This window comes from Netta rufina (genome assembly GCF_964035555.1).
Source record: "Netta rufina genome assembly, chromosome: 25".
Lineage (NCBI taxonomy): Eukaryota > Metazoa > Chordata > Aves > Anseriformes > Anatidae > Netta > Netta rufina.
In genome coordinates, this window is record NC_140149.1 from 5,087,745 (window position 1) to 5,159,833 (window position 72,089).

Below are 72,089 nucleotides of genomic sequence, written 5' to 3' on the forward strand. Positions count from 1 at the left end.
AGGAGAATGGGCTCGACTAATCTCAGCAGGAACAAGACCTCCTGCTGATGAGTTCTGGGTTTAGTGTTTTAACATCTGATTTTACTGTCCATGGGTCAAAAATATTCCTGGTGCAATCTTGTCAATAACACCAGAGTCAAATAAAGAATTTTTTCCCAATGTGTGTTTTTTGCATCAACCAAAGTCCAGCTCTTAGGACAGAGGCAAGATTCTGGCAAGGTAGTGGATAAAGAGGAAAAAACCCAAACTCAGAAATAAACACACGAAAAAAGAGAAAAATATAAAGAAAGAGCATGTTTACGTGCTCATTCTTTTAAACATCTCTATTTTTGCATCTGTTGTAGCAGTGAAAATGTTTGTTTTTAGAGATGATACATTAATGTGCCCACAGTGCTGAAGATTTCCAGAATTAATTGCCTGGAGATGGTTGGGAGGCAGGGGGGAAGTGACTAGAAAGCCTGTTACTTTGTCTTCTGTTTTAGCAACGAGCAGGGAATAGTTGAAGTCCATACCAAAAGGTATTCTGAGATGTAACAAATAGGACAGGCTGCTACCAAAATCCAAAGCTATGTTCCCTGTAAGACGTACATGAATGTAACTCTGTGGTCACTCCATTAACTACACTGGAGCTAACGAAGTGCAAGGCCCCTACCATCTGATCTAGGTTAGCACTTCACTGTTAGAATCATGTCTTCTTTTCCAGTTGCTGCTTAGCCAGGGTATTCCCTGATCTTTCACACCCCTCATGATTTTACCTTGTTGTTTTCTCTCTCTAAAAAAGGTCTGGCTACCAATCTACCCTGCAAGGCAAAGTTTAATGGTAGGAGGGAATATGTGCAGTCAGTGACGGTTTTGTGATGATATATAATAAAATCAGGGCTTCTCACATACCAGCTATCTAGTCCTGGGTCAAAGCAAACAGAACCTGAAGAAGTTGGGGTTTTTATTTAGCAAAGCTTTGTCTGTGCACCTTTTCCATGTGAATTGTCTCATGCGGGTTAATGATCCCGTGTGAGTTAACACAGGAACTCTATTTTGCAGGCCCATAACCTCAGATACCACCCATTTAACAGGAGCTGACTGGCATTGCAAATGTGTATGAACACTTCCTTCAATTCACAGGGCCTCAGAAGCTTAAACCCCTGAGCTCAGGTGCTGACGGGGGTGTAGATGGAGCCTGCACATCCCTCTGGGAGTGATGGGTCCCCATCCTGTGCCTGAACTCAGTGCAAGGAGCAGCTTTCTTTGTCCCAGAGCTCAAGCGAATGGTGCAGATAATTAAGGAGTTTGTGCTGAAATTAGCCTAACGTGACCCAATAGATGTAAGAAAGCTTCCCTACCTTAGACGTAAAATCCTTACAGGTGTAGAAGCTATTCAGGCTGTCAGATGGAGCACATTGAGCATTAGAAGCTATTTTATGGGGAGAGCTAAAGCTGGGTAGGAGTCAACAAGTTGTCGTGCACTGTGCTGAGGGCAGCTTTATCCCTCCACTGCTGCATTACCTATAATACGTGCTTCTTCATAGGCACAGAGGGAAAAGGCTGTAAAGGAAACATTTTAAAACTAAGGGTGCATTAGACAAGTGATTGCAGGCACCGTGATTTATAGCTGTAGTAATGGACTGGATCACAGAAAGCTGAAATCCAATTATCAGCTCTGCCATCTCAGGCAAAATGCTTCAGCCAAACTTCCTAATCAGTGCTTTTAGGCTGGGTTGATTTTGAGAGGTGCTGAGCACCTGTCTGCCCCACACGCTCTGCACAGAGCGACAGATCCCAGCCACGTGGAAAGCAAACCTCCGCATTGAAAGGCAGGCTCCCCTCCCTGCCCCAGGGAAAATAAATAAATAAATAAATAAAAATAAAATAAACAAACAAAACAAAATGTAAATCAGAAGATATTTGATTCTGCTGTGCTTGATATACTTTCTAGATAGCTGGGTTGAAAATTAAAAGCCTTACTCCATGTCATCAGGAAAATGAAAGTGCAGAAAGGAGGGCACGGGGGTAAAAATCCTGAAAATAAATGACTTAATTCTCTGTGATTTCCCCCTGTGTGAATAAGGAGCAGGAATATTTCTGCACCGCTCCACAAAAGAACTTGTGAAAGTTAATCCAGGTCCATGCAGAAAGTGCCTTGAGAGCCACAATGTGCTGTGGAAGTGATGCATTACTAAGCAATGAGGTACAATCATATGTGAAAAAAAAAAAAAAAAAAAAAAAAATCTATGTACTGCTCCAGGTTTTATAGCATTAAGGCCTGTGTTGTCTTCTGACCAACAGGTACCTTCCAACCTGGATCAAATGCATCCCAGAATATTTTGTCTTTTTACTTCTGAGCAGAGGAGATATTTCCAACAAGTGTTGTCTCTTTTGGGGTATTGAAACCAAAATAGGAATTAAAAAAAAAAAAAAAGAGGAAGGTTTCACACAGCTTGTGCCAAAGGAACGTAACTTCTCCTTGGACATCTGTCCCTGAACAACAGAGCAGACCTTGGGTTTATATCTCAACTGAAAAGATAGATGTGCAAACGCAGCTCCCCCGCTGTCCCACTGCACATGTGGACGTGGAGAGATCCCCCATGAGAAAAATTTATTTGAAATTTGGGGCAAGTTCTTCCTAAAACAGGGAGAGGGGGAAAAACATGGAGCTTTATTTTTATTATTTTTGTTTGCCTTTGCAATATCGGTTTTTATGCCATGATGGTAAGAAATAAAAAGCAGCATTTGGCTGCCCAAACAATATGGGGACTTTACATTTTTATTGAATACTTTTGGCAATTGTACCAAAATGTCATGTTTTTACTGGGTTTTGATCACTATTTTTAACTTTTCTATTCATATATTCCAAAAGGAAGCGAACAGTGACGTAAAGACAGCGAGCATAATATTGGGAATTCAAAGCCGTGCCTTCCCTCCTTCTCCAATTATGTTTAAGCATCTTTCAAAATCCACATTAAAGCCCAAAACTACACACAGGATGCTAGGTCACATGAAAAAGATCAAAGAGGGATGAAGGAGAAAAGGAATTATGCCAAAGCTGTGCTGTTATTCCTGAATTACCTACGAAGCGTGGGAGAGAGAGGAATACAGATTTTTTCACGATTTTTTTTTTGTGTATTTTGGCCTTCAACAGTGAAATGCAACGCATCTTTTAAACCACCTTGCTCTGCTAGATAGCTGTGAAGTGGAAATAGAAGGAAAGATTTGAAGGTAAATTTTGATCCGTCTGTGTGTGAGGTGCCCCCCACCAGCCCTCGTCCTGACGCAGTGGTTCCCAGCCCCAGCAGACCCCAGCCCCAAGCACTTCGTCCCCTCCTCGGGGGAAACCAGGTGCTCCAAAAGCAAGGGGGGACCCTGGGGGAAAGGGCAGGCAGGGGTGATCAAATGAGACAAACACACTGCAGGAAACTGATTTACACATTCACCGTTTACTGGATTCCTTGCGAATAACCAAGTATATTCTTTGCAAGTTCAGACATGATACAAACACTTGTGTGCACAGGAAAACCAAAGAAACCAAAGTCCACCAAACACTTTTTTTTTTTTTTTGATTCATTCCACTTATTTTTTTGTCCTTTCCAGCGAAGCTGGCATCCAGGTGAGTCTCAGACTTCATACGGAAACAAGTTCATACACTGAGGCAGGACTCTTCAGCTCCTGAATGTCTGATCCTTCACAGCATTTCTTGCATAATTCATCTTAAAACTGAAGTTACCAGCAGGGCAGTCAAGTGAGAAGTATATAATGGCCTGTGATCATCCGACAGCCTTCCAGGGATCAGAAGCCACCGGTTCAGCTTCTTGTAGTAGACAGAGGGAGCTGTTTGGAGACTTTCTCTCAGGAGCTGACTTAGCTTATTCTCTCTCCTCTTTGCCATACAGAACACCAACTGGTGCCCTTTTTGTCCCATCTTCCAGAATTATACAGCAGCAAACATCACCAGGTTTCGGTCAGCGTGTTGGCTGTTTGACACGAGTAGCTGTGGCCTGAGAGTCAGCAGCAAGAAGTACATTTTGCCAGAGCTAATCTACAACTTGGTCCTCAGAAGCCCAAGCCATCCTTTGACATTTGCTGCTGGAGGCCTCCTTACTTAAAGGACTTAAAGCATGAGAAGCACATATCGCACAGCAAGCCTATGTTCATCCTTCTATTGCCTTCCCTCCCTCCCCACCTCCTCTCACCCCCCCCTTTAATTAATATACAATTTAGATCCAGCGCCCCATTACCAGCCCACTCTGTTCAGACACCGTTGTAGGTGCAGCCCTGTGAGCATGACACTGGAGCACCCGAACAAGAGCCAGCAAATAAATGGTGCTGTAACCATGAGGCATTTCAGTCTGGGAGATTAGAGAGTCTTTGGCTACAGTGTGGGAAGAGCTGTTAAATAAAAACAATTGCAGTACAGAGTCTCAGCCTTCCACAGCCCCTCTGACTACCTTGTAATTCAGAGACTCGTCTTTCATCTTGAAAACCTATCTTTTTTATTTTTTAATTGGTTGTAATGTCCTCATATATCAAACACAGTTGCAAGAGCATTGGGTGAATGGCAGGAAAAAAGAAAAAAAAAAAAAAGTAGAGAAAAAATGCCTGACTGGCTCAGAGAAGTAACATATTCTTTCATAATTACATCTGGGGGTACATAAGAGGGTCCCCTGGCATTTCAGTAACCTTATTCACAACCTGGAAAGTACCACAGAGGAGGAATGTACACTATTAAGCACAGCAGCCCCATAAACCAGGAGGCATGAATTATTGCTTTGCTAATGATGTGCTATGTTTCCTTGGGCAAATCACTTCACCTTTTGGTGCCTTTTCTCCTCATATTCCCTCCCATCTACCCTACATAAATCAGTCTCCATCTTTTTTTTTTCTTTTTTTTTTTTGAGCAGGGAAAGTCTCTTAGCACAGAATCAGACCGTCATGGAAGGGGTCGGGTGGGCAGGGACCTTAAAGTCCACCTTGTTCCAGCCCATGCAATGGGCACGACCCCTGTCCCCACCCCAGGCTGGCCTCAGCCCCATCCAGCTGGGCCTTGGGTGCTGCCAGAGATGGGGCACCCACATTTCCTTGGGGCAGCCAGGGCCTTGCCACCCTCTTAATGATGAATTTCTTCCTTATACCTAAGCTAAACCTGCCCTCTTTCAATTCACCTCACTGGATCGGGCACTGGGTGACTTCAGGGTGCACACCAGCTCAGTGCATAACACTAATTAATCACAAACCCTGATGTCTCACCCCACAGCATTACAGGTTTGGGTGCCCATGGAGCCAACATGCCCCATAACCGTAACACGGAAGCCCAGTCCAGTTTGGGCTCAGGGTAAAAGCAAGAGCCAGTGCTGCATCCAAAGGTCTGGTGCAAATCCCCTCCCGTTACTGGAAGTGTGAGCCCCGAGCTGACATTTACTTAAAACGGGAGATGTTTAACCCACTGACAGAGTCAGCTTTTCAGACGTTCCTTTGTTCAGCAGGGGAAGAAGTAACCCTGAGCATCCTGCGCACAGACAGCAAATTACAGTCTGCACATGCATCACATGAACTCGTGTGTACGTTTAGATCGAGGAAGTATAATGAGATCTTCTGAGCAACATTTGATGCACTTAATTACTGGGAACACGCCTCCCGGAGTTTTCCAGGAGCAGCAGCAGTGCCCTGCAGGTACTGGTCCAGGCAGCCTGGTCCCCTGTACAGGAGCCGTACATCGCCAGCCCAGGAACACATTCAGACACTGATTCCTGCCAAAAAACTCATCCATCTAGAGGGAAAAGCATCTGCATGGCATGATAGCTACAGCCACCCTACATGAAGACCTAAAACTCCCCTGATGGGAGCAGAGTCCTTCCCAGTTTGGACCACTGGCCTTAAATTAGAGCAGAGCACATTAAAGCAGGGGTCCCAGGCCTCTCCTAGGCTCTGCCAGGCATTTCTCAATGTCAAGAAATTCAGAAAGCGGGCGATCTACATCCCTAATTAGCTCTATAAAAAGATCTCGGACACCAGCATTAATTTACCAAATCCAAATCAAAGTGAGTCAGCCCCATCGCAGTCAGCCCCAAAATGGCTCCTAGCTGATAATTTCATCTTTTTAATGGATCATTTATAATAGATCTGGCTTTTCTGAAGCTGTGATTTTTTTTCTCCATTATTGGCTAATATCGAGAATTTCAGCTGCATATATTCGCTTCCCCTAAATACCTAATCACTTTATGCAGAAAAGATTACCTTGGCAAAGAGTCCAATTAAATGTGCAACTATTTGTAACCTTTTGTGCTATCGGATCAGGTGGCGAAGCAGTGGCAACGTTGGAAAACACAGCGTCTTTGGGAAATGTAGCATATTATTAGATTTGATGAGATCCATTTTCTTGATGGCTTCTGAAAGATCTTTGTGCTAATTAGCTAAGAATACTGCTGAATTATTTAATTATCTCTACTTTTGTGCAATAAAATATGTTGTCATATCACACACACTATCTTGCTGGTGCTGTTCCTACTTAATGATGCCTTTAGAGTTAGCGATTTCCTTTGTTCTCCCTCTGCAAGTGGGTTTTGGTGGTGCTGGAGCAGGGGAGGTGCGGAAAGGGAAGGCAAAGCAAAAATATCAGGTTTAGAATAAAATCTTATGTGTGGGAAAAGCTTTACATGTGTTTCTCTAGCTCCAGTTCCCTATGCAACATGCAAAACGTGCTTCGATGCTACAGCAGCCCCGTGTTCTTACTGCTAATGCAACCAGGAGTGCTTTCCAGAGGAAGAGGAAAGAAACTATCGCTTCAAAAAAAAAAAAAAAAATTTAAATCAACAAGGAACGTTTTTAACAAGGAAGAGGTAAATTATGATAATTACTCTGACTGGTAGGGTCCTTAAGCATTACTAATTAGCATTTATTGCTTGGATTATTGAAACAATGTGTGTATTCCCAAGAGTGAAGAAGAACTGGGATGCTCTTTCCTTCTGAGCCCTGGGAAAAAGGCAGGGCAGCAAGAATGCGGCACAGTTGGCAGAGGGGCTCCTCTTCCAAGCACTGAGAGCAGCAGCCTGCAGAGCTGCACAGTGACAGGGGGAAACCTGAACCTTCTGCAAGCCCACGTTTTGAACTTCTTAACTTTATACCTGCGTCCCACTTCACTTGCAGAAAAGTGAACAAAAATCAGGGCAGCACAAAAGAGAAGTGGCCGTTAAAATAGTCAAAACCATTATATTAAAAAAAAATCTGCACATTAGAACGGCAAATCAACATTTACCTTATACTCTGAGTAGCACAGAGCCTTCTATTATTACCAGGGTTGTGCACAAACATACTATGAATAAACATTTCATCACGTTAAAGTACTGAAGTATGGCCAAGGACTTCATTGCAGAGAAATGAAAGAGTTAATAAAATCAACAAAAAAAAGAGATGTCTGCTGCCATTTTCAGCTAGCACTCCGACTGGGCTGATAGGACTTTGTGAAGAGGCTGCAATCAGAGTTCAACCTATGCTGCATTTTTGGTGTCAAAGATTTATAATGAGAATCAAGTTTTGAATTAGATATCAATTAGAAAATAATCAATCACTTAATCAGCACTAGCCACTGCACAGTATCGCAATATCTCAACTAGAATTTGGTATCTGGCCCAATAAATCCATAAATCCATATATACTTTGGAAATGATTCAAAAAGAAAAGACAGAAAAAGTATTCTTCATTTCTGAGCTACAACCCTATGCAACTTTAGGTACCGTTAACCCTTGAAATAAAAGAGCAACAATGGAAAACTGCAGAATGCCTTGGAGTTTGTTTTTTGTTGTTTTTTTTTTTTTTTTCCTTTACTGCCACCAAACCCCATGCCTTTCAACTTGGGAAAGCAAGTCACAACTAAGCTGCAACGAGGTCAAAGTCACAGAGCTAAATGTTACAGTTGCTGCTCAGACAAAACTCCCAGACACCAGAGTTTTGCTAAATTTGGGGGAGGGGGGTAGGTTTAAATGCATTTTTCCCCAAATATATGCCTTTACTTTGTTTATCTTTCCCCTTTTTTAATTATTTGCATTACATGTTGCACAGAATACTTGGGAAAGCATTAAACTAAATTTCATGATAATAAATAAGATATATAATACTATATATTTTTAATTTAAACTAGTATTTTTTTAGTGCTGAATAAGATTATCAATCCTTACTCAGCCTGATTTACTTATGCTATTTGTTAAAGCCCAACATTTATTTTTCTCTGCCATTTCTCTCTTAACGCATAAAATTGCTTTTTATCCACAGCTTTCTTTTATTCCAGTGAAAAACATAACTCTGGAGAACGATGAAATTATCATCAAATAAATGGTATAACACTAACACAAGAAAGCCTTGTAGTTATGTAAAAAAAAATAAATAAATACACATATATATATATAAAGGAAAAAAAAAAAATAAAACCAAACCCCGGCATCCCTCCTTTTGTCTGCAGGAGGTTAAAATGCAGCAGGAGAAGTTCTGGCTGCGTGGGTTTGCAGGGGAAGGTTTCTACCTGGGTATTTGCACCGCGATTCAGCCTCGGGACCGCTGCCATTTCCCCAGCTCGCCCGCCCAGCCCTGGCCAGGAGCCCCCTGAACCTGCGTGCCCTGTGCCCGGACTCGCGGAGGTCGAGCCGCTCGCCTGGGGGAGGAGGAGGAGGAGGAGGAGGCAGAAAATGCGATGTATTTCGGGAGGGGGAATTTTTCTCTTGCAAAAAACCTCGCCTTTTCCACTGGAAAAGGAAGGTGGGTGGCGGAGGGGGGGGAGCAGCGTGCTCTTCCTCCCCGTTCCAATTCCTGCCGATGATTATTAATATATATATATATATTTTTTTTTTTTTAATCGCTATTTTTAATTCCCCTTGGCTTTCCTCTCTCGCCTCGCCTCCCATCACCCAGGCCCCTGCTCTCTCCAGCCGCGCCAGCCCTTTCAAACCTCCAGCCCCTCTAATTGATGCGTCTGGGCGAGTCTAGACGGGGAGCGATTGAACCGGCTCCCAATTATGTTCTTCACTGCGCCGGAGCGGGTCCTGCCCCTGCAGCAGCAGCAACAGCAGCAGCAGCAGGGCGAGCCCCCCCCCTCGATGTCGTGGTCCCCCCCCCCTCCCTTTTCCCCGTGCCATTGTTTTGCCGCAGCCCCGCGCAAGTCCCGCTCCGCCCCGCGCAGACAATAGCGCGGAGGCCGGCGGGGGGGGGGGGGGAGGCTCCGCGGGGTGCGGGAGGATGCGGGAGAGGCCGCGGAGGCCGGAGGACAAAAGCCGGGCCGGGGAGGATGGGGAGCAGTAAGGTTGTTCCCCCCCCCCCGCCTCCCCATAAGGGATAGGGTGCCCTTAGGGGGGGTACAAAGGTGGGCTGGTTGAGGGAGGGGTGGGGGGGGCAGGTGAGAAATAAAATAAAGCCGGCTCTCGGGGAAGGAGGATGGGGGGGGGGGGGGGGAATATAACGCCCGAAATTGAGGGAAAAAAAAAAAAAAAGGCTTTGTGGGCATTGTTCTCCCGAAAAAATAAATAAATAAATAAATATAAAAAAAATAGGCGGGGGGATTAGGGCGTCGGGGAAAAAAAAAAAAAAAGAAAGAAAGAAAGAAAAAAAAAGTTAGGAACAAAAATCACAAAAATCAAGCGACAGGCAGAAAACCTTTTCCAGGTCGGTAGCTGCGCACCCCCGGGACCGTCCATAGCCTAAGCTAGTTCATGCCGAGCTGCCACAGCGGCGAGCGAGTTTTGGTGCATTGTGTTTGAAGTTCAAGCATTTGCATTCAGATATCAAACAGTAATTCGGTGCCATAACAAGGTACAGTAACTTCATTATAAATCGCCTCGCACAACAGAGATAAGCAATACAGTTCCAACCATAATTAATTTTACAGCGGTTTAAAAATCTAATAAGAAAAAACAGCAGCAGGAACATTTTTAACATTTGCCATTTACAGATCGTTTTGACCGAAAAACCAGGAAAGTTTTCAGTTCCAGAAAAGCACTACAACAAAACTTCAGCATTTGCTCAATATTTTCTTTTCAGTAATTTCCAACCACCGGTACATGCAACCATTTTATTCTTTATTTTCGATCTAACAATCAGGAAGATCCGACCCGTCCCCTGGCTTTTTCATATATATATATATAATTTTTTTTTGGCCTTTTTTTTTTTTTTTTTTTTTTTTTTTAAACCCACGGAGCACATTTCTAAGATTAATCGTTCAGTTTTAAACTTGGAAGCATGAGGCATGCTGGGATTTCAGCTGAGGTCAAGCACCAATGTACCGAGCTGTTACTGTTACGCTCTCAGGGTACTCTGTGCTGCTCTCAAGAAGGAGGAAAAAAAAAAGAGAGAGAGAGAGAGAGATGCTATATGCACTGGCCTGCAGCAAGGCAAGTCTCTCTCTCAATATGAAAACACAGGCATGGATATTAATACACCTACATATGTAAATATATATACATATCTAGGGTTTTATTTACCTACATACATATTCATACACACGTATCGTCCATATGTGTATCTATACACACACCTCAATAGCTGTATTTACATGCATCCATATCGTGTATATCTTATCTACACGCGCGGATATAATAATCGCTATATGTGTACACACATACACCCCCATATCTGCATCAGCTGTAAAATTATCTCCGGAATATACACACACAAAAAAAAATCTCTGTCATCCAAACGCTGGTTTTAATTCGAGATGAGATTTTTAAGGTAAATGGCCACAACCACCGCCCTACTATTAGCTGATCAGCCCTAAGGAGGAGAGATACACTTATTTTTTTTTCCCTTAAAAGGTCTACCAAACACTATTGTATGTGTGTGTATACGTCTCTATATATACGCACGCGCGCACACATATACATAGATATAAGATATTTTTTTAATAAAATAAAATAAAGATGTCAAAGCACAACTCACAGCTCCCAAGAGCCTAACCCGTGGATTTAAAAGCTAAACATCACAAGTTAGGGTCTCAGGGATTGAGAGGGGCGCAACAAACTATTTCTTGCAAAAAAAAGGGATCAAAAATAAAAGATAAAAAGGAGAAAGAGGAAAAGAATAGCAGGCAAGTTCAATTCATGGCTCAAGATTACAAAACAGGACACACAGGTGGAAGGAAAGAGCTTCTCTAAGGACCCTCTGTTGAGAGAATACATTCCATTTTTAATCGTTTATACAAAAATGACAAGGCGCGGCAGGTTCCTTACAGCTTCCAACAACGTCGCTTGCGACAAATACATTAAAAGTCTCCGCATTTAAATAACGAAGAGGAAGAAAGGAAGGGAAGTTCGGGGCAGTGACGGAATTATTTTCATTGTTTCAACGAAAAGGAATGCAGAAATAAGAGCAGGAATATGCAGGCTCTCCCTCCAGCCGCCTGGCACAAAGCATGCAGCAGCATAAAGGCGCTGCCTCCCCGCCCCCTCCGCCAGCCCCGCGGCCGGCAGGGATGGAGAAGAGGAAGAAAAAAAAAAAAAAAAAAAAAACCCGAGTCGCAAGAAAATCAGGTAGAAACTCACCACTTGGAAGCGGGGGAGGCTCCAGTCTTCAGCGCCGAGAGCTGGGGGGGAAAAGCCCCGGCGGCGGGGGGCGGGCGGGCCCCCGGGCGGGCAGGGGCAGGGGCAAGGGGCAGGGGGTAAGGGCAGGGGTAAGGGAGGGCAGAGCCGGGACCAGGCTGGGTGCCCGCCGGGTTTTGACACCCGAGCGAGCGCGGGCGAGCGAGCGAGTGCGAGCGTGCGGTGTGCGCAAGCCGGGGGAGGGAGGCGAGGGGTGGGTGTGTGCAGCTGGGCAAGCCGCTTGCATTTTTAAAACATCTTTTTTTTTTTTTTTTTTTTTTTTAAGGGAAAAAAAAAAAAAAAAAGGGAATATATCAAGGAAAAGAAAAGGGGGGAAAAAGGAAAAGGAACCGAATTCCTCCGCAGCACCTCGCCTGCCGCCCTCCTCCCTCCGCGCTCCCACCGCCGCCGCCGTTGTTATTATAATTATAATTATCAGCGGCGTTATTAAAGCGGGGGGGCTGGGGGGGCTGCGAGCTGCGGCCCGCTCCCAGCCCCTGCATCAGCTGGGGCCAGCCGGGAGCCAGAGCAAGCCCCAGGCTGTCAGCCCCGGCCGCCCTCTCCCTTGCCAGCCGCGGGCCGGGCTTTTTTCGAAGGCAAACCTGGAGAAAAACCCTTTTTTTTTTCCCTTTTTTTTTTTTTTTTTTTCCCGGGGAGAGGAGGGTCCCCGAGCCCCGCGCACACCCGCACCCCCCCCCACCCCCCCACCCCGCACACACACACAAAAGGGTCTCCATCCTGCACCGACTCCTCTCCGAGCACCTTGTGCAACCCCAGCCAATGGAAATTTACGCCGGCCATAACCGAGAGCAGGATTTCGTCCCCAGCTCGCCACCTCCTTCCCCGCTCTTCTCCCCCTTTCCCTCCCTCCCTCCCCTCCCTCTCTTCCCCCCCCCCCTTTCCTCCCCCCCCCCCCCAAATAAATAATATGGAGCTGCACCCTCCACCCATCTCTGGAGCTGCTTCAGGGCCCAGCGGCAGAACCGGGGGGAAGCCCGAAGGTGCCGGAGGGGGGGGGGAAAAAAATCCCAAATTTCCGCCGCTCCGCGCCCAGCGCTGCCCAAAGCGGCCCCCCCCGGCCCGGCCCCGCACGGCCCCGCACAGCGGTCACGGGCCCCATCACCGACCCGGCGGCACTCCCTCCGTCCTTTTCTCACCTCAGGAGTCTGAGCCCATTCACCAAAGTCCTTCCTCGTCCAGGATCTCAAATCTTTGCCTTTTTTTTTTTTTTTTTCCTCCTTTTTTTTTTTTTTTTCCTCCTTCTGGATCAGCCAGTCCCGACATCATTAAACTACAGTCCTCCTCTTCCTCCTCCTTCCTTCTCCCCCTCTCTGTCTCCCCCTCGCTCCTTTTTTTTTTTTTTTTTTTTTAATTTCAAAAAGGGGGGAGTAAAGGGGGGGGGGGGGGGGGGACGGCTGGTGGGGAGGGGGGGAGTAGACATAGCTGCATGAAGTGGCTGCCTTTTAGAAAGCACATTTAATCTTTACTGGCTCCCCTAGGCTTCGATGAAGTAGAAGGGAAAGGAGAGGAGAGGGGGAAAGAAAAAATCCAGGCAAGGGAGGCTGTTGAGGGACAGCAAGCATCAGGCTCAAATCAACGACCAGATGAAAATGTACTAGACCACACTGCCCCCTCTCTTCCTCTCGCTCTGTCTCCGTCTCTCTCACACACTCTCACTCCTGGAAAGCTTCAGTGTCTGGTTACAGACTCTTTTGGATCCTTCCCCCCCCCCCCTCCCCACCCTCGCCCTTTGCCAACTATCCTAGAGATTCCTTGCATGCCTACTTAAATCTTTAACAGAATAAGGACCCGGCTCCCCCCGCCGCCGCCGCCAGCCTCGCACACACACCAGCCCGGCTCCCCCCTCCCCAGTAATCCCTTAAGCTCCCGGGAGAAACCCCACAGCCCCCGGGAGAAACCCCAAAGCCCCCAAGGAGAAACCCCACAACCCCCGGGACCCCTCCGGCAGCCGGCTGCTGCCCCACGCCGCCATCCTGCGGGGGTGCTTGAGGAGGGGGAGGATGGGGGGGGGGGAGCAAAAAAAAAAAAAAAAAGAAGGGGGGAGGGATGGAAGGGATAAGGGGGGGGAATAGGGGGACCGCAGCCCTTCGCCTGGCATCCCTCTGGCTGGATCTGGATTTTAAAACAATAAAATCCGCCGCTGCTGCTGCTCTGTCGGCTTCCCCCCCGCCGCCCCCCCCCGGCACGCTGCAGCCCGCAGCCGCCCGTGGAAATCGCAGGGAGGCAGCAGGCTGCCTGCCTCATGCCCGCGATGACTTTCGAGCTGCCAAGCTCCTCTCCTCGACCCCCCCCCCTCCACCCCCCGAGCCCTCCCCACAACCCAGCCCTCCGCTCAATGGCAGCCCCGCTGCTGCCTCGCAGCCCAGACTATATTTGCAAGATGTGCTAATTTACCAGCTATATGCCCTTGGATTTTGAAATGAACTCATCAGTCACTGCTCCTAGGACCGATGCTCTCCCTCTCTCTCCCTCACACACACACACCCTCCGCTGCAGACATGTTACTCATTCTCCAAGCATTTCCTCTCCCAATGTCCGTCAGACGCATATACACTTCATTGATCAAACCAAATCCCTTGATAACGATAAATAATAATACAGACAGTTAACATCAGCGGGGAGCTGGGGGGGGGGGGGGGAGAGAGGCTGACGACTAAATCTGCATTGTGCTTTTAGAGGCTGGTGCCTGCAGAGCTGCACAATGCAGGTACGCCCCACAAGACACCCACCTTGCCATGTGGGGCCTCACCTGCCACCCCACATCCACCAGATCTATGGGGCTGGGGTTTGGAAACACGCCACCAGTGCCCTATACCTGCCCCTGTACAGACTGCTTGTGGGAGCAGGAGGTGCTACTCGCCATAAAGCACCTAGCACTAAATAAATAGGGCAGTCCCTTTGTTACGCCGGGCACTGCACAGGTGCTTTTAGGACTGCAGCGGTGAATGCAGCTGGATATCCACGGCTCCTGAGGGTGCACAGGGAGGTTTTCCGAAGCACCTCCCTTAGTTCCCACTGAAATCCTTTGTACTGCAGACAGCCAGCACCTATGCGAGGCACCAGGTTAGGGAGGCGGGCTGTTAAACGTGCCTCTGTGCCTTGCCAGGTATTTTCAAGGGCTTTGGTTTCGGGGTTTTTGTGGCTTTGCTTCCTAGTTCTCTGGGGCTAGAATGGGGGAGGCAGGGGAAGCTGCCTCTTGGGATTTTGGCTAGTTCAGCGTCTTGTGTGGGTCTGGCAAAGAGAAAGTGACTGCAGTGTAAGTGTTCGGGAAGTTGGGGAGGGTGGGGCTATCTAGAAATCTTTGACTCACTGGGGTAACTCCCTGAACACAGGAATTAAATTATTACTCAAAGCAGGCTACATTTTATGAGCAGCAGCCTTAGAATGAAATTCTGCATGCATACAGAGTTTGAAACGAGTAAAATAAACATATGGAAATACGTATACAATACATAATTCAATTATTGGGTGCAATGCAGAAGTCCCTGGGTGATAGAGGAGGTGGAATTATGCAGTAAAGGCAGTCCAGGAATCCATGCATACAAATTTTCTCATTTATACCGACACAATCCTGATTGACATCAGCCTAGATAGGGGAAGAATCAAACCCTGTGTACTGAAGGATCTAATCTTTGGGAAAAGTAGACTGGATTAGAGAGACTGTATCTGCCACCATCCTTTCACTACCCGTACAGATACCATCCTCAGCATCACAGCAGTAGGTAAGATTTTGCCATCACAGAGAATTATTTACACCCATTGTCTTTTTCATGTTCCCCTATCTTCCTTCCAACAACAATAACAAAAAATGTTTGATTTTTTTTTGTAAAGTTTTGCTGCAAACACATAATTTCTTTACACAATTTAACCAAGTCTTTGGAGGATACTTATTTCAAGCAGTTAACACCTGACCCCAATTTTTGTGGGTAATTAGTGAGCTAGATAACCACACAAAGTGGGTAATTATTTAGTACCCAAGGGTACTGTACAAGAGGGTAGAGGCTGGCAATGTTAACAAAAGCACATCTCTAATTATTGTATCCATACTGGTGATGTTTTAAGAAGAGTTACTCCATCTAATGATCCATGATAAATCAGTAAACTATTTTGCTTCCCTTAGCATATATGGCTGGTCTAATCAAGGGCAGTATGTGAGGGCAAAGCAAAGCCAAGCCCCAGCTTCGGACTATACACAGACCTCGAGAGAAGCCAGAGGCATCCACTTGGAGAAGTTGGCACGACTGGAAGCGTCTGCTCTAGAACAGCAGCATGACTAAGAGCTAACAGTTGGTTGAGCTGATTTGAGAAGCTTGTAGAATATGCCTCGGGGTCTACGTCTCGCTTGGCAATGTGGCCATGCTGGGGGATCTCTGTATGCAACAAGAACCCTAGTCGTGTCTTAGCAGAGTTCAGCCTTGCTCATTACAAATCACTTTGAAAGCTGTACAAGTGAGGTGCTTTGTGTCTGTGGAAGGTCAAGGCCGTAATGCAAGAAGGTAGCATTGAAAATAAAAACAATACAAAAAAAAAACAACCAAATCGCATTGGATAAATTTCAAACATTTGCCATCTCTAGTGTCTAAATTTCAAAAAACACATTTCTCACATGGAAAATACTAAATCTTCATTTAGTATTGGGATTAGTATTAGTACTGGAGGTGTTCGTTTTTTTCTTTTCACAAATTTAAGAAGGGACGGGAGCTATCTATTTCGAAATACAGACTAAATAAAGAAGATTCAGCTACCAAAAAAAAAAAAAAAAAAAAAAAAGTGGCTTTGATCATTAGGACCACGTGAAGACAAGAGTTATGTTGGAAACAGATTCGTAATCTTAAACACAGCAGTCACTATCCACTGACCACTATTTGCATCATTACACACACTTAAGGACATCTTCAAACCAAGACATTACGCTTAGCTGCGAAGCACTTTCCTTTTTTAATTGCTTTTATGAATCATCACTAGCATCCGGACACTTTATTTACTGGAGTCCAGCAACCTTGTTTTTCAAAGACTTAGAGTCCAACACCTAAGGGCCTCCAGGCTGGCACAAAGAAATGGAGGCGTCATCCTCTTTTGATCATAGCCACGTATTTAACTCAGCTTGGGACTGTGCAAGCCAGGCACTATAGAAGCAAACCCAAACAGCAACATCACCTGACACTGTGACTGCCAGGAATTTGGAATTTAAACAGAGAAAGTCTGAGGGATTTCCCTAACTCCCCGTATCTCTCTTTTGTTCTTTTATTTTTTATCAGTTCAAAAAGTTCAACGGAAAGAGGCCTGAAAATTGTTCTTATATTTTAAAAGGGACCAAATGCCTGTGGTCCATTTAGTCCTGAGCACTCCTGTTCATATCACCAATGTGAACAGGTTAAAAAGAAAAAAAATATATATTGCCAAAACTGGGGATCAGTTTGGAGCAGCTGTGAGGTGGACACCTGTCCACTCTGAACTGCCCCAGAAGATTGAAGCTTCTTTCATGTGCTACAGGCCATTTAATAACCCAGCAACTTACAGTGTTTGGCTGCTACCATGCTGAGGTGGGTATAAATAAATTGGTATCCCCTTTGCTAATCCTCTTAGGGACCCAGTTTGCAGGAATAGTTCTCATAGAAATGGAGCGAGAGGAATTTTGCAGAGAGAAGCTGGAAAAGAGAAAGGAAGAATGAATTTAATCGTGGACACAGGTTCAAAGGAAACCTCGGTAGCTGCACAGTTATAGGAGAAAGCAGAGTAAAACCAAACTATTACTATTTTTTTCTGAAATGAATTGGAATTAGTGGTTCAAAGAAGACATAGGAGAAGGGATGCTCAGCCAGAGGGGATGCTTTAGGGACTTAAGCATTCATAAGAAAACCTTAAGGTCTTTTTGAGACAACTCGGTAACTTCACTACAGACCAACTTGAGCCCTTCATTCTCCTGTAGTAGAAAAAATAAAACGTGTGATTGTACCATACAAATGTTATTTAGGAAATAGCAATTCTATCTCAGCTATATGGGCAGCATATATGAGAATAGCTTAAGAATTAATACAATATCTTCAGCAGAGGAAAAAACATTTACTAATATAGATAAAGAGTTCTAACACAGATTGAGGAAGGGAACAAATTCAGTGTGGGGCACATTCAAGGAAAGCAAAGTTGGGCAAAGTGCCATGGTTTGGGCACGACCAGAAGAGCGCTCGAACTCCCAAGTGAGGAGTTTGACAACCAAAGGCTTCTAATTTGAACGTCACTGTCTTGTATACCACTGTCCATTCCACATCAAGGCAGTTATAAAATTGTTTTACCTCTTCCTGTCTTGCTTCCTACCATATATAAAACCATCACAACAAAGCTTACCGTGTCCACAGAGAGTTTTGAGGTCCTCAGAAGACAGCTGCTATGTCCAGATTACTCTCGTTATCCTCATCGGCTGCCCTGTCAGTCGACAAAGAGGGTGGATTGTGGTTGATGGCCATGGAGATTCCTTTTCATCACCAACAATTCCTTTTAATCTAACTCACCCACCAGCTCTCATCTCCAAACCCAACAAGGCATATAACAGTAAATCACCTCCCCCAGGCACTGCCCCGACAGTGCCTCAGCTTGGAGAGGGGATCGTTGTATTTTTTCAGCCTCAACCCAATTCTGCTAAGAGGTTTCTCAAAGATCTTTGAGCTGCAACTCTATCAATTCCTAGATAATGGAGGACAATTAAAGTAGTAAGGTGCCAAAGCCATAAAACAATTCTATCCCAAGGTGAGGAAAGGAAGGAAAAGGACAAACGAGGCAGTTTCACCTCCTGGTGCTGCAGTCCTGGAACTCTGCACCACTCAGTGCCCTCAGTTTAAAACCAACTTTGGGAAAACGGGAGGAGTTCAACAAAAGGTCAGTGGATGTGACAGAGATTTAAAAGAAAGGTTACAGAGATGAATTCATCCACTATCAAAGAAAGAGCATGAGAAGCAGGAATGCAGTACCTAGAGTTATGTGTGTTTTGCCCACGGGGAGTTCATAAGCTGCTCTTGTCCGTGAGTTCTCCTATACATATCGGATTTAACCAAACCCCAAAACTCAAGGTGAAACTCAAACTTCTCTGGATGAAGTCACGCAAAAATGTACTACATCTACTCCTGCATGATTTGCCATTTCCATATTGCATAAAGCACCTGAAACCCCTCATATTTCACATGGTTTCAGGTCCATAAGAAGTTTCAAATAAGGCTTGATTCATTCAAAACATGACCAAAGCTCCAAGAACCTCACTAAAATTTCATATAAATATGGCCATTTTGAGCTGGTGGTGATAATTCTTAAGAGCTGAGGTTTCATCCTGAAAGCCTGACACGTTTTTTAATACTTCAGTTACTAATTGATGGAGCTTTATTAGTCTGTTAACCTACAAGACCCATACAAAAACTTCCTCTCTGATGAGCATTTTGTTTCTTTCTTGACATTTGTTTGAAATTTCATGGAACCATTACATGAGAAAGGTGGTGTCCCTCAATCGACTTTTTTGTTTCTTTACTTGAGGGTCACACTGTAAAGAGAGGTCAGAGGGCAGAGCCTGCTTCTTGCAGCCCACAGATTTATTTCTATCTCCTTTCCATTGTGGAGCCTCTGTCCTACGGTCTATGTCCAATTTTCCCCTATATAAATTTCCCCTATATAAATTCATATAATATATGAATTATAAACTTGAGAAGGAAGCTGCGATTCTGAGCCTTAATGTTTGTGAAGAGCTCTGACACATTACAAGGAGCTGACAAACCTCGATGCATGGTCATCCTTAAATATCCCCCAAGACCCGTCAGACTCAGCTTTCCTCACCAGTACGCACTTTCTTTTTAAAGAGAGGGCGGAATTATTTCAAAGATAAAACAAACAGAAATTGTTTTTCAGCTTTTCTAGTACTCCGGCTACAGCCTACGGTTGCCACAATTTTTAAAAATAAATAAATAAATAAACAAGGGGGGGCATGTTTCTCCCAACAAAAGAACACTTGTCTCAGCTATTGCTTAAGAAGCAAACCAAAAGGTAGAACACCAAAATATTTTCTGTTGCTCGTTGGTGGGCACAAGCCGCCGATCCCTGTGCAGGGACAGGCAGAGGCTGGCACGGAACCATCCGGATGGATCCCAAATCGGCGGTGACAGTGGCAAGAACCCAAAAGACCTGTTTCTATTCCCGGGCCTGCCGGTCGACGTGCTAAGTGGCTTGGGCAAGTTTCTCCGTCTCTTTGTGCTCCCTCTTCTGCCTGCCTTATCTGTTTAGGCTCCTGGGACAAGGAGTCTCCTCTCACGGGGTATTTACAGGATGCCAAGGCATTTAGGTATTGCTGTCAAATAAATAACAGGCTTGGGAACTTTAACGCAGGGGAAGGCTGAGCGCAAGTCTAGTCTCCCTTACCTCTTGTGAAACCAGAGGCGGAGGTCTTAATATACAGTAACTCCTTTTTGGTTGCTTCACCAGTGTTGAGAGAGTTATTAAAAATCAGAAAGCCGTATATCAAGAGGCACGTGACAGCGAGCAGGAATGTCAGAGCATGGAGAAGACACGGCAACCTCAGAGGACTTACGTTTGGCCCAGCAGACACCGCTCAGCCTCTGCACGCCAGAAATAGCTGCGGGACGCAGGCGCAGCAGCCAGTCTGCCCGCTCCTGGTGCCAGTCTGTGCTTCTGCATCACTTCACATTGCAGCGCAGGCTCTATTACACCCGAAGTTTAAATTTAGTCGTTTTTGTAACACAAAGAGACAGTGCAACATTTTTACGACAGAGAAAACGAGGAAAACAAATGGAACAATCTGCATATGATGTTATTTAAGTTACGGTAATAAATGACGTTCTTTAAATAGGATTTTTAAAGTGCAATGATAACCTTTTCTAGTTGATTGCGCTCTTCTAAGAGTACTATTAGATTATAAATATTGTCAATCTTAACTCTACAGCTAATGAACGTATCCGTCAGCATGGTGGTAGCCCACATGAAACGTGTTTTAATATGGATATTCGGTATGCTCACTTACAACTCCAGTATGAGACAGAACACGGCAAGCTGAACAATTCAGATATGATCAGTACCTCTGTCTTCACAAAACTCCTTCTGCGGAACAAGGACCTCTATTTTATAGACAGTGACTAAAAACAAAGAAAAATAAGTGACTCATCAAAGATCCCATAGGGAGTCTGTAGCAGAACATCAGGGTCTGCACCAATGGCTTAATCAAAGAAATAAATCGTTCCACTATAATGGTCGAGGCTGTGCACAGTCTTCTCCCCATTAATAATAAAACAAGACAAGCCCCATGAGCTGAGCACAAACAAGAATCCCTCACACTGCAGAGGATTTTAAAATTACAAAGCTAATTCACCTGGCATCTAGGAGAAATCAGATCTCCTCTTTCCCAGGAGCAGCACACACCAGCCCTGACAGCAAACACCTATTCCTGGGTGCCCGTGGCTGCAGAGAACCACGATTCTGACCCTGGTGCACAAAGAAACCCTTCCCAAACCATCCCGTACCTGGGATGGATCATTATCAACACCTAGTTTTTATGGCCTGACCTGCACAGATGGCCTCATGCTTCGTGCTAGAAGGGGCTGTCCACATGTACCAGGTCCTAAGCCATCGTTTGATCACTTTTCTGCTTAATGGCCATTTTTAATTACTTCCATGGTAACAACAAAAAGTCAGTCTAGGAATGGAAAACAATTCTTTGAACGGCTTCTGCCTTTTTCTTAGGCTCAAACTACCGCTGCACAACCCATTCCCGATTAATATGGGGCCCTCTCGGGAAAGCCACTGCCTGTCTACTGATTTCATTTCCTACATCTTCTCTTCTTAAAATCACAATACGAGTCCCCCAAAAGCAAGGGCAAAAGGTCCTTTATTTTATCTTTACAATATGACAGTGTTTTTTCCCTTGCTATTTTCTTGCAGGAAGATATATTAGCACTACATTTGCTCCTCCACGCGGTGGGATTTCTTAAATAAAAACGTATGTTACATACGTACGGACTTGGAACCAGAGCTGCATTAGCCTATTAACTATCCACATTTGCTTCAGACTTGGCCAGCCACCTAGAAAACCTGCCAAGACCTTTCTGGCAGCCTTTTCCCAACAGTTCCAGGAAAACATGGAATATTCAAAGAATTTTAGGGCCTCCCAGCTCCGTTTGTCACCACTCTCCTTGCCCACTTATAACTAAATCACAGGCAAATTGCTCTAATGCCCTATTAAAGATTTAAAAATGGCCTTTCTCCACCGCAGGGTATCTGAGGACAACTCCACGCTAATATATAATGCAGTGCCCACGTTCGTCCGTAACGTGATGTGGCATGAGGCAGGCCGAGGGTCTGGCAGCAAGGAAGGGGGCTGATTTACAAACTTCGACCTCCACAAGTGAATTTCTGTCTTGTCTGGGGTTTTTAAACCTCCCTCAGATGCCCAGTCAAAGGAGAGATTCATGTTCCCCTCATTGTTACTCTGGCAAATTACCACTGGGGTCTCGGGCCTGTGTTATACAGGATCTATCTCCTTTTAAAGCTGTGGCAGGAAAAAGAGAAAAACCCTGCTGTCCATACTAAGAGCAAAAACTGGCCCACTTTTTTAAAATTCAAGAGAATTATGCTTTAAATAATTTGACGAGGCTTTCTTATTACGCAGAAGAAGCCTGCCTGTGATTTCACACAAGTAGTCTTCCCTAATTCCTAGCACTAATTCATACATTAGACATTTAACCCTTGACTTCAATATGGATTGCAAGTTCACAGTGACACCAAGCACCCCACATCCCTGCTCTCATGGTCCACTGCATCCTTCCTAGGTGCCCTTCAGCACCCCTGGACTCAGTTCTGGCGCAGGTCTCTGCACACCAAGTGTTAGGATTTCACCTTGCATCCCGTTATTCTCAAAACTTGCCACGCATGTCTCTTTACTCCTGAAAACCTCTTCTAGCACTTCAACTCTGCAGTCACTATAGGCTTACAATTCTCTACTTCAAAGGCGTGTGACAAACATATCAAGAAAACACAAATAAAATACTTGCCATCACCAAGATAATATACATATTTTGCAGTTAAAAATTTCCAAATTAAAATATTGGAAAATAAACCAAACAGAGCATTATAGGACACACTACACTAAAAATTGCACCAGCTGATCTTGGATTTCTTCAGCCCCTTTAGCTGAAGATGGAGGAGACTTCGAGGCAGGTCCCTAATTCTGATGTACAGCCCTGAGCGATCCCTTTAGGCAATGCAGCCACCAACATAGGGCCCTTGTGGATTTATTACAGCACTATGGTTACAGCTTGCTGACCGGTGACTTACATCCTTGAACCCTACAAACAGACGTGATTCAGTAGGCAAATTACATCATTACTAACATAGTAAGCAGTAGACACTGATTTTATTTTTTCCATTAAACTGTTTAATTTCTCACTCAGTACCCATTTTCACATACAAATGAAGGGAAGCACGTGACTGAAGCATCTTCATTCTCTTAATAATAACTTCTCCTTCATAAATAAGTTCTCCTTTCATATTTCAAAAGCTATTGGAAAGGCAATTTCCAAAATCAACTCAAACCACAAGATCTGTAGCAGACAGCAATTGTGCCTTGCCTTCTTCCCTTCCTGTTTCCTTCCTGTTCTTCCTCTCTTCCTTATTTTTTTTGTAAAATCCTGTCCTCCAAACCTAACCACCTCACTTACGGGAGGAAATAGAAAGCCAAGGGGAAGCTGCGGCATTTGTCAGACTGCAGACAGCACTATTGCAAACCGCTCCCTGGTGCCACAACTGCTACTCCTTGTCAGAAGAGATGAGAAGGCACTTCAAACACAAGGGAAAAAAAAAAATCCTTTAAAATACACCCACATCAGGGACATTAATCCAGGAATGGGTTTAACCTTCTGCTTGCAACAATTACTTAGAACTCACTAACACCAAGGAATACAAATGCTGCCTGCAGCATTCAGGGGACTGGATGTAGGTACCTCAAAGCTAGAACGTCCCCGAGCAGCCCCAGTTTCCAGCCAGCACCATGGGAAGAGCCAGCTCAGGCCCCCAGCAGCAGGGCTGGGTGAGTGCTGCACCATGCCCAAGCCCCTCTTGCCCCGCAGCAGCCACTCTGTGTGACCAGCTCCTGTGTGCCAAAGCCCAGCTCTAACCTCAGGCTGCAAAGTGGGTGTGAGAGCAGAACCAAGCGTAAGCCTCCGTGCTGAAACTTTTACTACTTCTGGTAACACCAGGGTTCCAAGAAAATTATTTAATAAGGAAAGAAAGTGTCCCAACACACAGTTAGGTGCAGACTTGCAATCCAGCCAACCTGGCTCTTCCACCCAGCCCTTCCAGTGATGCTGCTTGCCCCCGGAGACATCCTTCACCTCCCTCCGCTTTCATTTCTGTACAGAGTCCACACAATCCTTCCCCATCACACACAGCAACTGCAAGGAGCTGCAGGTGGACCACGCCGCTGGATAACTACTTTCAATGCTGCTGTACCATGGTTATTCAGTATGCGAGCCGAAGGGAAAGCCAAACATCTATCAACTCTTCATTTTATTTGTCAGTGGTGAACTATGTGCTTAATCCTTTGTAAGGCACAGACGCAGACTGGGGCAGAACCCAGACTTCTCTAGCATACCTTCTCCAAGAGTGACAAGTGTCAGCAGCTTTGCACAGTCGAGGGCTGTCCTTCCCACTGGTTCTTCCCTGGTCCCGAACTGCTGCACTTCATCCTAAACCTTGACACGTGAAGTCTAGACTCAGCTCGAAAGTTATCAGCACGAATTAGCAAAGTTCTACGTATGGTTATTAAAAACTTAAGTATCTAATCTGTTCTAGGCTTGCAAACTTCTTGGTCCCATTAACTGCTAAAAGCAATTAGGTTCATTTTTAATTAAATACCGGTGAAAAAGAATTGCTTTTTAAAACATTTTCTATTTGTCACCATTTAATTTCACTGCACGTCTCCTTGTACTCACTTTGCAAGACTACCAGAATTTCTCGCTCTACCTCCTCATTATTTCTTTTCTTTTCATTATGATGTAAATTTGTTTTCCTTTCTAAGGGGCAATGGTTCTGGGACATTGATTCAGATACCTCCATGCTTGGGCCCATTTTTGCTGGCACCTTTTTGAGCTACTCATCCTCAGATTTGGTAGTACAGCTCCTGCTCTGCATGCCTCACTGTCTTTGGTTCCCAAAACGTAGAGGGTACTCACATGAAATTCATGTCAATACCATGCAGGATGCATCCACTCCACATTTATTATAGGATCAAGCCCTAAAATGTTCAAAAAAAGCTTCCATTGATGGCTCAAGCTTTATCTGTGGATCTAGGAACACCAGACAACAAGGTCTGACTGCCTATCAGGGATTCAATGAGGAAAAAGAAAAAAAAAATCTTTCTTTACCAAACATTTGCCTGACTGGTTAAGGCTTTTTTGGACTTTGTCAGTTGCACGTGTAAAAAATGGCCCATTCACAAAAAATACTCTTATACTACAATTGTTAGACATGACATTTACACGTCACTGTTAATTATAAATGACTTGATCTTGACATTTCATTAATACATTATGAAAGCCATAATGAAACCCTATGAGCTGTGTGTCACACCTGTAACAAAGACAAGCTTTAGAGAAATCACAGTCTTGTCACCAGACCTTGGCAAAGGGTGGAAGAAAAAAATGGCAGCGGGGTGACTCACGCTCAAGGTGGGTTTATCCTCAGTGGCCTGAAAGGGGCGAGGGGAAGCCCCCCACCCCAACATTTGCTCCTCTGTGGCATGATGCAGTAGCTCAGTTACCTGAACACAAGAACCTACAGAAACATAGATGGAAAACAGAAATTAAGGACTCTGTAATGGCCACAGCTACGCTACTTTAAATGGTATTTGTAGAAGTGATGATGAATGTGGTGGGCTTTTTTCTTAGAAAAAAGTGGTGGTATGTTAAGAGGTGGCTGGCAAGAGACTGTGCGTGGCTCCAGGACGTATCCTGCAGCCCCCAGCAAGGCTCCCACCTGGAGGCTGACAGCTCCTCCTCATGGTGAGTGCCTACATCCTCAGTGGCAGTAGCAGCTCCTCTCCTGCTTTTAAGAAAATAATTGTTTGGAATATTTTTAGCTAGTGGGATCTCATTGGCAGCACTCCTCAGACAAGCTTGGGTCACCTAACTGGAGAGAAAATTGTTTTCTATGGATGTGAGAAGGAAGCAGGGAGAGACAGAGCTATGCAGGAGCCACTGCATGTACCACACAATGCTGAATTTCAGTCTCTTTCCTCATCCGCCCCAGAAACCTGATTCTTGAACTTATTTAACCAAGAAACAGGGCCATGACATTGCACAGACGCTAATTTCACTCCATTACATGTAAAAACTGATTTGCCCAAGGAGAACACATTTTATATTTTGAATGTATAAATCTAAATATATGCACCTGGGACTGCCTGCAGATGAGTGGAGGCAGGGCAACCAGAAGTTTTGTCTTGTTTAAAAAAGAAAAAGAAAAAAAAGGAGGGAGGGACTCCAGATAAACCACTTTGGATCTTCTGCTGTTATGGGAAACTTCCAAACCTCAGATTTCCTTTCTGTTCCGATTTAGACTGGAAGCTTTTATCAAAAAGTTAAATCCTGGTAACCCAACACCATGCACATACGAGTTTGTCTCTGACTGAAGTCTGAATGGATACAGAACTTATCTCAAAAACTCACACTGCAAATGTTGAACTTCATCTGGTTTCATATCTAACCACCAATCTATGGAAAGGTGAAAGCAAGAATGAGAAAAAAAAAAAGTTGGTCGAAAACAGATGTGTGTTCAGACCTCTGCTGTGGCCTAAGGCTGTTCATTTCAGAGAGATGAGCATCTGAATATTGAGCTGGTCTATGCCAGCTAATTCTTTCATTTTCCAGTTGCACTGTGAATTGCAATCAATATCTACATCTAATTGAAAGGACATAATTTTCCCTTATAGGTTATACTTGTTGACTCTAACACACGCAAAAAGAACTTCCTCCTTCAGTAATTTACAATTTCAAAAGGAGAGAGTAGCAGCATTTCTGAGGTCTGGGCTTTGAATCTGTGTAATGAAATTGTCTTATTTTTAACTGTCTGAGCAGCTTTCAAGCAGAAGCGTGTTAAAATTCATATTAATTTGTGCAGTACCCTATCATCATCATAATTTAGCTCACAAGGTTGCTGTGCTTGGAATTCCAGTTATGACATGAATTCTATACATTTTATACAGATTTATAAATGGCATCAATAGAACACTTAGGGCCTTATTCATTAAACAATGAGTCATTCTGGCATTCCATTCTATTTCATCCCTGTTCTTGCAAAACTTTTATGTACAAATTTGACTGTACTTAATGCATCTGATTTAGCAGCATAAGTGTTGCAGCATAGTTTCAGCTGGGTGTGGAAACAGATGAAAGGCATTGTTAAAAAAGAAAGAGAAAAAAAAATCCCTCTAACGGTTAAAGTTTTTGAATTTCAGTTTCCTTTCCAGAAGATCAGCATTCAGGGCCCAGGAAAAAGCTCCTGCCTCAGCTTTCTCACCGTCACAGGTTGGTCCTCTCCAAGGACGGCTGTGAGGCAGCTCAGAAGACACCTGAAGGGTTGCAAGTAATCAGGTACCAATTTCTGTGGATAACCAGAGTCCCTCCTTCTTCTTGGCTGGCACCTTTCACAACTATCACAGCCATACGAGAACACAGAAGCAAAAGAAAATTTGCAGTAGTGTATTATTTCAAGTATTTTCTTGCTGCCCAGCAAACCGAAAAATTACTACTGAAGACAACGCTTCAGCAATTATTCTTTAAAAAAAGTTAGTGGTGTTGGAAGAGATATGGCTAAACCACAAGAGGCTTAAAGACTTCCCTCAGAACACAGTTTATGACTGTGGCACCAGAAAACTCTAATAATGATGCTGCAGGACCACAACACGAATTTTCAGAATAATTTCCCTGATGACCTAGAGCTTTCATATGGACTGGTTATATTTTGTGTGTGTGTTTTAAAGGAGAAGTTAGTTAAAAATAAAAAGAGTAAAGCAAAATAAAGCCTGTCACCTATCTTTGAGGAACACATCTGGATTATAAATAGTGACTAGCAGCATGCCTACCCAGCAAAATATAGGACTATTTTTTGGTAATCTTGATCTGGGCAGAGCACGTGAAAACTGCAGTGAAGTCATCATGGTATGGGTTTTAGCATGCTCTGGCAACCAGAGTACAAGGTCTTCAGGGACACGCTGGTTGCTTGCCAGTGGGATTCTGTCTGAATTGTTCTCGTTACTTCATTAAATCCATTCAGTCCAGGTAAACCTGCATAGACCACAAACTGCTCTCCATTTTATAGTTTGGACACATCAGCGCGTCTGACTGCATTTTACCTTCTCTTTGTCCTTTCAACTCTCCTCCCGACTGCAGGGGATATATGGCTGTAATTTCGGTAAAGCTTGCTGGAGCAGAATGGTCTCGGAAGTCACCACTCCTCTGTCACGTTTGATTGGGGTTAGAAAACAGTCTCCGAAGTTGTTGGGAAGGGTGAGGGCACAGATACACGAATGTACATAAAACAAGGGAGCCCACTGGCTGTCTTTTCATTGGAAACCATTCCAAGACCTCATCATTCCTTGGATGCCTGCAGTTTTCTTCCCTAAGTATATAGGCATCAGCGCCTATTTTTGGTCTTTATCCTTAATAAGCCACAATAAATTCAGAATCCATTTCACTACATATTCTTGTACATTAGTGCACTATCTCCCAAGCCATCACCATGCCAAGAAAAGCACAATACTATTTGCACCCACTGTCCATAAGGGAGAACAAGGATGTGTGCTCAAATAAAGCGTACTGTCTCGTTTTCATTGGTCCTCTCACCATGATATTTCTGGTACTTAATTTTATATTACAGACTTAAAAGGACAAAAACCAGATGAAAGTTTAGATTTCATTATCATAGGACAAACAATTCTCTGGGAGGTGGACTGTTTCTTTTTCACTCTACATTCCAGTGGAAATATCCTCTTAAAAACAGTTACTATCTCTCCTGCTATTCACAGACTTAACTGAATAAAAACTGGGAGTGGAACAATAATGGAAGAGAAGGAAACTAGAACACTTTTGTCTGTTCATTGTGCAAGCTGAGAGAAACAAGACAGGCAATTAAAGGAACTGTTCAGGGCTAGACACCTTGCTTTTGCTTCCTCCTCTTTTAATCTACAGCTCATGAGTTGTTCCTTTACTCACTGCAAAAGGTCCATAATTGTAACACTGCCATATTCTCCTGGAAATCTATTTAAATGGCATATGATAGAAGCCATATGATAGAAGCTTAATTACATAGAGGGCATATGGAAGGCATATGACATAAGGACATATGGAAGGCATATGATAGAAGGGCATCCGAGGACATATGATGGAAGTCTAATTAATTGACAATACATTCCTCTCATCAGGGGGAGAGCTGGAATGCTATTTTGTTCAGAAGAAAAATATGCACATTGAATTATGCTTATTGTTAACTCCAGAGTACCACTGACCATTCTCATTTTTCATTATTATTCCTTGTTCTTTGGAGCAGAGAGATTATTTGATTTACATATCCTTCTGGCACATAAAGTTGAGTTTGATAGCCGCAAATATGTGTGTTAGCACAGACAGTATATACATTTGAACCTTACAAAGTTCCCTTATTCCAATATAAAGGAGGTCTAAAATTCAACAACCAAAAAGGAAAAGAAACAGTTATTTGGGAGTCGTTACCATCCATTCATATTATTATTCCTAGAAAACTATCAGACAGGTAAAGAGTTGACCATTATGGAACAGGGCCCATTGACTCTATGCTGGATGTGGGACAATGCAGCTTGTTGGATTCACATCAGCTAAAAATCTGCACTTCCAGCTACGAAAAGATTTATGGGGTAGAGAAATGAGGTACTTCCTAAAATATGCCAAAAAGATTGCTCTTTTTTTTACCTAGCTGCATATGTTTAATGCGTGTGCCTACATGAGACACAAGAGCAGTCATGCGTTAGCCCTGATGCTTGCCTTGTCCTAAGGAACTGCAGAGTTACAAAATGCAGTAGTGATAGCTAAAACATCTTTGAAAACAAGATGAAATAAACCCCACTAGTCCACTCTCAGTAACACTCAGGAAACCAACATCTTCTCTTTGCATTCAGTAAACAAGGTTATGCAGATATTTAAGATTTTAAGGGCCATTTTACCAGGAAAAAAATAAAAAATAAAAATGCTTACTTAATTAAAAAAAAAAAACTCAAAATATTGCTATAATTTTTACATTTTTCAGATTAGCATAAGGAAGTGAAGCATGTGCCTTACCTTTGTTTTTATTAAGTAATTTAGGAAGTTTATCCACTATCATACAGTCTCTCGTTACCTCTGGGAACTCCAACTGTGGCCAGAATCCCCCAGCTGTATAGGCAAAAGCCACCTGTTCTGGGCCCCGACCAAGCATTAGGGCCACCAGCCTCATCCAGGCTGCCACAGAGCCCAAACCCTGAACACTGTCATCATGAAGATCTCGGTTCTTGTCCTCAAACACAGCATTACAGGATTTTCAGGCCTCAGATACTTAGACTAATAAAATAGTAGACTACATTTGCAGATACAAATTTAGGTACACTTCCTGCATTTTAGGCACCTAAGATACATTAGAAACATGGTCTCCTGCCTGTTTGCCCAGAACTGCAGGCTCAGCCTGTGTCCCTTCTCCCCACAACAATTCTGGGGCAGCTCCACAGCTCCTTACCCCAAACTGCTGCGAGGGAGGAGCAAACCATCTCTACAGGACATGTTCAGAAGCATCAGCCTTTGAAACACCTAATTTAACTGTGCAAACCTAGGAAAGAAACCTCAAGAATCACCATTTTAGCTAACTGTAATCATTACTGGATATTCCCTAAGAACAGCTCTCCCGAGGACTGTGTAGATTTAGGTACTTTCACAAAAACCCTTACCAGTTTTATCTGGAAGCATCAGCACCAGCCTCCCACCTTCCCGAGAGGCAAGGTGTGAGCCAGGACTCATTGAGCTCCAGGGCACAGCCTCATTTATCTGCTGTTGTAGAAGTAACTGAGCCAGTCAGGGACTAACGAAGAGGGAAACCTGCTTGCAAATCGCAGTAACTGATACAATCCAGGATGTTTTTTCGTGTTACCTTTGGAGACTTCTGATTGCTGACCGTGAAGGCAATAACACTGATGTGTTGCCATGGTGCTTTTTAGGAATGTTACACATTGCGTTTCTTGAATGCTAATAAAGGAAGACAAGCATTACTCGTCCACTGAATTTGCTAAATGCTCAATAATATAGTACCAGTAGGTTAAAAAAAAAAAAAATGCTGACAGAATGAACATTTTGGAAGTTCTGGAGAGGCAGAAGAAAAGAAAAGGTTTTCCAGCTCATCTTACCTGCTCTTTCCTGTTCCACGTGTCCAGAGCAAACATTGCTGAGGAATTATGGTCGCTCATCACGCCGCTTTGTGCAAGACCCAAGGAAAGCTAGGAGGTTGTACAGTTATCTCCCTTGGTGTAATTCTAAACTATACAACCTACTACCTCAACCTGGATGCATGCAGTCAAAAATGCTGAAAGCTACCCACCACTTCACAGCCGACATAATGTCAGGGGTTCTAGTTAAAAAAAAGCGTCCTCAAAATTCCCAGTGCGCTAATTTAGAAGTAATAGATGTGTTGCTGGTGAAACCACACCAAAACGAAATGCAGTTCTCTGCACTACATATGTTAATACTTAAGACACGATAAGCCATGGTTATTACTGCTAGGTATAAACAAGATCATGGTCACTTTTCACACAAGAAGGAATTTTGTTCCTGGCCAAAAAAAAAAAAAAAAAAAAAAAAAAAAGCTTTTTCCCTTCCATAGCAGATGCATCTGGACTACAGCACAGAACATATGCATACATTTTCTAAAGCACTCAGAAACGTTTAGGATGAGATTTGTCCTAACATGTCTTTTCCTTTTTGAACATGCATAGCATTGACCCTGGAACATGCATCTTGGCTGCTGAATGTTTAAAGGATCATTGCAGAAGTGGAATTAGGAGAACTGCAACAGGGGGTAGACCATTTCAAGTAAATTTTAAGTAAACTTTACCCTTGCATCAACTCCTTGTTAAGATTAATAATCTTAGAAATGCAATGCTGAGCCTGTCTCAGTAGCCAGAACAAGACGGTGCTCCCTTAACAAGGAACACATTACATTTTTTACTTGTATTAGTTCACAGTCAAACAACCAGGATGTTATCTTTGTGACTCATTCCCATTACCCACCAAGCTATTGCTTAAAGCAGTATGCTGCCTATTTATTAGAGCTTACAAACAGGGATTAGCATCTTAAAATATGCTAGTGCAAACAGTGGAACTGAATCGGTCCTGAGATCCTGCCTCTCAGGTGAATGCATCCTCAGGCACAGCAGCTCTGTGCTGGAAGGGGATTACATAGGAATCAAACCTCATGAGCGAACGCTGAGCTGTGCTGAACAGATAGCATCTTGGTTGCTCCTATTTTCTTAGGATAAAGTAGCATTGCTGATTATGAAAAAGCCAGTGCCCTACCATTGTATTCAGAACCTGTCTAGAAAAAAAAAAAAAAAAAGAAGAAGGAAAGGAAAAAAAAAAAAGAGGAAGGTGAGAAATAAAATAACTCTGGAATTCAGCGTGCAACAGTGGAAGAATATCTGGGGGAAAGACAAAACAAAACAGTATTTCTGCAAGGTTTAAATGTACATGCTGCTGATAGGATTATTGAATTTTCTAATGACTCCACATTCAGGAAAGTTTGCTCAGCTCTGGAAATCCAACACATTATTTTAGTTAACAGCACAGTGTGGTACCATAACAGTAGAGTCACTGTTAACCGTTTTATTTCTAAGCACAATGATCCAACCACAAAACTGGATCACGAAACCATGGTTCTCTGGTCCTGCTCTCCAACCAGGAGCTTTATTGCTGTCTGAAAGCATCCTGAACCATCCCAATTCCTTGACATAATACCATCCTTTCTGTGCACTGAAATCTGCCCTCAGACATGAAATCCAGTGATGTAACCAGTAGAGCTCTATGGAATCCAATGAACCTGTTCCCATTTAGGGTGGCAGAAGATCTCAAATCCCACTCATTTTCAATGTGACAAAGGAGGTGTAGCTCCCCTTTTGACTTGTAAATGTCCTATATCCCATTCTGCAGCTAATGCAGTTTACTTATAAACTACATCATTTCAGTATCACATGGATAAGCTCCTCATTTTTACTACAATTTATCTTTGTTGCATCTCAATTTTGCCATAAATGTTAGATACTACACAATTTGAAACATTTTTAAAAATGATTACTCGTATCTGATCATTATAATTAAGGAGAGCACTGTTAACATCACCGTTGCGATGAGACTGACAAAGGCACGCTTTGCAGACCAGGCAGTTATAAAGCTGAGCTGAACAAAGAATCCTTCAAGAATTTGCTCCAAAATAGTAGGGAAGAAAATTTGCTTTGTTTCATTTTATTCCCAGCTCACTAAAGGTCCTTTCATAGATGTAGGAGAAAATTCTTTATGAGCAACACACTCAAGTTGAGCCTAAATAACCTAATTTTTCCTCAGGTTGGCAAATGCCACCGTGCCTGTTTTGTTCCTGACTCGCCACCTCTCCTTGCCTCCCTTCCACTGCAACCTCAACTTCCTCTTCATCGCCACACTTACAAATCCCTGAGCTGTCAGCTCTGTGCTGGCACTTAGTCAAGGAGCGTTCTCGCTCCCTCCCTCGCCGCTATATCGAGCCGGGGAGCTGCGCCCCGCTTGGCACGCGTCCTTCCACTGCAAGCACCACGACCACCGAGATGTGGTCATGTCCGTGCCTGGGACGAGGCCCTCACCAATAAAATACTCTCGTCCAAGTTCCCACCTATGCCAAAGCCAGTCTGCACAAATACAATGGTAATAAGTGAGCCTTTATGTAGACCTTATACAACCTATGCCTGCTTGAGAGCTACTTTACAGAGAAAAAAAAAAAAAAAAAAAAAAAAAAAAAAAAAAAAAAAAAAGAGACTAAGATAAAGCATTTATAAACACTCAAGTAGCTTCTGTCCCAGGGTCTGATACCATGCTCACCCTCCAGTCAATTTTCAGACACCTCCACGACTTGCTGCAGAAATTATCCGGGCAAGTTTCCCCATCTATGAGAGCCTGGACTCAGAATTAGATACTCTGCTATCACCACTTTGAACTCGGATGAAGCTCGGACAGATGAAAGTGTGTTTGCACCCCAGAGGAACAGTAACTTCAAGCAGAAAAAAAAAAGAAAAGTGTTGCACATCTAGTCATGCCATCAGTTACAATATCTGCTGCTGTTACTGACATGAGGAATTGAGACCTAATATTAAAACAGAAGTCACCTAATTACCATCACCTCAGCACCTTCCCTACATCTGTCAGTGCCTGGCTAGTTGAGAACTACCTACAAGCCATAAAGATTCCTCTTTTAGGGTGAGAGCACGAGAGACTCACAGCACCGATGTCTATTAAGACACTTTCTTTTGGTGGTGTGACTCTCCCTGTTTGTTTTCTGGTGATTTTAGTCAATTATGTCTTTACCCAATTAGCACAATCATACCTAATTATGTAATTAGGGTAAATATGTAATCTAATGACAATGTTCAATTATGATACATATCGATGTCATAAAAGTTCCTATGAAATATAGTGGTAGGGAGAATGGCATCACACAGAGCCGTGCGTTCCTATATAAGTTCATGTGCCCCAGCGCCTATTGTTCGTGCACCCTTTTAGGCCCCTCGCTGCTTCAGAATCTGAAAAATGATTTCACACGTCTGTGGACAAAAGGAAATCTCCGTCCCAGCCCAGCCAGTTCTATTTTAAAGCGACAGTATAATCTAAAAACGATGCCCTTTACTCTGTGTAACTCTGACTCGTTAAATACACGCCGTGGCTGCAGCAAACATGGGGGAAAACCTGTCCTCCAGCAGGAACAGACAGCATTCGTGCTCGGTGATTTTCAAATGGGGAAGACACTTCATTCTAGCAGTTCCTCCCAGCCAGATCTGGGGCTTTTGTCACCAAAATTAATGGCAGCCCATGCCACTGACCTCAGAAGACCTGAGATCAAGGTGCAGGCTTGGTCTGGACTAGGAGTTGCGCAGAAGTGTCACTTGTTTTACTGCGTGTTCCCTTCATGGACTTCAGGTGAGAGCAGATCTCAGAAACCTGCTTCCTTTATTCTGTGCTAGATGAATCCAAGCTTTACATTTAATTTCCCAAGACAACTAGCAGAATTCAAATCCAGCGCTGATTTTAAGGATTTAAAGGCTAGAATACTCCATTTTCCTAAAACTTTCTTCTATGCAAAGCAGCAATTTAGTCATGTTCTACAGAAAAGCTGCTCTTCAGAGGGTACAACATTCCCAAATTATAATGACACAGAAAATAGTGCCCCATGTATTAAGCCCCTTCAGCTATACCACACTTGTGTGTGTTTACAGACCACTCATTGACTTCACAGGGTCAAGATAACAACGATGCCAGCAATGGAAGCCCAGTACAAATGTGTTCAAGAAAGCAGAACTCTGTTTTGTTATCACCAGCAGTGAAATCATCAGCTGACATGTGGGTCTGAATCTTTATGGCTCTGAAGGATACTGAAAGAGGAAGAACCCACCTTCACTTTCAGATCCCAGGCAGGCTGCTGCAGGGCTAGCCAAGGAGGGGGTGGGAAGCAGAAAATCCTCATGAAGCAAACATACTTCCTGAAGTCATTGAGAAAAAAAATAAATACCAAAACCCACAAATGATATTGTTCCAGTTTGAGGTCTGAAATCTTGTTTGCTAAATTTCAGCCTGGAGTGATCCGTTAAAGAGAGGACTTTCAAAAACCTCAGCCTGACGTGATTTTACAATGGAAATGCTGACACGATTCCTACTGATCAGCTCTCCCCGTCAATTTTATTCAATGCAACTTTGCTGTTGGGACTTGGTTGTGACGAGGAACCTCAAGAGGTTCAAAGTTTATCTCTAGGCTCAGAGAACTCTCCTGGAAGCCTGGCAGGTGGACTAAGAAGGTCGGGAACTTCAAGAGCCTGCAAGTTAAGGCAAGAAGTCTCCTCAGCTGGGCTCAGCTGAAAACCAGAGCAACTATAATATTTTGAAAGCTCTCCAAAATTTTTCAAGGCATTACAAAAATGGTCTGCGCCTGAATTTTTAGCAAGAGTTACAGCAATCTGAAGATTTACTCAACATGACATTTCAATATCTGGTAGTTTCTAGGGGAAGGGTAGCCACACTCTCGCTCCTGAACCAGACATAGCTTTTTGTCAGCAGCTGGAGCACAGCAGCAGCAACTCTAGACGACCCCAAAACCTCGTATTTTTTGCCCAAGGCCTGCCCTGTGCTTCAGCAGTGCCCTCTGGTTTTGGTGTGAAGCTCGGCGAGCCCAGGTTGAACACTCTTGTTCGAGATCCTGCACAGCACGCTGAGGACCTGGAGCCAACGCTGGTTTTGCACACACAGAAAGTAAAAGAACTCGTAGGGGATTACCAGAAAGCCATATAAAAGCCTGGTGCCACTTCCATGGTGGCATGGCAAGGCTGCTTTTCACAGTGATACCGAGCATCTTCAACCGAGGACACCTCTCCTCCTTCAGGTCACCTACGTTATGGAGACTGCCTGGCTCAAGGTGTCTGCCTCTCAAACATCCGTGTCTAAGAACATCCTCTCCTTATTTTCTCCCTCGCTGATTAAAAGCAAATAAACAAAGGGAAAAAAAATCAGATTACTGAAGTAGTTATTTATCTGCCTTTTAAGAGTTTAACCAGATTTGATTATCTGAATAAGAGTATTTGGATAAGGTTCAAATTCCAGGGTACACAATTACATTCTGCTTATCATGATTCCCATTTGCCACTGCATATGGTTATACTAATTACCCGAATGCTATTGTGTGCTCCTCTCTGCTGACAAGGGCTTACTGTGCTCCACACCAGACGAGACTGGGAAAAGGGGGAGCAGGCAAGTGAAATAATTTTTGCACCCCAGTGGGTGCCATCTAACACGCTCGTCTGCGAGCAGCATTACAAGAGCTTTCAGGGAAAGATGTCATTAACAGAAACGAGAAACAGTCTTGTTGTTTTGAGGGAGAAGGAGACGGTTTACCAAATCTGAAGAAAAAGAAGAGTTTGCTTTGGAAGAGGTTTGTTTTTCTTCCTCAGACAAGAACTACTGCTTCTGGATTAAACTGTAACTCTGGCAAAATGAAACACGCTTGTAGTAAAGCTCCCGCAGATGCAGACACAGCCACGTAGTTCTACAGGAGGCATTTTTTTCCCCTCTTGGGAGGCACTAAAGCAATGGCTGCATATTGATAGAGAATGGGACTGCATTAATTAAGGTACCACGGTTTTTTTTGAGAGGATATTGTGATTTTTTCATGTCCCCAAGGCCTTCCTGGTACAGTCTATGTGCAGATGCTCTGGGTTGTTGCCAGCTACAGCGACTGCCTTCTATTTCCTTAAGTTCCTCTGCAACAGCAAACTGGGGGAAGCTTCCAGTACTTCCTGCCCTGAGCCATTTTGCAGCATGCCTGTGCATGGCGATGCGGCCGCTGCAACTCAGTGACTGATGAAGAGATCTCCGTGCACCCTGCATGGCACTTGGATCAAAGCTGCTGCATAAACACAAGCTCCTTATCAGCAAAGTGAGGAAAAAAAAAAAATGCTAAGGAAAATACAGGTAGAAGCTCTACAGACTCCAATTAGCTTTTTTTTTCCATCCTAAAGGGAAGATGCATTTCAAGGTTCTTCACATCATTTTGTCAGACTCGAGTTTCACTCTAAAACTTAATGAAGTGCAGTGAAACACAACCAGCAGAAAAGAAACACAAATGAACGCTGAGAACACAACACGGTGCTTCCCGAAAAGATGAGCCGAAAAACAAAGGGCAGAGGGAGAACATCAGAGGCTAGGGTTAAAAAAGGTGGGGATACCTTAATGAGAAAAAAAGCTAAATTAAATTAATAAAAATAGTAAAATGTAAGAGGAAGAGGAAGAGGGGAGGGGAAGGGCACATGAGCTAGTGGCAGGGAGGCAGAAGCTGGAGCCAGGCCATGCTAAGAACTACGTTTGGTTCCTTGAAGGCAGTTTTAGCAGCATCAAGTGAACAGGTATAGCAACAGAGCACTCCGGTACAAAGACCTGAGCTACACGTCAGAAACCAGGGCTCTGCCGTGCTCAGAGAGCGATGCTGGTGCTCCTGACACAAATGCTCACCCTACCAGTGCCCACGCCGGCATCTCCCCTGTAGCCATGCAGCAGTAGAAGACAACGGTGTCCAAGAGGCCTCTTTGTGCAGGACCCACAGCACCTCCAAGCAGAGCTGCCCCTTTTTCCTTGCCAGCAGCAGAAAACCAGTAGCCCCAGCACACGTGCTGAGCCTCAGAGCAGGATGCAGCAGCTCTCCTCCCAGCAGCACGGCCGACACCTCAGTCCCATGCCTAGAGGCACATTTCTGCAGTTTGCTTGCTAAGCATCCAGCCACGTGCAGATCAAGTCTCTCACCCAAAGGAAAAAAGCTGGATATTGATTAGCAGATCCCAACATAGTCGGTGAGAGACTGCACCGAAATATGGTACAAAAGAAAAGCCTGTTTCCTCTTTCCTCTCCCTAGATTCAAATACTCGTTTTCTAATCCAAAAATATGCTTTCAAATCCTCCACAACCCCAACTGGAGCATCTCGTTTTGCAGCACATCTGCCCAATTCCTTTCCCACAGGCTCTTGGCACTCTCAGAGCAATGTCACCTGAAGCGCCAGCCTCCAAAAACATCAGTGACAATTTCTGGGCTTTTCTCAGCATATTCTGCCAGGTGCCTGACGTCTCCGGATGGCTTTCCAAGGAAGAGGCCACCATGCAGACGTACGCCTTATAGTGGGAACTGCATTTGGCCAGATTTCTCTTTGGAGGTTAGACTAAATGAACCAAGACTTCCTTTATAGCCGTAAATGTAGGAATCTAAGGCACTGAATATTTAGGGTGTTTTAAAATAAAATAGTAGTAGTAATAATAAGAGCAATAATAAAAGCAGACAAACAAAAACCATGGCAAGCCTCTAGCAAAACCAGATCTCACTGCCACCAGTAAATGCAACCTCATCCTGCCTCTGTCCTAGCTCACGATGAATGATGCTCGTTCCACTGCGGCTGAAGCAACATCCACTAGCGAAGGGGAAAACAGGGGCAGGAACCAGCACCGGGGAAGTTTTGGGACACTGGGAGCCTCCAGCACTTACACGGGTGATAGCAAGCAATGCCCAGGGGAGATCTTGACCCAGGGCCCATGTTCTGGGCAGCATGTCGCAGCACCGCTTCAATGTGGCCTTGAGACACGTTTGCCTGGAAGAGATGTGTCCTTCACCCTCTTCAATCACCTCTTACTGTCCATTTTACAAAGAACCAAAGCACCGCTTGTGGACACGTGCCACAGGCCCTACACAGAAGCACCTGGAGCCCACGAGACCAGAGATACGGGTGCCAAAAAAAGGCTGCACAGCACCGCACGGCCCAGCCAGCAGCAGGAGATCTGCTGGAAACCACACACCTACTGCAGCCACAGCTTCCCAACTTGGTGTCCTACACGTGCAGGAGGGGAATATTGCCTGCTGAAATGCACGGTCACATAAAATGGCCAACTGTGCATTTTTTGAAAGAAACAGAAAAAAAAAAACAAGTTTAATTCACAGGGAGAAAGAAAAGCAGTTAGGCTGCAATTTTATTAGCAGATGCCTTCTTTGCCATCATTTTATGTTTCTATAATAAATAGAAAACACATAGAAAACCCTGGAAATTCAGCAAGGGGAAAAAAAAAAAAAAAACATTTTTGGACTGCAGCAGCATGTGTCAAACCAGCCAAGTTCAAACACAGAGAAATTTAAAAGTGGAAATACAGACCAAATCTTTGGGTAGAAATAACACTGAAAGCTGCTGGAAAGAAACAGTCAGACTTTATTTTGAGTTCACGTTCTAATTATTTTTGTACAGAATCTGTATGTTGGGGTTTTAAAAAAACTTCTTCAAAAATAATTGTTCCACTTTCGCAACTGAAAAACGTTAGTTTTACGCAGCAGGTTTTATATTGCCTGCTTACGTGTTTTTTTTTCCCCTGCTCTACCAATCTTTTGGAGTTTATAGCGTGATTTTTTTCCCCCTTAAAAACTATTTGAAAAGAATTAAGTGCCGTGAAATTAGGAGGAACAGGATTCTACACTAAACTAATTTTAACGGGAGCGAGGAGTTGGAGGGGCGATCCCTGCTCTGCCACAGAGCTGCAAGCCTGCAGCGTGTCCGGAGATTGGAAGTTACTGGCTATAAAGACGAGCAGAGGCGCCTATTGCTCACAAACAAATCGCCGTCACGAAGCGAAGAACGGATCCCCGTGACTTTATCAATGCAACAATTCTCCCCGCGTCCCCACAACCTCGGCGTTCGACAGCCTAAGAGCCACCTCTGCCCCTGCCCCACTGCCAGACCTGCGGGTAACGTAGCTGAGATTTCATTTCTTCGGGCTGATGGCAAATACCTTCCCCCCCGTCCCATTTTATTCAGGCACAAACGAGCTGCTGGCTTGTCTGCGTGTATTTTAACACTAACCAAAGCTGAAAACTGATATGATAATTGCAGAATACGATTTGCAGCTCTCGTTTTGTATCTCTTAAAAGGAAAACGGGAGGAGGGAAGAGTGGGTTAGACGGAAGACACAAACAGCAGAGTTCAACATTGCCAGCTGAAATGCAGAAACACACCACTTTGTGCACTTGCCAGACAGACACATACCTATAGATACAAGCTTGTGTGGAATATGACCACAAGTTCGGATCTACGGGTTTGTGGCAACAGGCATGGAGCTCTTCTGCAATTTGCTAGGTTTGGCTTTTATTTTTTTTATTTTTGCCTTTTTCTTTTTTTTTTTTTTTAATAGAGGAAAACCATTTCTGCAAATGAAATTTCAGAGCTGTTAGTAAGCAGCAGCCTTCGCTCCCCTCCGCACCCCAACACCCCTTCTCCGAGGGGGGGAAGAGTTGCTTATTGCCTTTGCTATAACACCAGCTCTGCTGCTACAGCTTCCCTTAAAAACTCAGCAAAATAAAACAGATCTGAAAATAAACAACATAAAGCAAGAGGTCTGCCTTTCTCTCTTACAGCTCCTTGGCTGGACAGGAGTACTGAGGATTACACAGAATTAATGGCCAACGCCGGTGGCTATCGCTAACGGTGTAGCAAATTCGGAAAGAGCAGGTTTCGACGTACACAGCACTGCTATACACATGCAAACCCCCACCCTGAAAAAAAAAAAAAAAAAAAAAAAAAAAAAAAAAAAAAAAAACTTGTCCCGTTTCCATTCTGGCAGCCTGGTTAAAACAGGCAGAAGAAACAACTGCGTAAGAGTTGTTTTAACTTTCAGAGAAGTCATTACTGAGCTGGGGTGCTATTTTAATTCTGTTTTTAAAGAAGAAAAAATAAAAGTCCTTTCACTTTACTAACCAATCCAGAAAATTCCCCCAACTCCAGCTCTCTGCTGTCTGCCTGCATTTCTTCATACAATGACAAACATAAAACTGCTTTAAAAGTTTTTCTAGTAAGTCTTGAAAAATAATCGCAGAGCAAAGTTTTGTCTCTGCGAGCAAGAAGCGTCCCCCTCCTTCCCCCAAAGTTTCCAAGTTTCTCTCCCGCGTAACTAACATTTCCCATTAATGAAATTTTATTGGGTGGGCAACTGGTGGGGAACGAGGCCGAATAGCAGGCTGGCTGTAAGCTCCAAAGGGAGGTTTTTTGAACAAAATCAGTCAGAATAACTGGTGCCTAAAGAGTCACAAAATGTTCGCTTTCTACCTCTTCTCTTTCTTCAGAAGACAAACGAAATCAATGCAAGCTAATATTATTCTCTATAAAAATGAAACAGTCAGCACTTGGAAAATAATTTTGTTATTTGGATGCTTTTAAAAAGTTCTCCCACTTCTTGTGGAGGTTCTTAAAATAAAGCACTTCAACCTTCCCAGCCTGGTAAGTATGCAATTAAAATATACAATTTTCCTTTATTGGAACGCTGCTTGAGCTGGGTTACACGAAACTCCTGTTCCATCCAGCACCAGAGACGTTAAACTTTCGCCATCTGTCCAAAGGTTATCTGCGAAATTGATTGTCTAAATTTAGATTCCTACACTTTCTACTGTGATACCTACCTTTAAAGTATCCAGCTTTTCCAAAGTTTTCAGTGCCCGAAATTCCTACCAAGAGCAGAAGCTGCAGGCGTGGAGCATCTTTGTAAAACCAGCAAAACTTTTACGTAGGACCCTAAATGCAATTTGGGAGCACCCGGCTTTCGGAAAGGTCTAGCCCTGCAATGTGTGCAGCAGTCAAGGCAATGGGTCGGGGAGCACGTGGTCCTGCAGACAGAACAGAGTCACATCACGCACAAATACACGTATTGTGCACTTCTTTGGAACCGAACTGCAAACGGAATATAACAAATGTTCCCCTACCAAAAATAACCCAAATCCTCCAACCACGAAGCTCATTTATTTCAGGGAACCTAAGACTGTAATTCAAATTGCCTCTTGACCCTTCTATTAGGGCCTAATAGGCACAGTATCGGGATCAGTAACACTGCTGCTGCCTCTATCAGTATTTCTTACAAGGGAAAGGCTTTTTTCCATCAGACTTTTGCACGTCACTCTCATGTGATAATGCAATGCTGCATAACAGAGAGTATTTTCTTTAGGAGCATATTCATTTTGATCCTAATTTTCTTTACCTTAATGTATATATGTATATATAATGTATATAGGAGGGTATGAGAATTTGCACGTATCCCCTGCTGGCAGAGAAATTCCTGATTTTTTTGTATGAGATAGGAAAGTACTGGGCTCACTGAAGCACACGTACTATGCAGAGGTTACATTTTTACTAGGTTTTCATAGTTCTAAAGCATTTTTCTTTTCCCTTAATATCTCACAATCTCATTTTCTAACCACTGGGGTATAGTTGAAGTCCTTGAAGGAAACCGAGATGTACCATTTGGGTGGCCTGTACATACCTCCTGTGGTAGGACATGTGGCCTCAATTCTTACTGGTCTGAATGGAGGTTGCAGGCACCCAACGCACTTCAGCAACTGATCTTTATTAGGGAATTATCACAGCTCTTCTCAGAGGCAGAACTAAGCCAGACCTTCTAAGAGCCCACCGCAGGCTCGTAAGGACAGTTGTTAGGTGTTGACCCAAAAAGAAAAATATAAATACGCCCTTTATTTAGTTCCTGAACGAGGGCTGATCTCTGCTGCAGTTCTGGCCCAGCAGCTCCCACTGCCTTGCTACCTGACGGGCTTTCACAGAACAAAAGAGAACAAGTGTTAGGATCCATCACCATAGCTTCAGCTGTTAAAAAAGGAAAGAGAGAGAGAGAGAAAGCAGAAATAGCTATCTTTAGAAAAGCACCTATGTGTGCCAAATAAAGCACTCCGGCAGGTCCCCACTAGGAATCCGATCGACCACTTCTGCACTCCTGTGAGCCCTGGGGAAAGGCAGATGGGTGGCACAGACATTTCATTCAGTGGCACCCACACGCTGTAAAGGACGAGTGTCCAGGAACCAACCTGTTTCTTTTCATGCATTTTGCAAAACAAACTCCGGGACAATTTCTGAAACTGATAAAGGCAGCAGCAAATGAACAGGGTTTTTGTGTTTTGCTTTTTTTGTTGTTGCTGGTTTTGTTTTTAAAACATATAGATCATTAGTATTTTTTCAATATGTACTGCTTTAAAAAAAAAAAAAAAAACTATTTCACTTACATCCAATATATTCGGGGGGGTTGAAGGAGACCCACAGATTATACAAGATCTGGGTTTTGAAACAATTCCCCACATTGATTATTGTACATTCCCCATACTGTTATTGTACCTTTTGAAAACCTGATGAACATACACACAGTGGCAGAAAATCTATGATAGGCAAACAAATCAATCGTCTTCACACTGCATTTGACTAGAATGCTAAGATTACAAACAAAAAGCCCCAACCTGTACATTAAGGATCTTATTCTTTACATGAAGGACTGTGATATCTTTATGCCAAGGACATTCTGCTTTACTATTAATTTTATAACACGTCGACAATCACAGGAGCAACAAGGCTTTGGTTCTAGAACCTGGGGCACCCCAAAAAAAAAAAAGTAATACACCTTTCTTTAGTATTAAACCAGTATAAGACTGGCATTTTCTGGATTTATAGCCAGAGGAATATAGAAGGAAACATGTAGAAATAAAGTCTCTAAAGACATAACATTGGTTTTGGTCTGTGGGTGGTATTCTTGCAAACCACAAAGCATAAATGCCCTGTCCAGGAAAATCGATCATTATGGAATGCATTGTGTGCCTGAGTAAAAAGCTGTTTGCAGCCATTTCATACTTCTGCCACGAAAATAAGTCAAATAAGAAACACGACCACTAAATAATTCCCATTCTTCTCCCTTACCACCCTCCCTCCCCTCCAGTCTATTCAGGCCTATAAATATATATTCATATATATTCATATATATTTATGCACACACACTCTCTATCATAGGTATAAAGACCTGAATCAACAGATTTCTGTACTTAAAATAAGAAGACATTATAAGAAAAGGAAATATACTGACTTGAGGATCTACGAGAAACCAAATTACCTCAGTAGCAGCACTTTACAAGATTTCTTATCGAACGGGCGCTGCCATATTGCTAGGCCCAACTCTTCAAGGAAAGTATTCTGGAAGACAAAACATTTATGGATATTTTCATGGCAAATTTTCAAGAAATGGGTCCTACCTTTATATACTCAGAGGCTACAGCTTTAGAAGCAAAAGGATCAGACAAGGTCCTAAAAGAGAACTCACTCCTCCCCCCTTCCCCACGACTTCCCAATTTTAATTATTATTCTTATTTTTTTAAGCTTATTTTCCCTGTTACACCTTGGATCGCTCCGCTCCTGCCCCCCCCACACACAATGAGTTAAATCCCTGGAAATAAAACATTTCTTATAACACAAGCATTTACGAAGTTTGCCAATTCTATCAGCACCAACGCGATTAAGAAAAATAAAGCAACGTGGAAGTTGCAGCAGCAAATGCATCCCCTGCTAGTTAGTAACACGCATCAACTTCTTAAACCGATTAGTTATCGTATATAGATCCTTATCCAATTAAAGTCTGATAAAACAGAATCAAATAGGAGGATCGTTACCTGCTTTTGAGAAGGTTCACCAAGCAAGCATTTTAAGCTTTTTGACTCTTTTAACACTGATACAAGGAATAATTATTTCTCTCTGCCGATGCGATTGTTAAAAGAAGAGAAACCCCGGATTGTGGTGGCTTCGTGGATGCTATTCTTTTTGCACCACAGCAGGATTCTTGGCTGCCAGTCCAAGCTGCTTTCACTTGCCAAGTTTTAAGATGCCGGTTTTGCCTTTCATTTTATTGTTCCTTTCGCAACGTTAAAGACCGACTTAAAAAACCATGCACAGCTGCTATCGGGGAGGGGGGGGAATTATTTGAATTTTGCACAAGAATGGAGATGAGGAAGGAGCGCGCGGTGATGTAACCACAACGACACCCACAGAAATATTTCCAATATTGGGGGGGGGGGACGGACTCACGCTCCGAATCCTGCCGTTTCCCTACACGCAGTTGGGATCTTAGTGTAAGAGCAGGAAATAATAAAAGCGTCCAGATCTACGACCAACCATAGCCGCGCTAGAGGTGGAGGTTGATACTTCTCCCCCCCACCACCACACACTTTTTCTAAATCCACTTTCTGCGGCTTAAGACCATTCTTCCTCACTGAGGATTTCTTCCAGGGGGTGCAGGGAAGCTGAGGTTGGGGAGCAGCCGAACAAAAGGATTCCCCCCGCTCGCGGACGCCTTCCCCACCCTTTCGCTGCTTCCCTCTGATAGGAGCTCGCCCATGCCCCAACGCCACGGCCTCTCCTTTGACGCAATGCCACCGTGAAGAGGCTCAGCATCACGGCGCAAAAGCTTCCATCAAAATTCAGTACGGGGCTGCGAATCCTTGCACCAAGCACACTCATTTCTCGTAAGCAAGTCCTTTTTTTATTTTTTATTTTTATTTTTTTTTCTAGAGGAGGTAACGTAAAAGGAAGGTGGGGATAGATTTTAAAAATCCCTAACTTCTCTCTCTCTATGAATTTATTTCTTTCATTTGACTTGATGTAGGAACAAAACTACCGGGACTGGTACCAAAGCTCGAATGCATTTAACTGAACAAACAGCCACAGAAAGTTGCTTGTGATCCTTCTCAGACTTTAACTGGCCATTAAAAGTGTTACGGTGGCTTACGGGCGATGTACGTGGTAAGGCATAGAGGGATACAACTCTTCCATCTGCAGGACTGCGCTCAGGCACACACACAGCCAGTCTGAACAACTGCTGCTTGATACAGATGTTGGAGGGGGCAAATACTTCTTATCTGGGTCGAGAAAATCCCCCCTTCCAACACGGTGCCGTGGGTACCCACAGAGCCAGCCCTGTGTGCTCAGAAAGCCCGCAGGACAGTCAGAGAGGCTGAAGAGGACTATTTTTCACAGCACAGAGGTGACTGTTTGTACAGCCTGCAAGGCAGAAAATGGAAGCTGTTTCAAACATACAGTAATCAAGGGTGAAAACAGCTCTGACACCAGCTGTTATATGTGCAGAGGTTTATGGCTGGCTTTACAGCAGAACTAACTGCAACTAGCAGAGGATGGCTACACCCCCGGATTTCATATTTTAAGAGGGAAAGAGACAGACTACAGACAACCTAAAGTTCCTATGAAAACCAACAGCCTTCAACAAAAGCAGCGTGAATTAATAAGAGCGAAAGAAAAACAGAAGCTTTGTTCTAAAGTGGAAGCATAAGATGTGAAATTTCAAAATCAGATGGCTTGGTCTGTGATTTCTTTCATTTAAATGAATTGATCTGTTGCTAAACTGCTGCTCCTGTGCCAAGAAACTTTTAACTCTTTCGGCTCACAGCTCGCCGTGTTTTGCTGTTTGCTCTCCCCTCCCAAGCGCACTACGATTAAAGCAGAAGGCAGAAATTAAAAACAAAAGGGGGGGGAAATAAAAAACGAGAGCATAAAAAACCGGGGGGGGGATTAAACCCACGAGCGCATACAGAAGACAAAAGAGCCGCGATATGGAGCGTATCGGTGCTTCGTTAGAACTTCTGACTGTATAAACAGCGCGATTCGTGTTCCTACAGCGCTGCTAAAACTTGGAAAGGAGACAGAAAGGCCTTCAACCCTCACAATTCCACATCCAGCAACAACTCCGGGGCAAACCCAACAGAAACAGGGCTCGCAGCAAGAAAAACAAGAGAATCCCTGTCCTAATTCATTGTAAACATTCACTTACCGAGAATGCCTTAAGCATTTCCAATAGAACCCCCTTTCCTACATGTGTTCGCCTATGTGGAAAGGAACAAGACAGCAAAGCGAAAAGCTCTCCAAACCAGCCCGAAAGATAGCTGTTTTGGTAAAAATTTAGGTGAGAGTTCCTAGTGCTTTTCCATTTTGCTTTGAGTTTGTTTTGCCCACTTAAAAAAAAAAATAAAGTTAAAAAAAATAAAAATGAAAAGAGACATGTCATAATTAGAGATAATTCCAGGGAAAAAAAAATATTTATGTGCAGAACGACAACAAAAAGGTATTTCTCTATCTACAGATCTCCCACTCTCCAGTTCTGCTGCAGTTCCCCCTGAACTGCTGCTGCTTGCTCCAATCTGCTGCCTGCTTAACAGCGGAATGACAGGCAACATCTGTTTGTATAGAAGCCAAAATCAAGCCTTCAAAATTTTTTTGGCTCAGTTTCTTTTTTTTTATTTTTTCCTTCCCTCTCACCCCCCCACCCTCATTCCCCCTCCCCCTGGAAAGCTTAAAAAAAAAAAAAAAAAGAAATAGAAGGAAAAGAAAAAGTAAAAGCGCACAGAAAGGGTTGGAAAGCAGCTCAAGTGAGGCAGCAACTATTTTCCCTCGAGTTATTTCAAGGTACAGTACTTCGAGGATAACTCTTTCCTCTCTCTCCACCCGCCGTCACCTCCTCCCCTGCTCTCCCCACCCTCCAGCCTTTCTCTTTGCCCCACGCTATTAATAAAGTATCGCACAAACTGGGGGAAAAAAAAAAATCCAACGTACCTTGATCACTAAAAGGCCACTCCCTCCTATGGGGAGGGAGGGAGGGGGTTCTTCAGGAGGCAACTAAAAAAAAATTGGACGGGGAGGGGAATAAAGGGATGGCTCGGGGGACAGTCGTGCCACAATCCTCTCGCCCTTTTCTTTTTTTTTTTTTCTTTTTTTTTTTCCCCTTTCCTCCATTTTATAGCCTATAAAATACATCGTGCATATTTTCAAAATAAAAACATATATATATATGTTTTTGAAATAAATAAATATGGAAAAAAATAAAATAAAATAAAATAAAAAATCAGCCCGGCTCCAAACACAATTCAAATGACTAACAGCGTCAGTCTACTGCCAATTCTGTGGCAAATCGGGAGAAAGCACACTAATTCCACATGCTGAGATGTGAACAACTGGAAGGGAACCAACTCTCTCGAAGTCACAATGAGAAGTACTGCGGTGCCCCCACCCCCAGCCCCACTGCCACCCCTCGCTCGGCATTCCCCCCCCCCCCAGTGCCCTCCTCCCTCCAGGAAAACAAATAAATTAATAAATAAATTAATTAATTAACGAAGCCACTAGTTTAACAAAAGGAAAGGGAGAAGGAAAAACAACAACGAGCCCAACAAGCGGAGCTATTTTAAAAACTCGGGGAATGTTTTATCCACTGGTGATTTGGGACAGCGCTCACACACAGACACACACGCACACACACACCCCACATAGAAAAAAAGAAAAATAAATTAAAAAAAAAAAAAAATCAGACAAGTTGCTAAGGAGACTTGTGTAAACTCAGCACACAGGCACATTTCTGGCCTTTCCCCCTATATTCCATCTCGTATTCCGATCACGCAGCACTGCGGCACGATTGCACCAATGCACTGCATTAATCTTGGCCTTAAACGGGCTGCCTGGCAAAGCACACGGGGTGGATGTAGCAGCTCCCAGCTCCCCAAGTTAAAGGCAGAGAGGGTGGCGGTGGGTGGGGAGGGCCGGGGGGGCGGGAACCTTCGTTGGGAATATAAAATATAGGAGCCGAGCTTAGTAAGGGAATTTTAAAGAGGAAGCATTATCCGGGCATATATAGAAAGCTGCAAGCCTCCCCGCGCTTGCTCGCGTCTCTCTCTCGCTCCCCTCGCTCTGCCACCTCTCCCAACAAAATCCCCGTCCCCTGGCAGATGTCTGAAACCCTGCCAGAGCCAACAATGTGGGACCCACTCCCTGCCACCAGACGCTGGGGGCCGCAGACTGCCTCATTCTCCCGGCACAGTGGGGTCAGATATCCATATTAAACAACCTTTTTTTTTTTTTTTTTTTTTTTTTCTTTTCCCCCCTCCACTCTCTGATGTGTGTGTTCCTGAACATTTAGAGATGGTTTGTTCACCTTCTGCTTTTAGGGAAGGGGGGGGATTAAATCAAGCCTGACCCATTCAGGGAAGGTGATGGTCGCTGCACAGCACCACCCATTCCTCACTCCTTGGCTGGGACAAAATTCAACTTTTTTTTATTATTATTATTATTTACTTTTTTCCCTGTTCCTTGTTATTTGGGTGTGGGAAATCTCTTTCTGGAAGCCCTCCTTCTGTCTCTGACGGTCTCAAATCCTCTCCCACTGACAGACAGCTCGGGACAATCGTTCAGCACCCGCCTTTTGCTTGTCGCGTGCGCCAAATTTCACGAGATGAGCATTTCAAGCCTCACGTGAGGAACCCAGTAATCTACAAATTCATACATCAGCATCACATATGGGAAAAGCCAAGGCCACGGGCTGTGCCTCGGGGCTAGCCCCAGAGTGTCACCCCGCTTTCAGGTCCAGCTGAGGGTTTTTACTAAAGGTAAAACTCAGAAGGGCAGCCCACACTGCCTGAATGAGCATCACCTTCACTTTTTACCAGTAAAAATGAGTGAAAAGAGTCCTTTGGTCAGCCTCAGCGCGTTTCCACACCAGAACTGAGCGTGGTCCCAGCACAGCCAACATCCCACCGAGGTGCCACCCCACCCAGGATAAATATCGTGATGCAGCGGGCATTTAGGGCCAAATGCTGATTCCCTGCCCCAGTGCTTGCTATTCACACGAGGGACCCAAGCCCCGTGCTATGCAGGGTGAGGGTGCCGGGCAGCCACACGTCCCACGGGCTTTGTCTCAGCTGCGACGCACGATGCAGATGGATAGCTGTGACTAATGCTCCTGACAAGGCACAAAGGAGGGACAATATGGAAATCTGAAAGGAAAAGTAGAGTCGGACTCCGAGCATCATGTGGAGAAAAGAGAGGCTGGCCATCAAGAGCAACTCTACCGGTATCTTCCACTTAATCTAATGACAGTCTCGCTCCTAAGAGTATTATCGCGGCACCCAGTGGGGCCAGCTCTGGCAGCGCGCTTTCCTTTCAGCTCCAAATGACAGTGTGAGGGCATTACCAGTAAAGGAGAAAATTATAAAGTTCTAATCACTAAATGCAAGCTCTGAAGCAAGTGAATCTGCAGCACGGCATAAGAGACAAAGAACAAAATGCCTGTTTTAAAAATGCCTCTCTGGGGGTAAGTGGTTAGGAGGATATGGGGCCACTCTGAACCTAAATCCCTGAAATTCAGAGGTGTCCAGCATTGGTCCCACTCATCATTTCTCATTCCTCATGCATAGATGTGCAGGAAAGTGAAATATTTGACTCACCTGACTGCTTAGCTTTGTTTGGGAAGAACCACCTGTAACAAAAACACCAAATGAATGAGTTAAAACTACCCATTTAAAAGAAAGGTTTGCCTTTTTTGCTTTAACAGGTAAGAAAAAAAGTAGGAATATTATAAAGACGCTATCTCCAACCTTGTAGTGTCTTTCCCAGTTAAACAAAAGCACACAAAACAAACACATCCCTTTCCCCAGCTTGCTCAGTCCTTTTGCACAGATAGATGCTCCGAACCCAGCACTGCAGAGTCAGAGCTGCCTGCAGGACCTCACCGTTCACATCCACAGGTTTACAAACGGCTGAGATGGGGTTTAGGATGCTGTAGCACTCGAGCTGCTTGCCAAGGAGCTTATCACTCCCACAGCAGAGCCAGGAGAAGGGAGCACGGCACAACTTCTCATAGGTGTCAATGCAAAAATCGGTCCTTATAACTTAAAACCAGCCAAAGAAAAGGGTACGAACCTAGCTAGGAGTGCTGGAGAGGATTAGGGACTGCTCGCACACTTCTTTCCCCTGGGTGAGCTGGGGGGGGGAGAGCTGCCTGCAGACATGCAGACCTTCAACCAGCCCAGCTGAGCTGGGAAAAGGATATTTGCCTTTGCCTCCAGCGAGCCGTCTGTAGTTTGCCTTTGAAAACCTCATCCCGCAAAGCAGACATATCCAGCCCTGCCGAGGCTGATTCAGTCTTTCATCATGGAGGTAGATAACTGAGCCCCGCGGAGCCCTGCCTCGAGGAAAATGCTCGACACTGGGCAAAGATCCCGAGTGTGCTACACCTACACCTACACCAGCTCTGTCAAAATCCGCACTGCCCATGGAGAAGATGGTTTGTGCATGGCCCAGGCATAACTTGAGCATTTTTCCAGAATCTGAAGGTCTCAGCCTGCTAAAGAGCTGTTAAATAAACCATCAGGCCCAGTAAGATGGGATTCGCCAGGCACCAGTATGGGTAGAAAAGCAAGAATTAAGGCAAGGTAGGAGCCAGAAAAATGTGCCAAAACCACCGCAGACGCAGTACCAGGTAGTTAACATGCCTTCCCAGCCCTGGGTCCTATGGTTTTCACAGGAATTTCTAGTGTTGAGGTTGACTAAGTGGGGCCATATTTTTGTTTTGGTTGCAAATTGAAAGCCGCTATTTTTATCCACAAGTCCCCCAAAGCATCTGTTTCTCTCTCGCTATTTAAGACTTCCTTTTATAAGACCTAGTTAGAGGTATATCATTATTTTTAAATGTTACCCTTTGCAGTCGCACTTACTTTTTATCATCATTACGTGTGTCATTAGCTGTCTGTTGGAACTGTGTAATCTGAGGATGAGGGGAGAAAACCCTTGCAGGGGGTCTGAGCGTTACCTCCCCTTGAGCAAATATTTTGGGATAATACCTACTATGTGGTACAGACTAGAGCATCCCCAGTGCAAAGAAAAGCAGTCTCATTACAGGTCAGTCTTTAAGGTCACCCAGAGATAGAAACTGTCTGGAAGCATCCACAGAGCAGGCTAAATCCCAAGCAGAGAAGGAAAATACCTGACTTGTTCCTAGCCTGTAGTCAAGTCACAGACATCTAGAGAAACCTGTGCAAATACCGTCTGTCACTGAAAGCACTGCATTCACAGCACGTTCTGTTCCTCCCAAAGAGCAAAAGATGGATATAGATCAAATTGTTTCAGGGACGGACACTAGGAGAGCAGACAATATGTCTTATGGGTTATGTGGAGCCACAAGTATGGCAGATGTGACAGGGTGGTAGTTTGGGACCACTTTTTATTGCCTCGTCACCAATGTCCCCAGGTGACGGACAAATAAATAAGATCTGGTTTGGGTTACACTTTTCATACCTCTTAAGGCCTGCTATAGATAAATAAATAAATAGAAAGCTGTCCTTTATATGCCCTGGGAGATTCTGAAGGGGAAAAGAATCTATCTTCTTCCACCCTGAACTCAAAGCTGTAATGGAGAGACCAAGGTATGGAACAGCAAATTTGAGACAGAATAGGCATGGTTCACTGAGAGTGGGAATAACCTTACACTGTAGGGGAATAAACCAGAGGGGTGCAGAGGACCTTTTCTTTATGCAGCTTTGACTACCCAAGCCCCCTTCACAGCTGCTTATTCAAAAAGCTGTGAAGGCAAAACCAGCTCCAGCGTCCTAGGTTGCATGATGCACCCAAGGATTTTCAGTCTTCTTTTCATTATCCAGGTGCCACATCACGCCAAGGGAGCGTGGATGAATGTCAAGTTATAGACAACCCTTTGGACAACCATCTCCACTAGGACCCAGCACACCTTGGAGGCACGCAGGGTGCTGAGACCACAGCGGGCAGGCGTGCAGCTCACCCGGGCTACCCAGCCCTACCAGGAGCTGCCACTGCCTGCCACGTGCCCCCCGGGGAGAAGGTTTGCACACACCTACACATTCCTTCTGCATTATGCCATGGGAGGTTCACTCCTTTGGCCACCGATTCACTGAGCTCCAAGCGAAGCAGCCGTCCAAAAGCCAGAGCAAAGACAAAGAGCTTGACTGGCATCTCGCTGGATTTGGAAGTCAGATATAAATCACACGAGAAAGACGGTTTGTTAAACGCTGCCGTCATGTTTATGCAATTCCAAAGTTTCAAACAAGAAGCACTACGCCCCCAAACAGGACGACCGACCCTGTACTTTACTCTACAAACCTACAGAAGTCTCCAGAAATTGTCCTTCCTTCCCTCCTGACAAAGCTGGCAAGTGTCCACACCAGGTACAAGGGAATCAAAACCTCAGCCTTCTCCATCACATTGTGACTGCTATTTGCTAAGTCTTTCTCCAAAGAAGCAGATCCCAATAATCAAAGCTACTGCAATTAAAACTAATTAAAATACAGCCATGTAGGCATACAAGTCGTCTCTTCTTGGCCATACTTTTAGCATTATTCATGGACATTCATTCCCAGGGCATCCAACTGAACCCAGAGAAAAATGTACCCTACCTTCATTCCCAGTACTGTTAACCTCAGCCATCCTGAACCAGGCTGCTTCTTGCTGTCACCAGGCTGACTAAATAGCATTAATTACAGTGCTCTCCAGACTTGTCTAGCTTTTGTGCCTTTATTTCAAATTTAAATCTGTTTCATCCCTTGTAGCTCCATGGGCTGGAGCACTATTTTAACTTGAAAGTGAAGATTTTCGGAAAACAAGCTGAGTCATGGATCAGGAGCTTTCAGAGTTGCAAGTATTTCAGTATTGCAGTATTAAAATCACAAGAGCAGAGCACGATGTTTTACAGGGAGAGAAGGGAAGAATGGAAGCACAGAGAGGAGGAATGATTTTCCAAAGCTGACACAGAGGAAGTGCACTGGAATTTATCTCACATCTCTTGGTTGCAGTCCAAATGCTTAAACCACAAGATCATCCTTCAGGCCTGGGACACCAGCAGAATCTTTAACTCTCATACTGCAAGATCCTCAGGCGTTTTTGATGATCGTTTTGTAGAAGTGGCATCCAACTGTATGGCCTAGGACAGGATCCGGGTCTGAATGCACAGAGTTCAAAGACAAAGAGATAGGAGTTTGGGACCAGTCTGTGAGTTTTTAGGATCTGATTTGTGTGTTTCACACCCCGGCTGTGACGGAGCACTGCATATTTCTGCCTCAGCTGTGCTGTGACAGTTGGTCAAGACCTGAAAGCAGCCAGAGAGATTTTTCCAGATACAATGCCCTCCTGAGAGTAGTGTCCCCCTGCTGCTCCTTCCCTGGACCACCTCAAAGTGGCCAAAGTGAAACAGTCAGAACTTTTACCTCTATTCTTCAGGAAAACTCTGTAAAGTAGCGAGAGGAATTTCAAAATAATTTGGGAAAGGAGTATTTAACCACAAACCAACAAGTTTTCTTGGAGAAGGTTTGTGGGAAGGAAGAAAGGAGGACTTCTGCTGTCCATAACATTGATTTTTAGGAGGTAGAGAAGTGCTCCAGCCCTATTTCCCTCCAACATGGAAGCAGCCAGAAAATGACGTGAAACCTGTTGATTATCATAGCAAGAGTGATGGCTAGGGAGGGAAGGAAGGAGGGGTAAAAAACATGTGTCTACATGCTCAATACCAAAGCGAGGAGAGTTGAAGTGAAGCAGATGTGTATCTGCAAACTGCCAGACTTATTTAGCAGAGGGGGGGGAAAAACCCTCACGGCCACTTGTCCACCTCCTCCTTGGCCTGAGAAAGGACTGGTGAAACAAATGAGGTCACAGCTTAGCACACATCATCTTGTCACTTAGTTAAGAAAAAAAAAAACACTTTGCCTCTTTCAGTTTCAAACAACTCAAAGAGAAATTGTTCCACTGCTTTGGCTTTTTGGCTGCGTGTCCCCTTAGAGCAGAGCGCAGCAAGCATTTTATCTCATCTCCATTTTCTAAATCCAGGTCAGCTCGATGGATGGCTGTGCTGCTAGCAATACCTCCACGACATGCCACATCACCCAGCCCTGGCTTGAAGTCAGCAGCAACTTAGGAAATGCTGAAAGTCTAATTAGGAAATGGAGGGGGGCACAGTTGTCTGTGCTTCTTATACCCTAGTCCTGCTGAGTCACTGAAGGACAAGGATCACCCATCTTCGGTGATGGGTCACTTAAGGAGAAAATCCTCTGGGGCCACGATCAAAAGTCAAGAAAATTCACCTCCTCAGCTGCTGGACAAAGCAAGAGGAGAATGCAATGTTCATTAATACCCATGCTAGTCCAGTATGACTACAGGACTTGCCTTTGGTAAGAGGAAACAGGGTTGGAACAGCCTGAGAAAGCGGTGCATATGCTGCTGTTAAACTTTCTGGAGATACCACGATGTCTCTCTTCAAGTTACTTACACAGCTAAGACCAGTGCAATCGGAGTCACAAAGTGAAGTCCAAAACTAGCCCTCGCAGTTCAAGTCATGTAATATTTTCCCTTTCCTTGCTTGTGTGGAGTTGCCTCTTAAAAAAGCCCAAATGATGAACACGTAAAGGACAGTCTCATTTGTCATGGCAATGTCTATTGCTGGAAATTGGAAGAGGAAGAGACAGAAGTGCTTCAGACCTGCTTTAGATTAGGAAGAGACAGGAGAAATAAAAAGAGCATCTGACACCAAAATAAAACTATTTTGGTCACTGCCATCTCCCTTATTCTAAATGAAGCAATTGTGGGCTACGTTTGTTTTGCATTCATAATTAGCAGACAGAACAGATGGCAAAGGCGTCACTTAAAGCCACACGTCCGACAAAATAACCCAGGCTGCCAGTGCAATTTTTCACGAGGAACAAGGAATACTTTCCCCTCTTCTTCCCATTGAAACGTATCCCAAAGAAATGAGGCCAGAAAACGTTTGCATCAAGTAGGGGATTCACCGCAAAAAGGAATCCATTGTGTTTTGGAGTGTGTTGATTACTGGCTGAGTGCAGAAGAAAAGGGCAATAGCAAATGGATTGCTAAGAGTACAAAAAAAATAGGAATGGAAACTAGCAATACATTGCCAGCAGTATAACAAGGGGTTCAAATAAACATATACTCTCTCCTCCCTTTAGTCTTGTGGTTCAGGCACAGGCTGGGGCTCAGGACATCTGTGTCTCATTTAGGAGACAGCTGAAGAGGAGAATCTCCATCAGTGAAGGCATCTGCTGTCCCACGCCCATACCTGACCCTCTCAGTGTTAAATCCTCTTAGCCTCTCAATACCTATCTCGCTTTAAGTGTACTGGAAAACTCACTGACAAGCAGGAGAAGCAAGGCGCCAAGTTTAACGCGTTACCCATTGCAAGCAGGGAGCTCATCACCACAGCCAGGAGAGGCAATTTCACGAGAGGCCTGGAGCGAGGCCAAGGAGCGTGAAATGCGCGTGTGGCACTCCCATCCCATTTCCTCTGCCACAAGCACAGGCAAGGAATGAGATATCCCCAGACCACACATTCTTGCTGAAAACATTTAAACGCTGGTTTTTGGTCTGTTGAATAGGACTGTGCCGTGTTTGGCTTGTGACACCCAGGATACAGGTGTGTGAACGTCTGGGAGGAAGAGCTCCTCCAGGGGATCTCCCTCACAGCTCATCTCGTGTGACAAAGTCCCTTTGTTAAGTTCTTAACCTCTGACAAAGCCCCAGCAATTTAATCACAGCGAATATCCTTGCTTGTTGGAAAGAAAAAGGAGGGAGGGATAGTGATACAGTTTCATTCCTTTTACAGCCTTGTGAGGTCCTCCAACAGCCCTGCTGATGGGCTACAAGAGGATTGTGGCACACCATTCTCCGAGCATTATGGATAAGCTGTTCCTAGCATGCATGACTGAGCAGTATCAGGACACAGACTGATGAGCAATATAATAATAATCACGAGCCTTGCCTCGCTCCTATTGCAAACGTGCAAGTAATCGTGAGCCTCCGCGGCTACTGCCGCCTGCAGCCCTCCTCCCTGATACCATTAATATGGTAATAACCATGAGGTTTGTCCAGCTAGCACAGCCACAGCCCCCTTCTCTCAAACACAGCGAATGTGCTAATAATCGTGTGCCTCAACAGCGCTGAGCTCTCCTCTCTCTGATGTTGTAGCTGTGTTAATCATACTAAGCCTCGGTAGTGCGGTAGCCTGCTCAGCTGATGCCCAGCAGAACAATGCCTAGAGAAAAAGCACAGATCTCAAGGAAAGGGCTCAGACCTGGGGAAAATCTACAGGTGCCTGGGATGGAGTCTAGACCTAGGGTGAAGGCAGATATTTTTAGGAAAATCATAGAGCTAGAGAAAGAGGCTAGGTACCTACAGAAGAGCTAAGTGCCTAGGAAAGCACAGAGACCTAGGACAGACCTCGGCAGGCCCCAAAGCTACCATCACCACCTCCTCCCTCCTGCTAAAGACCCTTCCAAAAGAGAAAAGCCTCCCTGGGGAAGCACAGAGTGAGAAGGCCCCATCAATATCCCGGGGGTTTCACTGGGAGAGGGACAGACGGGCTGCCCTAATGCATCCCCTTTCAGCGAGGCTCCCGGGATGGCAGCGATGCTCTGAGCAAACTGCATAGCAGCTCTCCCCCAGGCCTTGCCTTCCTCGGTTAACCTCCTCTCCATCCCCCAAAAGTGTGCCTCAAACCACCGTGAATGAGAAACACATCCAATAATATCAGCACCGAGGCAGTGGTATTCACGGAGCAGGACTGAGGCACGCTAACACAGACGTTTCTTCCGATGAGGCAGCACAGAAACTTTCTTGGGCAATCTTGGTGGAAAATCTCTGCAGGCACCACTGCCCCGCTCACCATCTACTGGTGCAGGAAAGGGCCCAGAAGTTTCAGCAAGCTCCACAACATTTTCATATACAGCATTAAGGACATTCAACTTTGTTTACAGAGAAAGCACAGCCAGTATTTTATGGGTGAAAGCACTTAAAACGAAGCAGCTATATTAATGCAAGATAGAGTTTGTTCATCTTCCTAAACAAGATGGTTTTAACATTTTTGGACACCTTGTTCCTATTTTCTCTCTGATGTACAGCAGAGACTTAACTTTGCTTTTACTTTTATCTGCAGTTATCTCAACATTCAGACGCAGAGCACATCGTGCAAGGAACGGGCTCATCCAACCATCAGTGTGGTTTCCCCTCAGCCTCAGTTGACATTTGCTTTTTGTTACCCTCACCAGCCCCACAGCAAGCCGGGTGATCTCCGTGCTTCTGCCACCTGCTAAATAACCCAGGGGAAGAACCCCTCAGGACAAAGCCCAGGGGCACAGAATAAAACCCTCCAAATTTAGAGCTGGCCCTTGGTCCACTGGCACAACTTTTAAACATTCAGCAACTGCTCTAAATTAGGAAAGCGCTCAAAACACCCTCCTGGAGCTGTATCTGCTGGGAATTCCCTTTGGGTTTGTAACAGAAGGAAGAGCTGCTACCAGTTTACTCCTTCCACATTTCTATGGCTTGCAAAGAGGCTCATGAAAGCTTCACAGGAGCTACAATGCTCCCAGATGAAAAATCACACTGTGAGAAATCTGCTCCGATGGTCTCAGGCTCACCCCACAAAATGACCCAGATTCCCTTTCACAGAAATCTGGGGATCTGAGGTAATTCCCAAAATTGATGTCTCAAGCCTCAGTTTTCTGTCTCACCCAGTTTTCTCTCATTCACGTCCAGCTCAGACCTGTCCAGGAAAACAGTAATCCCACTGAAGCCAAGGGTAGCTCTAAGACTTCAAGAAAATTGGTAGACTTCTCATTTAGGTGCCAGTGAATTCAGCAGATTAACAGGTGTCGAAATATTCACACACAAGCAAAAGGCATTTGGACCCAGAATTCAACAGCAGCAGAACAAGGTGGTATGGATATTATATAGGTGCCCACGTTATTTCTCAGTTCACAAGCCATATTATCATGCTACCTACACCCGTATGCATTATCCACTGTGTTACAGAGTAAGTACACGTGCATTCAGTATTTGTGCTGCAATTGCACCCGGGGACATCAGCTAGACATGAGTTGTATCTTTTAGAATATACCTAAGTAGAGAAGGAGAGATGAATCTCAATGCAAAAGGAGGAACTTTAAATCTCCCCAGGCAAAGCCCTTTACAAAAGGACCAACTGGGTCAATTCACCTTTACGCACAGCGCTCACATGAGTCTCAAGCACTGGCTATTACACGATTCATGGTGGGAACATTACCCAGTATCTATAGTACCTCTTACTTATACAACATTAATTTTTGCCAATAGGCAAGAGTCTCAGAAGTGCCATAAAGCATGCAGCTACCTCATTCCTCCTGTCTCATCATAACTTCAAGAGAATGAGGCAACCAGGCTCACTACCATTTATCATCATCATTCATGCCATTTTCTTTTTTCCCCTTCACTTATCCAATTAAACCTATTCACACCCAGGGCCTTGTACTAATGCTATGTGTGTACGGCACCTTCAATACCAATTCCCCCAGCAGGAGGCAGCTCTGAATTCCATCCTCAATTCCAAAGCTCCTACTGGAAAGACACTACTTTGAGATGAGATGGCTGCAGCTGGTTACCAGCTCACCAAACCTTCATCATGCCCTTCCACCAGCACAAATGATCCTGGTACCTTCTGCCAAGCTACATGAGCCTCCTTCATGGCACAGGCCAGGCAGGCTCCCAGGTGTGCTTATCCCACATTTTCCTTCTAAGCTTGTACAGCTAGGCTGAGATACCTTAAGAAGGCCTGAGCAGTTCTCAGAGCCTCTTGAAAATCAAGCTATTGTATTGATTTTTACATTCCTGAGTGCACCAGAAAGCCTCAGAACTGCGTATTACTGGACGCTTTTGACAAGAAGACTGTGATATTGCTCGGGGCTTGCAAAATATAGATAAAAAAAAAATGCCCTCACCCCAACATTAAGACATATTTTCTGATACCAACTTTAAGGTTTCATTTGCTTTCTTTCATGCTGTAACAATAAATTCTTGCCCAAATTTCTCAGGAGGGCAGAACCCAAATCCATTTAGATGTACCCATGCAGTAATAAATAAAATAATTATTAATAGGTTACTTAGATAAAGGCTTTCCATCTTAGGGCAGAGGCAAGTATTAGACAATTAATCATCAAGTTGGCATTAACTTATCTTTTGGCACCTACAGTAAAATGTAAATCTAAAATGAGCAGTAGGGGGGAACAAAGAAATAAGAAGCCAGCAATAGTTTTGGAAATGGATGACAAAATCCAAATGTTCTGCCTCACTGCTGCTAAATTAAGCACAGTGTTATCAGTGCAAAGATTAAAAAAAGAGAGATTTTCCTCTGAACCTTAAGTCACACTTCTTAGCTCCACAGGATATGACAGCAGTAGTAAAGACGAGAAAATTTACTCACCCTGAAAATGAGTGGAAATAAAAAAAGGATCTGCTCAGGTCTTGATTTCCCCAAATGCAGTTCTGTAGAGTAGAAGAAGAAAGGAGGACATTAGCTTATTGCATTCAGCAATCAAAGAAGTGATCCCACGCACACCTTCCCTTCTCAGGCAACCACTTTTGCCTTGCTCTGCCTTCAGCCTTTTCCCCCCGGAGGGCACAGCACAGGGGATTGTGGCCAACCTGCCCTTTTTATACATTGCTAAGTGGAAAGGGCTCCAGCAAGATCCCGGCGTTAGCTGCGCATTGTTCTGGGAATTATTTTGGTGCAAAAAGGCTGAGAATTTTTTATCCCTGCACCTTCCATCAGAGGCTCTCAGCCACTGAACAAAGATTTAAGAACTTCATGTAGAATTGACTTGTCTCCAATTGATTTTGTTTAGCTTCCTTTTCAGTAAAACTCACTTTTTCAGAGAGGCCAGTTCCAGAAACACAGGCATGATGTTCAATGTATGCATCAATTTGGATATTAAGGGATGCTGAGTTCCCCACGATTCCTCCCCATAGAGCTGAATTACACCTTCTGGGCCTCACACTCCATAAACAGAATTAGAAGTCAGTGAGGTTCTTATTTGTTGTGATTTTCTGGGATTTTTGCAGAAACAAAATACATCTCTCAACACCTTTGTCCATATGATACAGCAACAACTGCACGGAAGACACCATAAGGGACATGACGCTTTCCTAAGCTTCCTGAGAAATTATTTATTCTCCTAATTAACATTAAACTGGGGGAAATCTGGGCCTTGGTTTTTCAGCTGCTCCAGGACTTTGTTTCCTATTGCTGTCGAGGTCTTGGGCAAGCCAAATACTCTTCTGGTGCAGCAGTTCCCCATCTGTTAAGGTCAGGTAGGAGGCACTGCTCTCATTTGAGGCGTTCAATATAACAGACCTGGAAGCTATCTAGGCACTAAGATGGAGAAAGACACTTAGGTGCTCTTGGGATCAAAAGACAGATCTGCTGTAATGGTTTTTGGATTATAAAGTTAATCCTAGTCTTCACTATTGACCCGTTCTTGGTAATATCACTTAATCAACCTATATCGCCATGTGTTTCTCAGATAAACCTGACGATATGTTCCCCTCAGAAGAAAACCAGTGAGAACAATTAATACTTTGTAAAATACTGATAACAAGATAAATATTCCACATGACAGTTTTACCCCAAATCCAGATGAGAACGAGCAAGGGAAATGATTACACTCGTTTCTTTCAAAACTACAAATAATAAACATTCGGTTCAGTTTCAAGCCAAACGTTTCGGAACCACCTGTCGGTGTTTATTTGATCAAAGTAACTGCTCTCCTTCCTGCCCCGGCACAAGCAAATCAGCGCCCGGTGAAGGAGCCAGAAGGATGGATGTGCTCTTTGCTCCTCCTGAAAGCCATTTCATTAGCAAATGAACTGCGAATTAGGCACGGGGAGAAAGAAATATTTAAACTATCCTTGCTCCTGCCTTTAATTTGAGATATCTTAAACTACACTTGCCTACAACGAATGCCCCAGGAGCCCTGTAGCATTCAAGGCTCTCTAGAGGCTATAAATCCAGCGCTGCCAGAAGGCACCAAGGCACCTGAGACAGGGCAGCTCCAGCAGCCCCGCAGTACCTGAGGACATTGTGGTACGCTTCAAAACCAGGTTTAGTAAGCCAAAATTAACATATTATTCTTAGAATAAATAATTATAATCAGTAGGACTACTTAGGCATATAATACAGAGCCCATTGCTTCTCACAGAACCTTACAACCCACCCAAATTAAAATCTATTATTTCAGTAGATCCATATGCTATTCTTAATGTTCTCTTTCCTTCTGGTTCCCTTTTGCTACCAAGATATCTGAAATCCAGCAATTCAACTTGTTTTGATCTAGTGTACAACCCCCCAAGACTTGGTCTTAGCTGCAAAATCAGTTCAGAGGCTGTGTTGTGTTTCCCCGACTTGTCCAGCCACAAATCTTGTCCACTCACAGATCCATAGAAAGGAGAGGGGAAATGTTTCTGAAACTCCAAAGAAAGAGAGGATGCAGCTTTAGGTGTTTTTTTCTTTTTTTCTTTCTTTCTTTTTTTTTTTTCCCACTGAATCTTGCATTCATTAATTTCATTTCAAGAATGAAGTCAGATTTTTTTTTTTTTTATGTGGTTGGTTATTTGACGAGTGAAGCATTAGATTTGTGAGTTGTTCTGCAAGCCAAAACATGCTCCCTTTCATTCATAACACTGAGCTGCTCTGCGTTAAACAGCCGATTATCATGAATGAAGTGGGTGTAACTTCCTTGAAATCCTCCAAAGACCTGTCAAAGCAGAGCTACTGCAGCTCAGTTTTCTCCTTGAAGCGTACAGATCATTGGTTTAATTGTTCCACGCTGATCTTGAAATATGCTCTCTTGGTTCAAAGCATCAGGCAGTATCACTTTTTGAAGAGGAAAGGGGAAGGGTGGAGAACGGTGCCTCGGGATAAGAGAGAAAAGTGGGTATATGTCTCAACCACCAAATTTAGATTTTCTTTTGGAATCTAAATTGAGCTTCATCCATTTAAAAGTGTGTCAGACAAAACCTTACAAATCAAAGCGCTGGCCTGTTTTGCATGGATAATCAAGAGCCTCTGGCTCTTTTTGTAAGAGGAAACGTTTAACCCTAAAGAGAAGAGGACTGATCTCATGGTTAACGTGCTGGCCAGTGACTTAGAAAATCTGAATTTGACTCGAGGTCTGCCGTTCTCCATTCCATTTCAAACCTTTGGGTGCAGGCCCAGCGTTATCTTTTTACAAAGGGACATGCTGATATTTGCAAACAGCCCCTGTGAGCCTCGAGACAAAAAGGTTGCACACACACAAATAAGCAAACGTATTGCAGTCGGTGGCTATGACCTTGTTTAATATATAGATCTTTCTAAGGATGGTCATTACCCTTGATGAAAAGACCTACAGCATCTCAGCCACTCATCTTATCACACTTTAGGACACCAAAAGACATCTCTTGGCCAGCAATAAACAGCAATAGCACCACTGACTTTGGCTGATTGATTAAATAGCTGATCCATGTCCGATTTCTTGCCTAACACTTCTAAAGCCTGGCAAGCTAGAGGTGAGCACAGAAAACTCAGTAAAGAAAACCAAAACCATGAGTACTAACACGCTTGCAAGGGTTAGTCTCAGGAAACGCTGGGGAAAGCGGCACCAGTGAAAACTTCAAACTTCTATAATTCAGCTCAGATTTCCTGCTAAATTTCATTATCTCACCCACAGCCAAAACAACAACGAATCTTGATGGTAGGCTCACAACAACAGCTTTTACACATCTCTTAACAGTTATAACACTAACAAAGGCTGGTGCCTTTGGGGGGGGAAAAATAAATAAATAAATAAATAAATGGCCAGCATTTTGGAAATCTCAGAACCGGTAACATGCTTCAACCAGCTCCGGAGACAGCATCACTTCCCACCTGCTCCCAATACCTTCGTCCCCTGCCCTGGCATAGGTGACATCCCCCTGGGACCATGCACGTTTGCCCGAAGCCTGGGCTCTGCTGAAAGGCAGACCCCGCTCCTCGAGCCCCCAGTGCAGCAGCCTCGTGGCAGGGCAGGTGCTCTCCCAGCTCCGGCTTGCAAAACTTCAAATCCCCTCCTTGCTTATCAGCAAATGGAAATCACGAGGCCGTGTCCCGAGGGATTGTTCTGCTCCCATTAAAGCAAGCGAGAATTTTGACACTGGTTTTAAGCAGCAGCAAGAGCTGGCTGGCGTACACGCCGGTCTGACAGGTTGCATTTTCGTTCCCATTACTATTATGGGCACGAGGATTCATTGCCATTTATCTTTAGCTGGCGTTCGGTCCTGGATTTAAACTGCATCTGTGGTTGCATTGCTGTGAAATGTATCACTGCTTATGACTCACGCTGCAAAGGACACGTTTGTAAACTGACCCACCATTGACAAAATCCTCTCTTTCTTCGGTTGTAGGAGGCAAGATGAGGCATAGGTTCCTCGTCTGATTCACTTCCTGAGGAAATTTTTACTCTCTGCATCTTTTTCAGTCCTTATTCAGTCAGAGGGTAGTGAAGTGATTAAAACAAAATCCATGCTTGACACAGGCTGGAAGAAGGATGCAAATTCTTTTAAAATCAGCGCTTAATTAATTGCTTAGAAAAACAACCCATTGCCAAAAATGTGGGGGGTTGTTTTTAGGCTTTTTTTTTTTTCTTCTTTTTTTTTTTTTTCCAGTTGAGAAAGCTTTTTCAGTGGGGGAAAAAAAAAAAAAAAAATTAATTACAGGCAACGGCACACAGCAAAATGCATGAAGGACAAATCCGGCACCTTTTGAAATGAGCCCCTCGGAAGGAAGAATTAGCAACCTGGACGGAGCTCCAGGCAACTCCAGCTCTCCTGCGGCTGGTGCCCGACCTAATTCACTTCCAGCCAGCCCTGGTCATTGCTCACAACACTGCAGAAATCCTAGGAGAGCTGCGTATCTAACACCTCTGACAAACGCAGACAGTGACCAGAGAAATTAAAACTGCCAGGAATAAAAGCTAGCACAAAGAGAGCCCTGAGGAAAGTGCAGTAAGTTTCTTGACAATTTTTATCTACCTGATTATTCGTATCAAGGCAGTACTAACCAAGTCCAGAGCGGGGTGGGGATGTGAACAGTCCCCGGGGTTTGGAAGGCTGCTCAGAACTTGGCTCTCGGGATCAGGCTCCCTTCTCCATCCTATTAAGGTGGTAAACGCTAGCCTGTGGAATTAGGGAAAAACCTGAGCGTGCCCCTTCCCTTCATTTCTTCTCCCTCTTTCTCTCCACATTCTTCTCCTCTCGTCTTTTTCCCTGCGAGCACTGAATGATGGGATTTTTGACATCAGAGGAAAGTCATCCTTTCTCCACTCCCCCAGCTCCTCTCTGCTTCCTCCTTACCCATGGCCGATCGTTTGCATGCTCTATCCCCACTCCAAGAACGGCACCAGCCGATCCGACCGCAGCTCCATCTAACTAAGCATCCTAAATCCTGCCCAAACTCGACCAGACCGAGTAGTTCACTCACCCCAGCAGCCTGTTACCAACCAGCCTTTAAAGTACATTTTGTGACTGCCACACAGCTGGCAGCAGCTAGAGCAAAGTCATTGTTTAGTCAAGGTAAAGCGACCTCTATTTACTTAGCTCAGCTGCCTACAGGGAATAACTGGATTCGAGATTAGTGAAAATTTGCTGGGAAAGTTTCGCTTTGGCCGGGCTGACGCTTACTACAATCAGCTAAATGTTTGGTCAGTTCGTGCCCTTTCTCCTGCAGTTTCTTCAGCCCTTTGATTTATTATCTGTGACTAGCCAGCAAATGACCCCATCCAATTTCAGCGAGCCTGTGGTAAGCCAAAGCCAGAGGAGAGACTTGTGTAACGGAGTATATTTTCTGATCCCAAATAAATACCCCATTGATTACCATAAGCTGCCAGGCACCTGCCGTAAGTCGTTTATTCATCTATTAAAGAACAGCATTAACCAAATCAGGCCCCGTTCTACCTGCAGCAGCCCATTTGCTCCCTTGAATAACATCGGGGCAGGAGCTCAAGTTGGTTCCAGCTGTGCCCTAGGGGCTGGTGAAGGGCAGGGGGCTGGCCGGAGGGGCCGAGCACCACCCCAGGAACCGCTCACCACGGGGTGACTCAGGCGTGACTCTGAGTCACGGCGCTTCTCCTGCTTCCTCCCTGCTCCAGGGGGGTGGAGGTAGGAATTTCCTGCTGGCCCCGGCCTTGTAAATCACGACGTCCTGTTGCAGCAACGCCGCCGCGGGGAGGGCCAGCGAGTGGGAGAAGTGGAGCCGCTGTCCAGCTCACCTGCTCCGGAGGGGAAAACAGGGGACCCGCGACCCCGTTCGGGGATGCAGGCCTGAAACATGCACGGAGACATTGTGGCAGGTCCCTTGGGTCCCCTTGCTCCACGCCGTGGTTCAATTTGCAGAGTAGCCCCGACGCCTTCAGACACCTCGCAATGTGACAAGCCGTATGCTGTCCAGCCAGCAGCACAAGGACCCAATTGTCCTCTTATAAAAACATGAATTACGCCGATATAACCCAGTTCGTTTCTCTGCCTTCATCAAGGCAGCACCGTAAGTGAGGAGAGAATCGAGTCCGAAATGTCTGTGCAGTATCTATCCCCTACACCTGTGAATGTGAAAAAACACTTTTGGGGGAAGTTCTGGGACAAATCCAACAATTAAACACTACCCTGTGAAAATATTCCCAGTTGTCCTTCAAAAAAGCTGAATTTAATGACAACTGTGGCTAGAGGGGTTTCCCTATCACAAAAGAACCCGAAAACATAGATGACTTGTACCACAATAATGCTGAGAAAAGCCAATGCATAACTGAGAAAATGGGCTGTGTGTAATTAGGAAGGGAGGGAAATGTATTAGCCAAGTGAAGCCCCCCTTCCAGAACAGATCTGACATATTCACTGGTTAAAATCACTCTCTGGAGGAAGAAATTGAACGATGGAAAGGAAAAGAGGGATGCTGACAGAGATACTGAGCAGAATTCCTGGTCATACTCTGGGGATGGTGAGGCAGGACCACTTTTAGCTTGCATCAAATACACGTGCAGGAGGAAAAAAAAAAAAATGAAAAGAAAAAACAAGCTAAGTACACCACGGGAGTCCTTCCTTCAGCCTCTACACACACACAACTGGCCTGACAGACGGCACTGATTTACTCCACAGGCTCACCTGGTACACAGACCTGTTGTACGGTGCTTAATTACTTTATGTAGAGTAACTGCTCAGTACCACACAGGGACAAATAATATTATACAATAACATTAATAATGCCTACTACAACAGGATTATATCCTTTCAGCTATCCCGGTATAGCTATGTGACTTGCCACCAGGTGTAGACACAGTGGGATTTTTCAGCCTCTCTCTCCATATTTCCAATCACGTACCTTTGCTTCAGTTTCATTTCATCCCTTCTAAGGCTACCATTGCTTTAGCGATTGCAGGGAAAAATATTACAGTTCAGCCAACGGAGACACAAAGACATGCATGCAGGGAAATCAATGCTTGAAAATAGGACTGTTAAAAGCATTTTACGTTTCTGATACTGGAGGTGGAGTCTGTGGAGAGTCAGAAAGTAACTGACCAAACAGACCAAAGTTGAGTGAATTTTGGCACTTTCTTCCAAAAGTAGGGGTTTTGAGAGAGATCAGATGGTTCCTTTCTGACCTTCACATCTTATCTAGGAGGTGACAGATCCTGAAGCATCTTTTGGAGCATATCATATCTGGGCATCAAAGACATCTAAAAAAAAAAATTCACAAAAGCTCCTCTGCCTACAGATAGAAGTATAACCAGATACAACGACAAGGAAATTGAAGCTAAGTAGATTTTGACCAAAAATAAGACACTCATTTTTAACGGCCAAAGGCAATTAACCCAGGAGCGCTTCTGAAGGACAGCGGATGGTTTTCCATCACTCGGTGTTTTTACACCAAGGATAGATATTTTTTATCTAGACAGATGTGGTTCAGACAAGGCAGCCTTATGGCCAGCGTTACACAGAAGGTCAGAGCAGACGGGCGAGGATCCTGGCTCCTCCACAACCTGCCCAGCCGCTCACCTACTGACTCCCCGGCGCTGCTCCCGCAGCACATAGCCTTGTTGTTCACAGTCTGTTTCCCCACGGATGACCAGACCTGACCCTGCTGAGATTACAAAAGCCAAAGGGTTCAGAAGTGAGGAAAACAGGAAATCCAAACAGTGAAAATCTCAGCAATAACGTTTCCTAACAAAGACCTTCAGATCTCACTCTCAGCCAACAGCTGTCTTCGTGACGTCCAAAAAGGATGATGTTTAGTGCAGTAAAGACCGTCTTTCTGCCACTTATTTTTACCCTGTTTATTTTTCTATACTGTGACATTTTCCTTCTTGTTAAAATCTTGGTCATAAATGAGGGTGCTAGCCCATTCCTAAGAAAACATACACAAATGTACGTACTCCATACGCTGCAAACCCACGGGCCCACAGGATGCAATTCGCCCTCCAGAAAACCAAACCAAAACCTGTGCACCACGCAAATTCCCCTTTGGGCTACTCCTTTGGAGCACTTCCCCGTTGGAGAACTGAAATGAGATGTGCTGTCACTTCACTTACTGTACCACGGGGTCAAACACTGCAAAGCAGCTCCAAACGTTATCCGGTGGGGAAGCAAGAGCAAAAGCTGAAGAGTGAGGAAAGCTTAATCTTGAAGAAAAAATGTCAGGTTTGATTGCATTACTGGTTTTGTATTTTAGATCTTATCCAAATTTCCTGACCTCATATCACATACGTGCAAATCGCACGCATGGTCGTGACATCCATGTGAGCTTTGTGGGCCAAATCAGGGGCGTGGCGTAAAGTGGTGTAGCACCTGTGTCACTGGGTCATAGGTGAAGACCTTGTCCTAGGTCTTTGCAGAAAGCATTAAGAGAATTTAAGGTGGCTGAAGAGGTATTTTCAGTTTTAAGGTCTGGAAGTCGCTTTGCACTCAAATTTTAAATTTTGTCCATTTTTTTAGGTGAAATTTGACTTTTCTCCCCGGCAGTACGGGCAGGGCACGTGTGTGCCATTACACTGCCATCTAGTGATGCGACTTTGCAAGGCAAAATAGTTGGCAAAAGATGGCTGACCACCAGCAAGTGCCAGAGCCCAAGTTGTGAAGGGAAGGGCCAGAATTAAGTTAAAGTAAACGAGACAAAAAAAAGAATTGCAAAAGGCACAGCCAGTGGTGGCCCCTCAAACACGTACAGGGAAGAATAGGATAACGAAATGCAAGCAAGACAGGGGGTTGCAAAGGAGCTCATCCATTATCCAGCTGTTACCCATTGCAGGGCTCATCGGGAGAGACAGTTTTGCAACTACAGGTCTCAAAGTTCAGCTTCTCGGCTGATGCTAGCAGCCCTTGCTCTACCAAGCTCATGTTCTGCCAAGCTCATGGTCAAGCAAAGCCTACACAGAAGGTTTTCACAGGAGCAACCCTCCTTCAAGCACCTAAATCTCTTTGGCCATCTTTCTCCCAGCCTTACCGGGCACATTTCTCAGTATTACTACCTCCTGAACTTAACGCAGTTGTATCAGGAGGTCTGGGCCAAATTTATTCTCTTTGTAAGTGATTTCAGTGGTGTCCACCTTGGACCACTTTGTCTCTATCCACAGCCATTACTACCATGAATCAGCATCCAGAAAGATTTCCTCAGCTGCACTTCACACTGCTTATAGACGATCCTCGTGCTCAAGGGTTGGACAGCAAAGCTAAGGCTTAACACATGAACCTGAAATGAACTGACCTTTATGAGTCAAAATCCCAATCCTAATGTTTTACTCATCTTGAGGATATTTGTCCTCAGTGGTATGTGTGTCAGAGGGCGTGAAAGTGAGAGTGTCTTGAGGTTAACAATTGTTCATACTCATAGTGGATGAATCATATGATAACACCACAGCAACATCCTGTATAATTGTCGGGAGCCTCTATTTCTGGCAGTGTGTCCCTAGGCTGTCTCATGAGTAAATGTTATTTGTGCTTTACTATATAAAACCAAAACCAAACAAAATTATACAACGGGACACTATTCTGCAGGCACTAGCCAAAATCACAAGTGCCTAATTGAGCCTTCAGTAACCCTCTTCAGTGATAAATTGTGTGATGAAGTTAATAAGACTGAGATGGATATCTCTGCTCTTCAGCTGATTAGTACATGAGCAACTCTCCACATGTGAGTAACAATATTTGTGTTTCCTTAGCCACAATTGAACTCAGTGGGACTATCACATACGTAAAGATCTGGGACATCGCTCGCGAGGCAGTGGGTGCTGAGGGAACGAGCATTGCATTGCATTGCAGCTCAGAAGATTTATGTTTTCCTTCTGGACAGCTACAAGCAAGTCGCTCCCCCTCTTTTCTCCCTCCTTGCCGGCTGTTCAGACCTGCTGCCTGCGAGCTTTGCTGCACCAGGAGCACGCCCAGCCTGCTTCACCACCCCAAGCACGTGCGTACCTGTGGAAAGCAAAATCCAGCACAGCAAGCACACCACAAGTTGGATTTAAAGCAAAATCCTTGGCCTGCAGGAAGAACACTGACTCTCCATACCATCCTCAGCACAAAAAGGCACCGATTTGGCATGGATCCCCTGTATTGGGGTTTCAGACATATGTTTCTATGGCACCAGGGCTGCCCAGATAACCAGCTCGGCTCCTCTCGGGTGCCTGTAGGGTGCCCGTCCCTCAGTCCTCCCTTGGGATGCGCTTCCTCTGGACACTCTTGTAGGACGCACGCTTAGGGCAGAGGCCAGCTCTTGTTTGCCTTTGGAAGGTGATGGCAGGATTTTGGCTGGCGTTTTGTGACTCCGAATCCGAAGCAGCAACAAAACAACGCGCTGGCAAACGCAGCTAGCTTTTGTCCCCTGATCGCAGAGGCTTCGAGGGAACCACGGGTAAAACAGCCTGGGAAAAATCAGGCAAATGGCATAACCACCTTTTTGCATGGAATAAAGCTCTCAATGCCATAAACCTATCCCACTCAAAAATTTGAGAACAAATGTCGATTTCTCATTAGGAAAAAAAGCTTCTCGTTTTGCTGTTTCCTAGCTTTAGTACTACATGCTCATATCTTCAAGAAAAATCCAAAAGCAATGCAGAGGTTTTTTTCAATCTTTCCATACTGAGCACAGACTGTATTATAAAAATAGAAAATATTATGATGAAATGGTAAATTCCGTTTAAGTGTATTGTTTTTGTTTTGTTTTGTTTTTCCTGAGGGAGGAGAGGGACAGGTAAAGAAAAATCTTCCTCCTGAAAATTTCAAAGCACGATCTGTTTCTGAAAACAGCTACATCTGAAACCCTTTACAAGGACTATCTTCTGTGTAGCTCTCATAACAACATACTTCTCAAACGCCGCCCAAGTTCACTAAAAGAATGCCATTATTTTTTTCATTTTCAATGGAAATGCCTACTTTTGATGTTTCAACCACCACTTGCAGTAGGAATTTACCAGATATTCACACGAATGAGACTGAGATTTTTAAAACAATCTAGGGGGCTAGCCACGCATCTTCCACAAAAATTAAAGTATCCTTGACTTCTTTAGATGATGATGAGAGTAATTTTAAGGAAGTCTATTTAATATTAAAGTAGAAGGGCTGCTATTAGAGTGGGGGACCCGAAATCTTTTTTGTTGTGGTGGGAGCAGATGCGAATTTCTACATGTGCAGCACCCGAAAGGCTCTGCTCTGGGTTCAGAAGGGATTTTAAATTATTTAACTTTGTGTCAAAAAATACAAAATAAATAAATAAAATCCATCAGGAAAATGCGAATACGGGCAACACAAAGCAGTAACGATTTACAAGGTCACGTTTACTATTTTGCCTTCAAATCTGTGGATTCCTCGCCCGTGTTTCGCTGCTCCCAGATCCCCGCTCTCCATCTGACCTGTGTCAGACCCCAACCCAACTCAGCCCCCATCTCCCCAAACCAAAGGTTTCCATAAAGTGCTCTCTGCAGCGCCGGCCTGAGCATTCCCTGCTACAAAGTACGAAAAAAAAAAAAAAATCCCATCAAATTCAAAAAATATCTCTGCTGCCTCCTCATTTCCTGGCGGCAGCCGGGCCCGGAAATAGCTCCATTTCCTGAGCAAGCTGCTCCCCGGGGAGCCGCAGCCCGGCTGCAGCAAGCAGCCACCGCAGCTCAGGGCTGGACTAACTCCTCTCACTGGGTTGAAGTTTGAGCTGGAATTCCAGC

The 72,089-nt window shown here is 44.4% G+C and overlaps 1 long non-coding RNA gene across 1 annotated transcript; it reads right to left on the minus strand.

Moving 5' to 3' along the window:
• Positions 1-16,845: 16,845 nt before the first annotated feature.
• LOC311218796 lies at positions 16,846-41,991 on the minus strand. Its single transcript, XR_014619129.1, has 4 exons — positions 41,850-41,991; positions 20,128-20,257; positions 17,910-17,987; positions 16,846-17,212 (listed from the first exon to the last, which is right to left on the minus strand). It is a non-coding gene; the product is annotated as an uncharacterized lncRNA (long non-coding RNA).
• Between the last annotated feature and the right edge of the window lie 30,098 nt (positions 41,992-72,089).